This window comes from Lathyrus oleraceus, chromosome 7, assembly GCF_024323335.1.
Source record: "Lathyrus oleraceus cultivar Zhongwan6 chromosome 7, CAAS_Psat_ZW6_1.0, whole genome shotgun sequence".
NCBI lineage: Eukaryota > Viridiplantae > Streptophyta > Magnoliopsida > Fabales > Fabaceae > Lathyrus > Lathyrus oleraceus.
Window position 1 is genome coordinate 40,367,288 of NC_066585.1, and position 72,089 is coordinate 40,439,376.

At 39.4% G+C, this 72,089-nt stretch overlaps 3 protein-coding genes and 1 pseudogene across 3 annotated transcripts; all 4 read left to right on the plus strand.

Annotated features, from left to right (window-relative positions):
• The first annotated feature begins 26,916 nt into the window (after positions 1-26,916).
• Positions 26,917-28,614, plus strand: LOC127106125 (uncharacterized; annotated as a pseudogene).
• LOC127101907 (uncharacterized) lies at positions 28,277-28,741 on the plus strand. The gene has a single exon (XM_051039335.1). The coding sequence runs from the start codon at positions 28,277-28,279 to the stop codon at positions 28,739-28,741; it is 465 nt and encodes a 154-aa protein (XP_050895292.1).
• Positions 28,742-28,767: 26 nt separating this feature from the next.
• On the plus strand, positions 28,768-29,829 carry LOC127106126 (mitochondrial adenine nucleotide transporter ADNT1). Its single transcript, XM_051043415.1, has one exon. It carries the CDS (start codon positions 28,794-28,796, stop codon positions 29,322-29,324), a length of 531 nt encoding a protein of 176 aa, XP_050899372.1. The 5' UTR covers positions 28,768-28,793; the 3' UTR covers positions 29,325-29,829.
• Positions 29,830-41,662: 11,833 nt separating this feature from the next.
• On the plus strand, positions 41,663-46,772 carry LOC127107291 (probable phosphoribosylformylglycinamidine synthase, chloroplastic/mitochondrial). Its single transcript, XM_051044587.1, has 4 exons — positions 41,663-41,822; positions 41,917-41,982; positions 42,058-42,124; positions 42,283-46,772. The coding sequence occupies exons 3-4, from the start codon at positions 42,083-42,085 to the stop codon at positions 46,471-46,473; spliced, it is 4,233 nt and encodes a 1,410-aa protein (XP_050900544.1). The 5' UTR covers positions 41,663-41,822; positions 41,917-41,982; positions 42,058-42,082; the 3' UTR covers positions 46,474-46,772.
• The last annotated feature ends 25,317 nt before the right edge of the window (positions 46,773-72,089 follow it).

The window sequence follows — 72,089 nt, forward strand, 5'->3', positions numbered from 1 at the left end:
CGCAAACAAAACAAGACAAAGGCAAACGCGGAGCCCGAATGCCAATCACTGGGCTTACATCAGCATCCGAACCAAAACAACACAACAGATAGATAGGGAGTCGGGGACTCAGCCTATGACTGTCAAACAAAACACAAAAAGAAAAGAAAGGCGCCCGGAGAGATCAGCTCAATCTCCTGCCTACATACTTCATCTGGTATGAAGATCAGGGCGATGTAGTTCCCCTACGCAGGGACAAAGGATCTAGCCTAGCCAGATAACAGAGGGAGACACAACTCTAGGGAGACTACGACTCGAGCCTAGATGTTGTCATGCAAAAGTCAACCCTAAGTTAAGGTTTCTAGCTAAATGGCACAAGGGCCAACCTATCCTAGACACGGCTTGCACAGGAAGCAAGGGTCTCGATTGCAACTAGGGCAAGAGAAAGGGGAGGTCTCAATCGCAACGAGGGCGAGAGAAAAGAAGGATCTCAATCACACAGGGGTGAGAGAAAAGAGTTAGTGTTAGTTGTTAGTCAAACTCGGCAAGACATCGCGTCCCGTGCCTACGTATCTCACCTGAACGTGAGAATCAGAGTTGCCGTAGTTCGGCCAAATAGTTCTAAGTATGGCTCACACAAGGGTTAAGCCACACAGACTTGACTTGCACAGGCAGCAAGTCAAGCACAACCTACCTTGCACAAGGGCAAGTCAACTAAACCTAAAGAGGCAAAGCAAACAGGCAATCACAGGAAGCACACTCTATATGCATACAAGAGGCTCAAGCAAAGGGTTAGGCACTAGGGCCAACTGGAATAGGGTAAGTGTTGCTCTTAACCTTGCCATTGAGAGGCTAAGGTGAAGCAGATGAAAAGGAGATGAGGGGTGTGCCTCATTGCTTCTATCCCTAATCAGGGAGAGCATCAAATAATAGAAAGTGGGGGAGTTCAGAAAGATGGAACTCTTTCCCCATTATTGACTCGATTAGATCTTGGGTTTTTATCTCGATGCTTCAACCATGTAATGGGAGCAATGAGATGACTCACTGAATAGTGGGGGATAGGCTACTTATCCCTACCTTCCACCAATTGCCTTACTTGAAGGACTTTTCCTGCTTGGGACAATTTTAAACAAACACAGGCATTGCCTCTTAAGGAGGACTTCAGACAGTTTGCCCGGTCAAATAACAGACCGGGTCTCCAGACTACATGAAGAAGAAAGGTTTATACCTCAAAGCAATTGCTAAAAAGCAAAGCAAGCAACTAAAGCAACTAAAGGGTACCTGAGAAAAAACCAAACAAATCAGTATGCAATTAAATAGTTAAAAGCAAAAGGAATGGATAAACAGTCAACCACAGAAGGTCAACTGGGCAAAGCAAGACTCAAACACATGAGTCAAACCATCTACAAAACAAGGGTTAGTTCATATGTAAACAAATCCAATCACATTTGTATGATCTCAATGGCAATGGTGCTTAACCTGAAACAGGAACTCAATAGTAAGCACAAAAGACCACTAGGACTAGCCTAGGGTCAAGGATGAAAGAAAAAGTCAAGGCAGCAAGGAAAAGTCAACCAAAACCAAAGTCAAACATTTGAGAAGCTATCACAATTGGGCCCACATTCAAATCATGCATTATTATCATTTCATGAACATTTGAAGTCAAAGTAAGGCAAAGGAGAGCATACAAAAGTCAACCCAAGCATTTTCAAAAATCATCAAATAAATCCCACTCAATCCTAACATCTAGCATGGTATACACGTCAAATTTCATGGCATTTGGATGAGAGGAAGGCAGTCAATTAAAATCAAGAAGTCAAACCAAATTCAAGCATGCACAATGAAGGTCAACAAACATGGGTCATCTTCAAAAAATCATATCAAAATGAAAACAGAAGAGAAATGAATGAGATTTACACAAATGCAAAGCTTGAGATGTCTAGTTATCACATATGAAATTTCATGGTCATACAATATGATGTGAGAATTTCACAAAAGATTTGGCAACATGTATCACATAAAGTCAACAAATGACTAAGCATAGAAGAAAATTCTCAAATAAATTGGAAACAGAACAATTAATTCCAGGAAAATTCATACATCAACTAGACATATAAAGGATCAATAATGCAAAATTTGGGGTCATTTGGATGTAAGGAAGCATGTGAACAAAATTAGGGAAAATGCATGATCATGGTCCAACACCAAATGTGACACATAACTTCAAAAAATCATAACTCTCAATCCACAAATGATAAATGCACAAACTTTATATGGAAATGAAGGTGAGCATGTCTAGTTTCATCACAAAACATTTCAAGGGCATTGGATACAACATGACAATTTCACAATTGGAATGGCAAAGTGTATCATTTATGCATACATGTTGGGAAAACAATTATCAATAAAAATCCAACCAATGAAAAATTTATTAAAATTCATAATCAAATACTAGACTCAATCATGAACATGATGAAAAAAATCTCATGATTTTTGGATGAAAATTGAGAAAGAAATGAATTATTGAAGATGAGTGATTAATTGAAACAACATGAACAAACAACATGGAACAATGGGTCAAACATGGTCAACGGCGTGGCAGTTTTGTAATTTGGCGTTTCATTAAACCAAACGCTGCGTTTGGGAAGGACACGGGAAATGTTGTGGTTGGTTGATCCTTAATGAAACAGTGCAGTGAGCCAAAGCAGCCAATAGCATTCGAGGGTTCTGGGTTTCTAAAAACCCTAGGGTTTAACAACAGCAATGCATTTCATGGCAACTTCACTTCCTCATTCAAACAACATATTTCCAACAGCAGTTCAAATAACATGGCCATGATATTCGTGCAACCATCGGACATCAATAACTCAAACATGGTTCATGCAAATTTCTGGGTAGGCTTAGGGTTTAAGAAGCAGTAGCAGGGCATTCATCATGCTCATCAATCATCATCAATCGAAATTCTATCATGGCAAACCACATGGCAGCTAAACAACATCATTATGCAACATTAACTAACAACAAACCAAACAAAATCATGAGAAAATTCTGGACAGGGTAGGTTTAGCAATCAGCAGCATTCATCATTCAATGTTCAAACATGGAAATTTCGAAATGTCCAGAAATCCAAATCATGCATACCAATAGCATCAGCATACTTCAAGCATCACAAATATGGTGTTCATTTCCATTAAAACAACCTAAACAAACCAAATCGAAGGAAAACATGTTTGTTCATGAAAATGAAAGTTCAGATTTCTCCATCATGAGAGCACCCTTTTGAATGAAACAAATTGCATAGAAACCAGCATACCAAAACCTACTTAATACATGGCATGGATTGGAGAATGGAGGTAGTTGAAAACTTACTTGTTTTTGAAGCAAATTGCCAAACAGTGGTATTTTGGTGGCTATAAGCTCGAACAGGTGCAGGTCCAGGTTTATGATGATGATGCTTGAAGCCTCTTAGCTCAACAAAGCTTGAGTAGGTCCAAAATCTCAATCTGCCATTGGAAGGGTTTGAAGAAAACAGAGCTCGAGGATGGGGTTCCAGCTGTGAATCAAAGGCTCAAAGGATTCTCAAATGAGGTTTAGATGATGGAGGAGGCAAAGGTTCCTTGAGTTCTTTGAATGGTTTGTGCAGAAAAACTGTTTTGGCCTAAAATGCAAGATGAGAGTGAGAGTGTTTTTGTGAGGGCTGCTGCGTGTCTGCTAGGGTTGTGTGACAGAAAAATGCTTCTTATACTTCTGTTTATCCTTACTAATCCATGTGCTAAGTTGATTTTGCTTTAATGAGATGATTTGCAATTTGCTAAATTGAAAAAATATGGAAATGGAGGGTGTGTGTTTGCCACGATTTGGGCCTGCTACAGGCTGCAGACAGACCAATGCTCTGCTGTTTTACCTTTGCACATGAATTGCTAACTTGTACTCTCACTTATGAAGCCATTTGCATATTTTGCCAATTTTGCATCTTGGTCCAAATGGTAGTAAAATGGTGGTATGAACATGATTTAGGGCTTGGAGCAAATCACAAATATGATTTAACACATTTCCCAATTGGCCAAATTAAGGAAAAGTCAAAGAATCAAAAAGTCAAAGTTTGGTCAAACTTGTCTTTTTAATGAAATAGGTCCAAAAATGCCATTTTGAATGGTAGGGTTTTGATGAATGAAATTTACATTTTTGGAAAGAGGATGAAAAATGTGGTTTGTAGGAAAAAACCCCACCAAATTTGGCCTTATGGTTTGTGAGATATGGCTCTTTGAAGTTCACAAATTTCTGAAATTGAATTGATCATATCTTGACAACCACACATGGGATTTGAGAGTTCTTGGACTTTTTGAAAATGGGAGAACAAGATCTTCAACTTTCATGTTGGGCAAAAATTCATTTGAAGCTTGTATCATGATGCAAGTTGAGGATCAAGAAGTTTCCATTTTTGGCAGTTGAAATTACAGGTCCACTTTCTATTTTGGGAAATTTTCCGATTGACTTGATTTTCTTCCATGATGAGGTTGAACATGATAGATGAGGTTTATATGAGCATGAATGAGCTTCTTCAAATCAATTCCATCCATCAAAACACTGATTAAACCCACAGTTGACCAAGTTTGACTTTTCTAGGGTTTTGGATGACTGAACCTCTTCTGATGAATTCCAAACCCTAATTCCTTGAGAACTTGACTTCAAATGATGTCCCAAGACATATGAACTCTTGATTATTGATCATGGTGCCCACATTCTGCAAGAATGGCCACCATCCACTGCTTTGACTGACTGTTGACTTTTTAGGGTTTTTGCCTGGCTGTGCATTGACTGATGACCTCTGAGCCTTCAACCCTTGACTTGAACCCTTCAAATGGTCCCCCAAGTCATGTGAACTTGTTGGACAAACCCTAGGGCTTTGATTCCTTGAGAAAACATCCTTGCTTGATTGGTTGACTGACCTCCTGATCAGTTTGACCTAATTCTTGACTTGTTTGCTCTTGAGGCAACTGGGGACAATGCAGTGCTATGCAATGTATCATGATATGCTATGACCTAAATGAGATGGTATGTACAATGATAGGTGCAAATTTGAGGTGCTACAGCTGCCCCTATTCAATCTGCTGGGAACCCGAACGGATGATAGCAGTGGCTGTCAGACTTTCAGGGTAAACAGGGATTGAATACAAAAGAACCGTAGAAATTTGCACCGACTGGATATAATACAAGAATGCCTGTCAGGATCGGCAAAGAAACAGTCTTGAAAGGACAATCCGTCTGGAACGGAAAAGAAATCGGCCTGAATACCGAAACAGAAACGTCGACCTGGATACCAAAATAAATGGCAACACAGGGATAACCATGGCTTGAGCGCCGCAAGTCAGTTTGAATACTGAGCATCGGTGTGTGAGAGATTTGATGTCAATCTGAAACGTCGGAGATTGGCCTGATCGCCACCTCGGTATGAATACCGGAAAATTGGCCTGAGTGCCAAAGCGTGAATTGATTGGTGTTCCAAAACACTCAACATCCTGAAGAGGGCTAGAAAAGCAGTCTTGTTAAAGGATGGACATTCGATTTCACCAGAAATACGAATCTTACTCGGCTGGGGAGGACGACTTCGACCCAAGAGCGCATGAGACATATTATCTATAGCCGTCAGAACGTAGATAATAACCTCGCATGGAAGATTATCCATAACCAGGTTGCAGGTTGTTAGATGGATAAACGACCGAAAACATCCTGAAGAGAGCGAAGGCAAACTTGTTAAAGGATGAACATCCGATTCCGTGGGGAATACGAATCTTACTCTGCTGGTGATAACAATCGAAAGATTGACCAAAGAGCGCATGAGATATATTATCTATAGCCGTCAGAACGTAGATAATAACCTCGCATGGAAGATTATCCATAACCGGGTTGTAGGTTGTTAGATGGATAAACGACCGAAAACATCCTGAAGAGAGCGAAGGCAAACTTGTTAAAGGATGAACATCCGATTCCGTGGGGAATACGAATCTTACTCTGCTGGTGATAACAATCGAAAGATTGACCAAAGAGCGCATGAGATATATTATCTATAGCCGTCAGAACGTAGATAATAACCTCGCATGGAAGATTATCCATAACCGGGTTGTAGGTTGTTAGATGGATAAACGACCGAAAACATCCTGAAGAGAGCGAAGGCAAACTTGTTAAAGGATGAACATCCGATTCCGTGGGGAATACGAATCTTACTCTGCTGGTGATAACAATCGAAAGATTGACCAAAGAGCGCATGAGATATATTATCTATAGCCGTCAGAACGTAGATAATAACCTCGCATGGAAGATTATCCATAACCGGGTTGTAGGTTGTTAAATGAATAAACGACCGAAAACATCCTGAAGAGAGCAAAGGCAAACTTGTTAAAGGATGAACATCCGATTCCGTGGGGAATACGAATCTTACTCTGCTGGTGATAACAATCGAAAGATTGACCAAAGAGCGCATGAGATATATTATCTATAGCCGTCAGAACGTAGATAATAACCTCGCATGGAAGATTATCCATAACCGGGTTGTAGGTTGTTAGATGGATAAACGACCGAAAACATCCTGAAGAGAGCGAAGGCAAACTTGTTAAAGGATGAACATCCGATTCCGTGGGGAATACGAATCTTACTCTGCTGGTGATAACAATCGAAAGATTGACCAAAGAGCGCATGAGATATATTATCTATAGCCGTCAGAACGTAGATAATAACCTCGCATGGAAGATTATCCATAACCGGGTTGTAGGTTGTTAGATGGATAAACGACCGAAAACATCCTGAAGAGAGCGAAGGCAAACTTGTTAAAGGATGAACATCCGATTCCGCAGGGAATACGAATCTTACTCTGCTGGTGATAACAATCGAAAGATTGACCAAAGAGTGCATGAGATATATTATCTATAGCCGTCAAAACGTAGATAATAACCTCGCATGGAAGATTATCCATAACCGGGTTGTAGGTTGTTAGATGGATAAACGACCGAAAACATCCTGAAGAGAGCGAAGGCAAACTTGTTAAAGGATGAACATCCGATTCCGTGGGGAATACGAATCTTACTCTGCTGGTGATAACAATCGAAAGATTGACCAAAGAGCGCATGAGATATATTATCTATAGCCGTCAGAACGTAGATAATAACCTCGCATGGAAGATTATCCATAACCGGGTTGTAGGTTGTTAGATGGATAAACGACCGAAAGGAAAGGCATCTGGGTACCAGACTAGGTATGCAAAAGATGACCAATCAAAAGAGGATAAAGTTGCTAACTCGGAGCAAGTATCCAAAAAGAAAGTGAAGACCCAATGGGGACAATACTGCTTGATCAAGGCAAGTATCCAGAGGGGAAGAGAGTATCAAATACCACAAAGAGGGGATTACATCTACCGGTTTGTAGGCAGAAAACCACGGAAAAGTAACCAGTCATCATCGGGATGAGCACAAAGGGTTAACTCCACCAAGGGGAGGAATGTGGGATTTTACAACTACCAGCTTGTGGGTAGAAAACCACAGAGATAGGACTTACAACTACCGGTTTGTAGGTAGAAGCCAATGGAAAAGTAACCAGTCATCATCGGGATGAGCACAAAGGGTTAACTCCACCAAGGGGAGGAATGTGGGATTTTACAACTACCAGCTTGTGGGTAGAAAACCACAGAGATAGGACTTACAACTACCGGTTTGTAGGTAGAGGCCAAACGATCTGCTGAGAGACAGAGTGAGAAAAAAGGATTTACAACTACCAGCTAGTGGGTAGAAGACCGTAAAGAAAGGACTTAGAGCTACCGGTTTGTAGGTAGAGGCCAAACGATCTGCTGAGAGACAGAGTGAGAAAAAAGGATTTACAACTACCAGCTAGTGGGTAGAAGACCGTAAAGAAAGGACTTACAGCTACCGGTTTGTAGGTAGAGGCCAACAAACAATATCCGCCAGGGGATGAAAGTGGGATTTTACAACTACCGGCTAGTGGGTAGAAAACCACAAAGATAGGACTTACAACTACCGGTTTGTAGGTAGAGGCCAACAAATTCCGCTGAGGATAAGATGAATGAGTGCCGGTTAGTGAGCGACTATTCATTTATGCCCCAGGGAAGCACAAGAGACAGCCAAAGGAAGCCAATTCAGGATTGATCCAAAAAGGTAGACTGAAACAAGACTCGTCCTAATGAGGAAAGAACTCAATAGGGAAAACCCATCCCGTTAGGGAGGGAACGGAAGCAACCGTCATCCACGAGGATGTATCTCAGTGGGGAAATGGCAAGAAAGGATAGACACTTTCTGCTTAAGAGGTAGACTCTACATGGAGGGATCGGACACACCCATATTTGCTTAAGGAAAATCTACTGGAGAGATCTGTATTACCGAATAGCAGGAGACAACAATCTGTAGATACACGGCAACAGCTGCAACATAAGTATCCGAATGCTATGATTATGCATGTATGCATTATGCATGATGAATGTATGATGAATGCCGACAAACAGACATGTTCAACACGCGGGTCCGGGAATCAACCGTCCGGAGAGAAAACCAAAGCCACCAGAGAGCAAAGAAAATCCACTGGGGACTGGGATATCAGGGAACACTTATCCTGCATGGGAGGAAGGCCACCAGAGGTTTCCGGAGGGATCATCGGTCACAACCGGAGAAAAGATTCCCACACACAGGCGGATGCGCCACAACAACTCGTGATGAAAATCAGAGATACCGAGAAGCGACCAGATCTCTGATGAGAGTAGATAGGCATTGATAAAGCTCCTTATGCAAACAAACTCCACTGAGGGATCTATCTGAGGGAATGCCGGATTACGGGGATGTCGATCCTCCAAATACTGAATCTTCGAAGAAAAGCACCCATGCTGGGGGAGAGAGGAAGACTACTCTGCTGGAGAGAGGAAAGTTGAAGTCTTCAGTAAACACTCTGCTTGGGGAGCTGCCCCACAATAATGTCCGAAACAGTAAACTTGCTGGGGATGCCCCACGATAGGGCTCAAACAGCACTATACTGGGGATGCCCCACCATAGAGCTAACAGGGATTTGGAGGAAGAATCCGTACCGCCGGGAACATGAAGATGAAAAACTTCAAACAACACTGCATCGGGTAACCTCACCGAGGAGGGACCATACGAGGTTCTGCAGGACAAAGATACAGTCATGCTCGAGATACGAACAAATGTCTTACCTGTTGGTAATCATACCACCCTCGGGAGAGCACTGCAGATCTCCTAAGTATCCTTCCATCATTGTGAATGTTCACTTTGTTTAAGAACAATTTTTTTTGAAAAATTTGTTTATTTTGAAAACAATGATACTTTATCAATTAAAACATGCCAAACGTTTGTTGAGTTGAAACAAATAAGAATGCAAATAATTGGATAAAAGTTCAAATCGATGTGATGGAATGGTAGTCTGCAAAGGGCGAGACTCCATGGATTTGTACAAGTTGAAATCGGTGATATATATTGGAGAGGGCTACATTGCACATAATGACCTTTCCTCTACCATTCTGAATTTTCGATGTATTCAAAGCTTCAGTCGACGACGGATCGAGAATCCCTGACGGATGACAGATGTACAACACAGTCTTGTCAAGATGCAGTTACTTGCCAAATCCCTAATTTTTGCCTAGATTGCCCCAGTGTGAGGTGATCAATCTAGCGGGATGCAAATTCTTTTTTCAATGTCTCTAACTTTTGCCTGGATCGCCCTTTCGGGTTTTCAATCCACCGAGACGCTCCTTTTTGCCTAAGTCGCCCTTTGGGGTGTTCAACTTAGCGAGCTGTTTGATTTTTTTTTTTTCTTTTTGTTTAGGCGAAGTATTTCTTGACTGCACCAGAATTCACAGGACGAGTGACCTTCTTCATTGTTGTAAGTGTCAAAACGTTGCCTGAAGAGGCTGGACGTTCATAGCTTGTGAAGTCCACTTGCCCCTGGAATCGGGCACGAAAGACAAGACTTTCTTGAGCACAAGGTCATTTTCTCGGAACACATGAGGCTTGACCTTCTTGTTGAATGCTTTTTTCACTCTCTGCTGATATGACTGACCATGACACATGGCAGTTGATCTCTTCCTTTCGATCGAATTCAGCATCAGCCAACTTGGGACTTTGAGGGTGCTATTTCTCTTTTGTTTTTTCTTTCTTTTTTCTTTCTTTTGATTTGCTTTTGGTTTCTTTTGATTAGGTTTTGCACCCTCCTCTTTCTTTTTTTTTTTTTTTTTTTTTTTTTTTATAATGCCCCAGTTGGCTGTTCTGCTGATTCTCGAGATGCAGCTGAGTGTGATCTTCTTTTTTGCTCAAGAAGTCGGGAAATCTCGTCGGGAATCCCTTCAACATCATCTTCGTCCGCTTCGAATACAGGGAATTCAAAATTGGGAGATGACGTCCGATCACTATGTTCAATGGGTTTGAGACACAACCTGCATAATGATTTAGAGATGAAAAGCTTTTTGAAAAATAAACAAGACAATCGTTATGCAGATGAAAATATTGCTTTTATTCTTGTTTTTTTTTTTTTTTTTTTTTAAAGGTTTTTTGTGATCACCAATTTCATGCAAAAAGCGAAAAGGGAAAACAAATGGAAAAACAAATGTTTAACATGAATTTATTTGAATGAAAATATCATTGCACAAAATGTTGCCAACAATGTCATCACTTCTCCTTTTGGCATGGGAGAAGGGTTTTTAAACAAAGTGATTATTACAAAGACTTATGAACAGCTGTAGGAACGCCCACAGTGACCCAATTGTGATAGATCCCACCAGGGATGACAACTGTCAATATCTCTTGCATCAGCAGCTTCTGCTTTCTGAACAACCCTTCTGAAGAAAAAGTCGGCGCCAGCCCAGGACTTGTTATCTTCAAGCTTGATTAGCATTGGGACCTAAGTCTTCCAAAATCAGAATACCTGACCTCACAAGGTCTTGAACCTTCATTTTTAGCTGGAAACAACTATCCACGTCATGACCAGGAGCACCCGAGTGATACACACAATGCTGTTCAGGCCTATACCACCACCGAGGGTTGACGGGTATGGGCGGCGGGTCTCTGGGAGTAATCAAGTTCCGCTCTATCAGAGTGGGATACAGCTCGGCGTAGGACATGGGGATTGGATCAAAAATGATCTTCTTCCTCTCATTACTTGTACCAGCTTGATTGTCAATGGGAGGCTGGTAAGCCTGCTGCTGAGGATGATGTTGTGGACGCTGATGCTGCTGAGCTGGTCTTCTCGGCTGTTGTTGATTTTGAGTGGCTGGAATAGTTACAGCAGCAACTTGCCGATACTGTCCTCTGTTCGCACTCCTTCGACGGTGCACAGCATTTGTTTCACTTTCTCCCCTTTTGGGTGCCCCAGAGGATGGCCTTTTAGAATTGGAAGAGTTTGAAGAGCCAGGATCTTGTATCCTTCCTGCTTTGATGAGGCTTTCAGTTCGTTCTCCACATACGACAACATCTGAAAAGCTACTGAACGGGCAACTTCCCAAACGATCCATGAACACACCTTGCAGGGTTCCAATGAACATGTCAGTCAGCTCTCTCTCCAGCATAGGAGGTTGCACTCTGGCGGCTAGCTCACGCCATCTCTGAGCATACTCTTTGAAACTCTCCTTGTCTTTCTGATACAAGCTCTGTAACTGAGTTCGGCTTGGCGCCATGTCCATATTGTGCTTGTATTGCCTTAGAAAGGCCTCACCCAAATCTTTCCAGCTTCTGACTGATTCTCGCTTCAGATCCATGTACCAGTCCAAAGATGCCCCAGATAGGCTATCTTGGAAAAAGTACATCCACATTTTTTCATCATCAGTGTAAGCAGATATCTTCCTGAAGTAAGCCTGCACGTGGGTGCGAGGACAGGAAGTGCCATTGTATTTGTCGAAAGAGGGCGCTTTGAACTTGTAGGGGATCTTCAACCCTTCCACCAGACCCATGTCGGTCACATCAAACCCAAGGGAGTTCTGACATTCCATGACTCGGACTTTCTCAGCGAGAGCATCCACTTTTCTGTCCCTCTCTTCGGTTTTCACGACATCATAGTCCTCACTGAGGAGAGTAAACGCGTCCTCTTGTTTGTCAATAGGTGAAGCAGGACGATGAACTGGAATCCGGGTAGCTCTGACATTGACCTCTGCAGCAAGAGGCTGTCCATTGATTCTGATACCCCCAAGTTCATCCCCGACGGCGTAGTCGTTAGTGGGAGCAGCAACATTGATAGTCTCATGAGCGGGTGCAGTAACAGGCGAAGCACGGTTGGATGTTGGAATCACAACTTCCTGTCTCTGGGCTAAGGCACGCAGCTCCTCTTGCCCCTGAACGACCCCTTGCATCATTGTTATGAACTGGGCCATGTTTGCCCTCATCTCAGCCAACTCGGCTTGAACCTGGTCCATACTCCTCTGTTGATTGAGTCTGGTCGCGGTGCGGACGGTGATCAACAATCCTGTCTCAGTCAAAACCCAAAGTAAGAAGTCACTCCCAAGCATGTCTATAATGCAAGGATGATGTGTGTATGATATGCATATGATGCGAATGCTATTTTATCATGAATGATCCTGAAAAGGATATGCGTATGCGAGTTAACTTTTTTCACTTTCATGCATTACTATTTTTTGGAAGATAAACATGCTATGATGCAAATGATGGAGCCAAGACTGGCAGGAACTGGCATCTGAGGAACCATCTGAAACCCCAAAGTCAATCTGAGGAGCCGGCATCTGAACCCAAGTCTGGAGAACTGAGTCACCATCTGATCGAGTACCCTCAAATTCAGCCCAGGGATCCGAAATAAACGGAACCCTCCGATCAAAACCGGGGTCAAACCTCCGGCGTCCAGAAATAAATGACACAGCATCACTGGCAGAAACTGTACTTGCAGGAATCAAACCCTCCCCTCACTTGTAGGTTCTAAGAACAGAAGTTTGTCAGTTTCAGCCCTTCAGTCGAGAATAATACGTTTACCACTGAAGGTTTGGCATTATTACGGGATAAAAGACCTCTGCTGACTCCCCTCAACAGGATATCCTAGAGCAAGTTCCCAGTCTCGGGGTCCTCGGGTTGAGCAGCGAGAATGCGCCCACCAGAGCTAACATAATCACGTCTCGGAGGAGAGGCCTCGACTGAGTTCTCGGGAAATGGTCACCAGAGTCGACGATTTCTAAAGGAACATTTGTCGTTATGGAACACCCATAGGACAAAATATATCCGACAGAAACCTCGTCTGGAATGTGGGTCTCATGAACGACTTAACGTAGCAACATGCCACGCAAGCCTCATGACTATCCACTCTAACACCTATGTGTACACTCAAGCCTGGGTAGTGGGCTTATTTCTCACAAAATATCCCATCCCAACAAACAGACAACCGGCAGATGGATATGAATGAATGCAAACATTAATGCAAACAATAAATGCAAACAGTAAATGCAAATATATACAAATGAATGCAATAAATAAAGCAGCACAAAGCAACCAAAGCCCTAACCTAGAGAGCGCTAGGAGAGACTCGCTCAGGGAAGATGGACCAGCACAGGTCAACTTCTCTATAATCCCCAGCAGAGTCGCCAGCTGTCGCATCGCGCAAAAAACCGGCGGGAAAAGAAAGAAACAACAGAGCCGCCACCGTGCGTTATTTATCCCAAAAGAGGGAAAGGAAACGCTCGAAGTAAACCTAGGAAAGAACATGGTCTCGCGACCAAAGAGTATGGGTTCGGGAGTCGGTTATGCGAAGGGAAGGTGTTAGGCACCCTACGCATCCGTAGTACTCTACGGGATCCACGCACAAAAGGAAGGAATATGGTTGCTAAACACTGCTCAAACTCACACACACTGGCTGAAAGAAACAAAAGAGACTGACTGAGACTGAACTCGGCAGGATGTCGCATCCTGGGCCTACTTAGTCTATCAGGCATAGACATCAGAGTCGAAGTAGTTCGGACTGGGGAGACGACACATGCTCGCTAGGATATCGCATCCTATGCATACGTATCTTCTCGGACGAGAGAAGAATCAGAGCATTCGTAGCTCGGCTGACACGCACGCAAACAAAACAAGACAAAGGCAAACGCGGAGCCCGAATGCCAATCACTGGGCTTACATCAGCATTCGAACCAAAACAACACAACAGATAGATAGGGAGTCGGGGACTCAGCCTATGACTGTCAAACAAAACACAAAAAGAAAAGAAAGGCGCCCGAAGAGATCAGCTCAATCTCCTGCCTACATACTTCATCTGGTATGAAGATCAGGGCGATGTAGTTCCCCTACGCAGGGACAAAGGATCTAGCCTAGCCAGATAACAGAGGGAGACACAACTCTAGGGAGACTACGACTCGAGCCTAGATGTTGTCATGCAAAAGTCAACCCTAAGTTAAGGTTTCTAGCTAAATGGCACAAGGGCCAACCTATCCTAGACACGGCTTGCACAGGAAGCAAGGGTCTCGATTGCAACTAGGGCAAGAGAAAGGGGAGGTCTCAATCGCAACGAGGGCGAGAGAAAAGAAGGATCTCAATCACACAGGGGTGAGAGAAAAGAGTTAGTGTTAGTTGTTAGTCAAACTCGGCAAGACATCGCGTCCCGTGCCTACGTATCTCACCTGAACGTGAGAATCAGAGTTGCCGTAGTTCGGCCAAATAGTTCTAAGTATGGCTCACACAAGGGTTAAGCCACACAGACTTGACTTGCACAGGCAGCAAGTCAAGCACAACCTACCTTGCACAAGGGCAAGTCAACTAAACCTAAAGAGGCAAAGCAAACAGGCAATCACAGGAAGCACACTCTATATGCATACAAGAGGCTCAAGCAAAGGGTTAGGCACTAGGGCCAACTGGAATAGGGTAAGTGTTGCTCTTAACCTTGCCATTGAGAGGCTAAGGTGAAGCAGATGAAAAGGAGATGAGGGGTGTGCCTCATTGCTTCTATCCCTAATCAGGGAGAGCATCAAATAATAGAAAGTGGGGGAGTTCAGAAAGATGGAACTCTTTCCCCATTATTGACTCGATTAGATCTTGGGTTTTTATCTCGATGCTTCAACCATGTAATGGGAGCAATGAGATGACTCACTGAATAGTGGGGGATAGGCTACTTATCCCTACCTTCCACCAATTGCCTTACTTGAAGGACTTTTCCTGCTTGGGACAATTTTAAACAAACACAGGCATTGCCTCTTAAGGAGGACTTCAGACAGTTTGCCCGGTCAAATAACAGACCGGGTCTCCAGACTACATGAAGAAGAAAGGTTTATACCTCAAAGCAATTGCTAAAAAGCAAAGCAAGCAACTAAAGCAACTAAAGGGTACCTGAGAAAAAACCAAACAAATCAGTATGCAATTAAATAGTTAAAAGCAAAAGGAATGGATAAACAGTCAACCACAGAAGGTCAACTGGGCAAAGCAAGACTCAAACACATGAGTCAAACCATCTACAAAACAAGGGTTAGTTCATATGTAAACAAATCCAATCACATTTGTATGATCTCAATGGCAATGGTGCTTAACCTGAAACAGGAACTCAATAGTAAGCACAAAAGACCACTAGGACTAGCCTAGGGTCAAGGATGAAAGAAAAAGTCAAGGCAGCAAGGAAAAGTCAACCAAAACCAAAGTCAAACATTTGAGAAGCTATCACAATTGGGCCCACATTCAAATCATGCATTATTATCATTTCATGAACATTTGAAGTCAAAGTAAGGCAAAGGAGAGCATACAAAAGTCAACCCAAGCATTTTCAAAAATCATCAAATAAATCCCACTCAATCCTAACATCTAGCATGGTATACACGTCAAATTTCATGGCATTTGGATGAGAGGAAGGCAGTCAATTAAAATCAAGAAGTCAAACCAAATTCAAGCATGCACAATGAAGGTCAACAAACATGGGTCATCTTCAAAAAATCATATCAAAATGAAAACAGAAGAGAAATGAATGAGATTTACACAAATGCAAAGCTTGAGATGTCTAGTTATCACATATGAAATTTCATGGTCATACAATATGATGTGAGAATTTCACAAAAGATTTGGCAACATGTATCACATAAAGTCAACAAATGACTAAGCATAGAAGAAAATTCTCAAATAAATTGGAAACAGAACAATTAATTCCAGGAAAATTCATACATCAACTAGACATATAAAGGATCAATAATGCAAAATTTGGGGTCATTTGGATGTAAGGAAGCATGTGAACAAAATTAGGGAAAATGCATGATCATGGTCCAACACCAAATGTGACACATAACTTCAAAAAATCATAACTCTCAATCCACAAATGATAAATGCACAAACTTTATATGGAAATGAAGGTGAGCATGTCTAGTTTCATCACAAAACATTTCAAGGGCATTGGATACAACATGACAATTTCACAATTGGAATGGCAAAGTGTATCATTTATGCATACATGTTGGGAAAACAATTATCAATAAAAATCCAACCAATGAAAAATTTATTAAAATTCATAATCAAATACTAGACTCAATCATGAACATGATGAAAAAAATCTCATGATTTTTGGATGAAAATTGAGAAAGAAATGAATTATTGAAGATGAGTGATTAATTGAAACAACATGAACAAACAACATGGAACAATGGGTCAAACATGGTCAACGGCGTGGCAGTTTTGTAATTTGGCGTTTCATTAAACCAAACGCTGCGTTTGGGAAGGACACGGGAAATGTTGTGGTTGGTTGATCCTTAATGAAACAGTGCAGTGAGCCAAAGCAGCCAATAGCATTCGAGGGTTCTGGGTTTCTAAAAACCCTAGGGTTTAACAACAGCAATGCATTTCATGGCAACTTCACTTCCTCATTCAAACAACATATTTCCAACAGCAGTTCAAATAACATGGCCATGATATTCGTGCAACCATCGGACATCAATAACTCAAACATGGTTCATGCAAATTTCTGGGTAGGCTTAGGGTTTAAGAAGCAGTAGCAGGGCATTCATCATGCTCATCAATCATCATCAATCGAAATTCTATCATGGCAAACCACATGGCAGCTAAACAACATCATTATGCAACATTAACTAACAACAAACCAAACAAAATCATGAGAAAATTCTGGACAGGGTAGGTTTAGCAATCAGCAGCATTCATCATTCAATGTTCAAACATGGAAATTTCGAAATGTCCAGAAATCCAAATCATGCATACCAATAGCATCAGCATACTTCAAGCATCACAAATATGGTGTTCATTTCCATTAAAACAACCTAAACAAACCAAATCGAAGGAAAACATGTTTGTTCATGAAAATGAAAGTTCAGATTTCTCCATCATGAGAGCACCCTTTTGAATGAAACAAATTGCATAGAAACCAGCATACCAAAACCTACTTAATACATGGCATGGATTGGAGAATGGAGGTAGTTGAAAACTTACTTGTTTTTGAAGCAAATTGCCAAACAGTGGTATTTTGGTGGCTATAAGCTCGAACAGGTGCAGGTCCAGGTTTATGATGATGATGCTTGAAGCCTCTTAGCTCAACAAAGCTTGAGTAGGTCCAAAATCTCAATCTGCCATTGGAAGGGTTTGAAGAAAACAGAGCTCGAGGATGGGGTTCCAGCTGTGAATCAAAGGCTCAAAGGATTCTCAAATGAGGTTTAGATGATGGAGGAGGCAAAGGTTCCTTGAGTTCTTTGAATGGTTTGTGCAGAAAAACTGTTTTGGCCTAAAATGCAAGATGAGAGTGAGAGTGTTTTTGTGAGGGCTGCTGCGTGTCTGCTAGGGTTGTGTGACAGAAAAATGCTTCTTATACTTCTGTTTATCCTTACTAATCCATGTGCTAAGTTGATTTTGCTTTAATGAGATGATTTGCAATTTGCTAAATTGAAAAAATATGGAAATGGAGGGTGTGTGTTTGCCACGATTTGGGCCTGCTACAGGCTGCAGACAGACCAATGCTCTGCTGTTTTACCTTTGCACATGAATTGCTAACTTGTACTCTCACTTATGAAGCCATTTGCATATTTTGCCAATTTTGCATCTTGGTCCAAATGGTAGTAAAATGGTGGTATGAACATGATTTAGGGCTTGGAGCAAATCACAAATATGATTTAACACATTTCCCAATTGGCCAAATTAAGGAAAAGTCAAAGAATCAAAAAGTCAAAGTTTGGTCAAACTTGTCTTTTTAATGAAATAGGTCCAAAAATGCCATTTTGAATGGTAGGGTTTTGATGAATGAAATTTACATTTTTGGAAAGAGGATGAAAAATGTGGTTTGTAGGAAAAAACCCCACCAAATTTGGCCTTATGGTTTGTGAGATATGGCTCTTTGAAGTTCACAAATTTCTGAAATTGAATTGATCATATCTTGACAACCACACATGGGATTTGAGAGTTCTTGGACTTTTTGAAAATGGGAGAACAAGATCTTCAACTTTCATGTTGGGCAAAAATTCATTTGAAGCTTGTATCATGATGCAAGTTGAGGATCAAGAAGTTTCCATTTTTGGCAGTTGAAATTACAGGTCCACTTTCTATTTTGGGAAATTTTCCGATTGACTTGATTTTCTTCCATGATGAGGTTGAACATGATAGATGAGGTTTATATGAGCATGAATGAGCTTCTTCAAATCAATTCCATCCATCAAAACACTGATTAAACCCACAGTTGACCAAGTTTGACTTTTCTAGGGTTTTGGATGACTGAACCTCTTCTGATGAATTCCAAACCCTAATTCCTTGAGAACTTGACTTCAAATGATGTCCCAAGACATATGAACTCTTGATTATTGATCATGGTGCCCACATTCTGCAAGAATGGCCACCATCCACTGCTTTGACTGACTGTTGACTTTTTAGGGTTTTTGCCTGGCTGTGCATTGACTGATGACCTCTGAGCCTTCAACCCTTGACTTGACCCTTCAAATGGTCCCCCAAGTCATGTGAACTTGTTGGACAAACCCTAGGGCTTTGATTCCTTGAGAAAACATCCTTGCTTGATTGGTTGACTGACCTCCTGATCAGTTTGACCTAATTCTTGACTTGCTTGCTCTTGAGGCAACTGGGGACAATGCAGTGCTATGCAATGTATCATGATATGCTATGACCTAAATGAGATGGTATGTACAATGATAGGTGCAAATTTGAGGTGCTACACACAGTTATCAGCAAGATGTCTCAATAGTGATTTGAACATCATTTGTTACATTATTCCAGTAGGCTAGCCTTGTACTTGTATTTCCTAAAATAAAGGTTGAACAAGTTAATCTAATTTCCACTTATTAGGGTGCTAACAAATAGGCTATTTGTTAGGTTCATTACATGTAGTTCAGTTGTTAGTTTCCTGGATTTTAGCCTGAGAAAATTACTGAAGCAGAAAAACTAATCATCCTACAATTCAGCACATGCTGTCAAGAATGAATGTTACAACATTCAGTTTGACAACCAGAACATAAACCTCATGCTGATTCAGTTATGTCCCTGAAAACCGACTGTGCTAAATTTGTTGTACTGCAAAAGACTAACCAGTCTCTACTTCAATATCAGCATACATGACTGATTGTCAAGACATCCAGTTTGACAGTTTCACAATGATCCTTTGCCCAGGTCTGTTATCCTCTTGATAACCAGACTGAAATAAATACTGAACTGAAGCAGAAAAACCAATCTGCCTATTATTCAGTATATGTTGTTAATGATGAATGTCAAAACATTCTGATTGACATTCAAATAGAAGGCTATGTATCAGGTCTTTTATTATCTTGATAAGCAGACTGAAATACAAGTTGAGTTATGGCAGACAGGATTATAACATGCAGAAGGTAAACAAACACAGGAAATTGTTAACCCAGTTCGGTGCAACATCACCTACTCTGGGGGTATACCAAGCCAGGAAGAAGATCCACTATCAGCAGTATTAATTCAGAGTTAAACTCCCCCGTTTACAACTCTTCACTTAATCCCTACCCAATGCAATCTATACCTAGGAACTCCTAGATAGAAACCTCCAGTTTCCATTCCTATCACTACAAATACAATGTAATGTTAAACAACTTGAACTTGCTTCACAGCTTCATTCAAGAACAAATAACTCTTACCTACAGGCTTTGAGTTACAAATACTCTCAGCTTTGAACACTGAGAAACACATGGTAACCTTCCCACAGGTTGGGAGGTTTACCTCACACACACCCCTAATTTTTCAATCTATGAGGCTTACAAAAACTAGGTTACAATATGCTATTTATAACCTAATCACCCAACTGGATTTGGGCCTTCAGAAATCGCAGCAAACTTCTTCTTTGCTGTTACAAATTCAGCAGAAAATTTCTGCTACAAATAAGGTCTTCAATCTTTTAGTTCCTAAAATCTCTCCATATATATCTCCATATTTAGAGCCTATATATTCTGATTGAGTCTTTAAGACCTCCACATGGGAGTTAGGATATTCACCAAATATCCTCACTAATCCCAGAATATATACTGAATTAATTAATTCAGTTTTCTACACATGTACGATGTCACAGGCATGATGTCGTGACATTGTACATGACATGTTGGTCCAGATGTTGAACTTCTTCAACCCAACATATTAAAACAACAGAGATGATTACATTATTTGTTTTACAAAATTAATGCCAATCCTAAGGTATTAACAATCTCCCCCTTTGACAAATTTTAGCTAAAACAAATAAGCCTCTGTCATTATCTCCACCACCACAAACACCAAAGTTGGTGTACATGAGGAAGTAGAGGTACACGAATCAGTTGCATCAGAACCCTTCCCCTCAACGGTAGAGCTTCCTGAAGAATATGTAATGCTGAGTACATAGATAATGTAACTCAGATCACAAGACACAACTGTCCGCTAAACTCAGATCACAAGACACAAGTGATATGCCCAGTTAGTGACTTCTGTGCCTGAAGCCAACTTCTGCTTGCTACCACATTTTACTTGCTTCTGGTACATTCTCAGGACTATATTTCTCTCCCCCTTTTTAGCTAAACATTTGTAAATGAACCCCTCACAAAACCAGATCCAGGCGCAGTTTGCCCAAACCTTAACATACCCCATGGTTTAGAGGGGATGGAGTATTTCTCTTGTGAGAAGAAGAGTGCTATTACATCCTTTAAATAGTCCAGCCCGTGCTTAGGAATTAACGGTAGGAATAAATGCTTGGTCAAGATTCATTAATATTTGCTGAGAAACAGTCAGAGAATCACCAACAAAATCTCAGACTATCTTTGAATACCTTTTACAGCTCTTGACTTTTTCTTTTCCAAAACAACAGTTCCAGTGCATGGAGACTATTCCCTATATGCAGTCAGACACGTTGCACGCGATGTCTTAACATTCAACGTGGCTTTTGCCTGCATTCTTCAAGTATTCTTCCTATCAACATTTCCTAAGACCACTTTTGTACCTCCAGTAGAAACTTGACATCTGACACCACTAAAGCCAAAATCACAAACACCAGTAGATGGTTACTCCCCCTGTACCACACAACTGTAACAATCAGGCTTATTCTAATTTATCATAATTAGACACACCACATCCATATTTCCTCATTACTTTAATATTCAGAAGGAAATAACAGCATTGTCCAAGGTAATGTCATGACATCCGGTCAGACATTCTTCTGCTCACTCAGCCTTGACACACACCACATCATCCCAATAACTAACAAGGTGCCATACCTTGTTATCTGAGAACTCATAGACCACAAGCTTGATGATTACTTGCAGCGCAAAGACAGAACTCCCCCTGTCATGAACAACCAACTCTCCTCTTGAAACTTGGAGATCACACATTAACATATCCCACACCCCAAAGTTGGACCTGCACATACTTCCTGATTCAAAGAGAATCCATACTACTTGATGAATGGAGAACATAAGACGCATCTTCATGTCTTCAAGAGCACACCCTCTGTTCAACCCTCTTGGTTGAACACATCCACACTCTGTGTCAATCTCTCTTCTAACCAGAACAGAAAACCACTTCACAAAATGTTCTAACATAAGTTAGGACATCCTTCACAACATAACAAAGGCCACCATCTGATAATCTTCAGATATCACTGAGTCACCAGCTTGATCCAAAAGAAACCAGACACACATTGGGACATATACATTCTCATCCCATTACAAGAGATAATCTTCCATAGATAGCTCAGAACTCCTACCACAAGCTCCAAGAGATGAATAGAAAACACCTCCTATTGTCTTCAACTTACTACTTTTCTGCTCAAATGTAATTTGTCTCAGACTTTCCTCAAGAATAATCAACTGCCATATGTTGATTATCTTGATTCTTCGAACTCACTTCTGAGATAGACCAAATGCCACTGGTTGATTACCTCCTTCATGAATCCTCATATGAAAAAGTCAAATGCCACTTTTTGACCTCTCCAAGTTTATCAGACTTCTCCCAAAGATATTTTGACCTTCCAAGTGAGACTTGAACTTCAAGCTACATGTTAAACGAAACTTAGATTCTCTAAGACATGAACATGTAACATCTTCTCCATCCAGCAACTCCAAAGAACTGCAATGAGAACGATCTTTTTGAAGTACCCAATCTACACTCTGTAGACCCTTCTATCTTAAGTTGATGTGCCACTTCACCAACTAAGATTATGATGTTGAACCAAATGTCACAACATTGTGTTTTAACATTTAGCTGTTGAATTCAGCTCCTTCTTCTGCCACTTGAAAGAACTTCCTCCCTACACAGAACAAGAGTTCAATGCTCTCATAGACTTGATTGTGGAACCAAGTTTGAGTAAACAACCTCCATCCTGCAGGTTTGCAGTTAAGTCATCCAAGCTCACACCTTGATGAATCCCTGCTTCTTCTCCAAAGACATCAGACACTCTGATGCATGAGTCTTCAGAAGGACCAGTTAGAGACTAACCCTTCAGCTATACCAAGGATTCCACTTCCAAAAGCAAGGTTGTTTCCATGATGTTAAGAATGCTGCCACTTGTTCTTAACTCCATATTGTGCGTTAGCCAATGCACTTCCTTATTTAGATCAGAGATAAACTGATCCAAGTAACCACCATCAAGACTATGATGTCTTCTTCTTCTTGAACACACCAAGGCTGAACATGTTTCTCACCAGGAAACCTTTTCAGAGATCATATGCTTTTGCTGCCACCAAAGAGATAGATCATAAACCAATGTACTATCCTTCCTGTGATTCTGCATAGGGTCTTGAAGAAGAGATGTTCCAACATCTTTAAGAACATCAGTTATCTGGAGCTCCAAGGATAATCAATTAAATACTTGTACTTGGCACAAGTAGACATTGATCTTAAATCCTTTCCCAATTATCCTTTCAGATACTTCCACCATAAGAATACTTTGAAAATACTCTTCTTGTGTCAACATCTTTTGCTTGCAAGCACCTCAATAGATTTGAGAATCTTTCTAGATTAGATTCACCCTTAGGAACGAGAGAGATGAATCCTTCCTTGCAAATGTGTCACACAACAACCAGAACCTATGTGACACAGGTCAACAGCCAACCAGACCCTAGGCTGACTAAACGTTAGGAGGTTAACTAAAACTCCCCCTCAAATTAACAATCACGGAGACTCCACACCAATATCCATGCATTGCACACAAATGTCTCAACATGGCATACACCATCCCTACCAGTGGCAACTAACTCTATGAGTTATACCTATACATACTCCAATCACACCAATCAGACTCCAGCTGACCATAAGTACTAGTGAAGAAAATAGCACTAGTCAATAGTAGATATGCATTGCCAGAGCATACTACCTCAACCAACCTCTGAATCTTCATATTCTTACTCCTTGAAAGAACTGCCACTTCAGAGCATGGTGTTTGAACAACAAGATTCATGGTCCCAAACCTCTTAGATGAAATAGCAATCAGGTTACCCCATTATTGACTTCTAACATCCAGGGGACTTGTCTTTCAACACAACATAGTGCTTCAGGGAATAACTCTTCAACCCTGATCAATCTACAGGAATAAGACAAACAGCAGGAAATTGCACAATGTCACATCTCAACCAGCTCCACTTCTAGAGATCAGACTTCTAAGAGTGACCTTCTTGAGCACACACACAGTTGACTCTACCCTTGTCAACTTAGCACACACAGATGTCTCCTCTTCCAGGTCAGGAGTAGGTTCCAAACAAAAGTATCCCTTTGTTTGACACCTAAAAACATCTGCTCTTCAACTAGTAGCTGTATACTTGTTGAACAACATGTTCTAACATCACATAGAACATTAGTTCCACCTCCTTGGAGCAAACCCTACTTGAAAGTCTTCAAGGTCTTCATATACACTACCCAAGAGAGTAACAGAATCAGTGATCAGGTGATTCTTACCATCCTGAAGTGAGAACGTCATGATGAGTGGACTTGAGGAGACTCAAGTATCTTTGACATCCTCAGTAGATTATGATGAAATCTTGAATACAGCAGCCTTTCATCCACATGAGGGGAAACTACATCAGATTTTGAGTTTTGCCAGGTATTATGCAGCGGAAATCATAATACAACTCAATCTATGAACACACACTTCACCAGATCAGCCTCCAAGACCATACCAAGTTTGAATATGATTCAATACTGGCACAGCTGTCCCACGCAAGGGCCAATTGCCAACCTCCAGAGACAGGTCCACACATTTCCTGTCTTGAATAGTCCATCCACCTACTTCAAGGGACCATTCAGGGACATCACAGAACCTTCCACAAGTTCCAACATCAGTACTAACACAACTCCTTGCAAGATACCAGAAAGTATCACCCATGGATCTCATCCAGAAACAGAACAGGATGTCTGCTCTTATACCATTTGAAATTCTGGCATAGTCAGAATTCAGATGTTCTACTCCAAGTCATGACATCTGATCCAACATTGTCACTAATACAACAAGACAGTTATACAATTTAAACCCTGTACTAATATACACATGTACACAGATGTCACGACATCTGCTTCTATGTCACCCTAGAATGGAGGAACACCTAGTTCTGTGCATCTGATAGAAAAACTCAGTAGAGATCAACCATAGCTCTAACTTCTGTTATTTTCCTACACAGTTATCAACAAGATGTCTCAATAGTGATTTGAACATCATCTGTTACATTATTCCAGTAGGCTAGCCTTGTACTTGTATTTCCTAAAATAAAGGTTGAACAAGTTAATCTAATTTCCACTTATTAGGGTGCTAACAAATAGGCTATTTGTTAGGTTCATTACATGTAGTTCAGTTGTTAGTTTCCTGGATTTTAACCTGAGAAAATTACTGAAGCAGAAAAACTAATCATCCTACAATTCAGCACATGCTGTCAAGAATGAATGTTACAACATTCAGTTTGACAACCAGAACATAAACCTCATTCTGATTCAGTTATGTCCCTGAAAACCAACTGTGCTAAATTTGTTGTACTGCAAAAGACTAACCAATCTCTACTTCAGTATCAGCATACATGACTGACTGTCAAGACATCCAGTTTGACAGTTTCACAATGATCTTTTGCCCAGGTCTGTTATCCTCTTGATAACCAGACTGAAATAAATACTGAACTGAAGCAGAAAAATCAACCTGCCTATTATTCAGTATATGTTGTTAATGATGAATGTCAAAACATTCTGATTGACATTCAAACAAAAGGCTATGTATCAGGTCTGTTATTATCTTGATAAGCAGACTGAAATACAAGCTGAGTTATGGCAGACAGGATTATAACATGCAGAAGGTAAACAAACACAGGAAATTGTTAACCCAGTTCGGTGCAACATCCCCTACTCTTGGGGCATACCAAGCTAGGAAGAAGATCCACTATCAGCAGTATTAATTCAGAGTTAAATTCCCCCGTTTACAACTCTTCACTTAATCCCTACCCAATGCAATCTATACCTAGGAACTCCTAGATAGAAACCTCCAGTTTCCATTCCTATCACTACAAATACAATGTAATGTTAAACAACTTGAACTTGCTTCACAGCTTCATTCAAGAACAAACAACTCTTACCTACAGGCTTTGAGTTACAAATACTCTCAGCTTTGAACACTGAGAAACACATGGTAACCTTCCCACAGGTTGGGAGGTTTATCTCACACACACCCCTAATTTTTCAATCTATGAGGCTTACAAAAACTAGGTTACAATATGCTATTTATAACCTAATCACCCAACTGGATTTGGGCCTTCAGAAATCGCAGCAAACTTCTTCTTTGTTGTTACAAATTCAACAGAAAATTTCTGCTACAAATAAGGTCTTCAATCTTTTAGTTCCTAAAATCTCTCCATATTTAGAGTCTATATATTCTGATTGAGTCTTTAAGACCTCCACATAGGAGTTAGGATATTCACCAAATATCCTCACTAATCCCAGAATATATACTGAATTAATTAATTCAGTTTTCTACACATGTACGATGTCACAGGCATGATGTCGTGACATCGTACATGACATGTTGGTCCAGATGTTGAACTTCTTCAACCCAACATATTAAAACAACAGAGATGATTACATTATTTGTTTTACAAAATTAATGTCAATCCTAAGGTATTAACACATTCAATCATAATCATTCATGTACATGGCATATGAATAACTTATAATCAAAAAGCACCTCAATTCACTCCTCTCCGCATAATAACAGTTTAGAAGTTACAAAGAAAGATTCGTCTCTTGATGTTCAATCTCACTCTAGCGACAATCCTCCTAACCAGAATTCAAATGGCGGTAGCAATAACATTGATACGGATTCCACAACTAATAATGCTTTTACCAAGTCTGCAGTTATAAGTGAGCCAGCAGGGGCATCAACAACCAAATTTGTGTACAAAACATCTGCTTTCCAGCCCATAAAAAGCAGCCTCATGCGTACCTCTCAACAGGATTTCCATCACCATTATGAAAACCACAACAATGTTGCTAACATACAGCATCGATTGCCACCTGAAACCACTGAACAAACACAATTATTTATTGATGGTTATAGAATTTTTCAGTTATTAGTCTAAAAGAGGAAGGTTCTAAAACTTTTTGCGGGCAAAGTTTGTTTCATATCCCTGGTACTTGTCGTATAAATAAGAACCAGCAAGATGTCTGGAAAAGCAACAACCTCAACGCCTAATATAGGTCTGAGGGGATCTAGTGGTCTTTCACATGCATACATTCAGTATCCACCGCTTCGATGTAATGTTCCTAAATCAAGGGGCTTATTTTATGATGATGGAAATAAGTTGCTACTCTCCCCAACTGCTGACCAGGTCTTTTCATGGAAAGTCAGTCTCTTTTCTCCTCTCATTGGTCCCACCACTGACTCAATAAGTGAAGGCCCTATTATAGCTATTCGGTATTCTTTAGACACAAAGGTTTTAGCAATCCAGCGATCAGGCCATGAGATACAATTTTGGGATAGAGAAACTGCGGAAATGTTTAGCCATAAGTGCACGACAGAATCAGAAAGTATACTTGGATTTTTTTTGGACAGACAGTCAACAGTGCGATATTGTTATTGTTAAGACCACTGGTCTAGACTTGTGTGCATATAAGTCAGAGTCAAAATCACTCCAATTAGTGGAAACAAAGAAACTGAATGTTAGTTGGTATGTTTACACACATGAAAGTCGCCTGGTTCTTCTTGCTTCTGGAATGCAGTGCAAGACATTCCATGGATTTCAGATTTCATCTGCAGATGTTGTTCGCTTACCAAGGTTTGAGATGGTTATGGCCAAATCTGAGGCTAATAGTAAGCCCGTTTTAGCAGCTGAAGACATCTTTATTGTTACTGTTTATGGTAGGATATACTGCTTGCAAGTTGATAGAGTTGCAATGCTACTCCATTCCTATAGGCTATATCGTGATGCAGTGATACAACAGGGATCTTTACTAATTTATTCCAGCAGGATTGCTGTGAGTGTGGTCGACAATGTTATTCTTATTCATCAAGTTGATGCAAAGGTTGTTATAATTTATGATCTCTTTGCAGATTCTCGAGCACCAATATCTGCACCACTTCCTTTATTGTTAAGGGGTTTCCCCAGGTCCAGTTCTTCATCTCAATTTAGTGGTAGAGAAAGTGAAAGTTCAGATGTTAATGCTGTGAGTAGCCATGAAGCAGTTACATATGCAGATACATGGAATTTCCTAGTCCGTGATTTTGTGTGCGATGTGGCCAATAAGCTATTATGGAAATTCAATTTATACTTAGAAGCAATTTCTCCCAATAACTGAGATGTCCCATCAGTATTAGACTTCCTACAAACGGCTTGATGGAAGCACACAGGTAGCAGAGAGGCAAACAATAGTTGACATATTCAATAATGATACTTCGATTTTTGCTTTCCACAAGAGCTGGTGGACAAGGCTTAAACTTAACTGGAGCTGATACAGTTGTGATTCATGACATGGATTTTAATCCACAGATTGATAGACAAGCAGAAGATCGTTGTCATCAAATTGGTCAAACAAAGCCTGTAACCATATATAGATTGGTGACAAAGGGAACAGTTGAGCAGAATGTGGGTCAGCGGCAAACAGAATTGCCGGCATATTTGATGACCTTGCATCAAACACAACCAAAACCCGGCAGCAAATCCAAAACTTCACGACTGCCGGCACCAATGGCAAGTGTTATCACACGACTGCCATTGCAGCAAAACAACCGTAAACCTGCAAAAATCAAAACCAAGAACAACCACCTACTTCAGTTGATGATCAAGAGAAGAACGACTTTGCATCACAGCTGCTTCAAGGTTGTGATTCTCTTAGGCATCAATCTTTCGTAAATTATTTGATGGATATACTGCAGCAGCTGGAGCATGTGTTGGAATAATTGCTATGTCTGCAACTTATCCAATGGATATGGTCCGAGGCAGGATAACTGTACAGACCGAGAAATCCCCTTATCAGTACCGAGGAATATTCCATGCTTTGACTACTGTGCTTAGGCAAGAAGGTCCACGTGCTTTATATAAGGGTTGGCTTCCTTCAGTAATTGGAGTTGTTCCTTATGTTGGTCTCAACTTTTCTGTCTACGAGTCTCTGAAAGATTGGTTGATTAAAGCTCGACCATTTGGTCTAGCTCAAGAATCTGAGCTGAGTGTGACAACACGCCTGGCTTGTGGTGCTGCTGCTGGAACCATTGGACAAACCGCCGCGGGATTTGAAAATCTTATCGGTTATTATGAGCCTCCAGTACAAGAGCTTATTGTTATTGATGAAGTGCTCTCTGCTATGGTTGGGGTTGAAGGACGTTACATTTCAATCAAAACACTTCGTGGAAAGAAGGATGAAATTATTAATTTCCTGGTGGACCCATCTATGGATTTGACACTGCAGGAGTTGGCAAAACGGATTTTCCCTCTTTGAAGGAGCTTTCTGTTGATCAACCAATTTGTGGAATCAAGGTCTCAGTTCCAGAATGGGCTAGTTAATCATGCCTTTTCTACCGCCCTTAGGGAATTCCTTCTCGATTACCAGGCCTTCGTGGCACAACTTGAGCACCAATTCCGGCTTAGGAGACTTTCCCTTCAAGGATTGTGGTTCTACTGTCAGCCCATGTTGAGGTCAATGCAGGCATTGTCTACTGTCATACAGAAGGCTTCAGCCAATAATTTTTCTGTTTCTGCCGTTCTTAACTTATTGTAGAGCCAGGCAAAGGCTATGGCTGGAGACAATGCAGTCAGGTTGTTGCTGGAGAAAATGACACAATGTGCAAGTAGAGCCTACATGAGCATACTCGAAAGATGGGTCTATGAAGGAGTAATAGATGATCCATATGGTGAATTTTTCATTGCAGGAGACAAATCTCTTCAAAAGGAGAGTCTTACTAGAGATTATGATGCTAAGTATTGGCGACAGCGTTACAGCCTCAAAGATGAATTAGGAGGAACTTGCAATACTGTCATGATTGCAAACATAAGCCTAAGTATCCTTTCATTCGGTGAAACTCAAAACACCCTTCATTGGGCTGATAAAGCCAAGGAGATTCGAACAAAGGCACCTGATGCAAACGAGGATCTATTACCGGTACCTAAAACAGAAACAGACCAGGCGCAGCTGATACTTGAGCTGCAAAAATGAGAATCGTCAATTGCGAATTCAGCTAGCACGCCAAAAAACAGATGCTTTTGAAGCTCAAAGCACAATCCTTGGCTGCATATTCTTCCCCAACACCACCATCACCTTCATGTATACCATGTGGAACTAAACACACTTCATAAATCTCAACTTCAACACAACACGCATAACAGTTCTGTTCTTTTTCTTCAATATAATCTCATTGTACTCCCTTTTTCACCTCAAAAATGACCTGCATATTATTTCCTCATTCATATCCACTATTTATCTCATATGTATAAACCTCACCATTACAAACACCTCCCATTTCATCTCTTAAAAACTCCATATCTTCATAAACCCATCCATTATATCTTCACTCAAACCACCTCATACTTCTCCATCACAAGCCATGCTACAGGAACAAACTACACACACACCAACTCAAAGCCATTCATAACCATACGAACTCCTCCTAATGAATACCATGAACCTTTACGCCCACAAACTCAGCATGTCCTTCTGCAGCATCAAACGCAACGAGTTCTGCGTAAATTCACCAAGTCTCAATGTACTAAGATGGCATGAACAAAGAAGAAAAAGCTTATCATTTGTATTCCTTGGGATTCCTAGACCAGATTGAAATCAAACATCACAACAAAGCCATGCCAAATCATCATTTAATTTCCAAGCAGGACTGTTGCAACACATAACACACAAAATCAGTTCGAGTCAAAAACACATCCTATTTTCACCTAAGTAGGTTTACAGTGGTGAAACCTTTCTTACCGACAGTAAAGTTTTCGAAATGAAGAGTCAAAAACACATCCTATTTTCACCTAAGTAGGTTTACAGTAGTGAAACCTTTCTTACCAGTAAAGTTTTCGAAATGAAGAGAATTGAGGGAGGGACCACCAAGCTGGGGTGAGGACAAAAAACCTCCGAGCATCCTCCGTACGAACAGTCTCCACTACACATCAGAGGAAACAGATTAGTCATATATAAAGAGGGGCAATTACTATTCACAAAAAAACCCTAATTTTGGAGAAGAGTCGTTACTGTTCACTAACAAAAAAGGAAGTCGACGGCAAGGAGAAAAGAAAACCCTAGTTTTTCTTGGTGGTGAAGAACGGACAAGAAGAACAAAGACCAGTTCAGACGAAACCTTATCTACATTCGTCGGTCAATCTCGCCGCAACCAGTTAGCTTCCTTTTCGAGTTTCTATTTTCATTTCTCCGTTTTAGCTTCCTTGAATCTTCCATTTGGTTTAGGTTTATATCCGTCGCCGTTTGGTTATCTTGCTGTTAAATTTTTTATCTTCAAAAATGGAAAGAAAAATGATCTCGATTAAGATGATTCTGTTTAAAAGAACCTGCTACTGTTTTCAACTTTGTGTTTTATTTAAAAGGTTTAGTGCGTCTTTTTTTTATGTTATGTATTAGCGCTTGAGATCATATGACAAGGGTGTCTATCTGGTGGAGTTGGCAAAAGGGATGGTTTAGCAAGCTCCTAGTCCTCAGTTCAATACCTGTGTGCCATACTTGATTTTTGCGCAGCACTTTCCCCTTTTATTTATTTTAATTATTAAACATCGATTTTAATTTATGGATTCAACAATTCCCATGTTGTCTATCCATGATTATTTTTATCGATACATCGATAGTATTTCGTCGCGTTTCGATTAATCACATATGACATTTCAATTATTGTCAATATGTGCAAACCGGCTTTGAGCACATTATCTAGATATCTTGTTTGCTTTTCAATTTCCATCTGCCTTGCACGCCATTGCGTTATGCGACTTTGATTCGCATCCTCGCATCCCGATTTTTATCCGTGCACATCCCAATGTTGTTTCTTTCAATTAAATTTTTATTTCTTTATTGCTTGACTGTTTAGTTAGCTACTAACACAAGAATAAAATCAACCATTTCCAAGAGATCAAAAAATAAGACTCGACCCAACGTCGAGTATTTTTTTCAATAAACAAATCAATCCATTTCTTCCTCCCATTCTATTCCATTTCTTTCAAACCTTCATCAAATGCTTGATCCAATGTCAAGCCATTTTTAATAATAAAAACTCAAAAATATTAATTCATATTCAAGACCTTTTCAATAAAGATGGAAATGGAATGTGGTGGATACCATGCACTCCTGAGACTAGGGTTCTAGATGGATGTATCGCCTATCCTAGATCTCGCCATCATCCAAACTTATCTATTCTGTTTCTCTCAAACACTCATTCAAATATTTCTCTTAAACGTCCATCAATGCTTGATCCAATGTCAAGTCATTTTCACAACAAAACTAAAAATACTTAATTCCTCTCTAAATATTTTTCAATAAAGATGGAAATGGAACGTGGTGGATACTACGCACTCCTGAGATTAAGATTCGAGGTGGATGCCTCGCCTATCTTAGCTCTCGCCATCGTCCAAAATTGTCAATGCGGTTTCTTCAAACCCTTTATCAATCAAATTCAAAACACTTAATCCTTATTAAACACTTTTTGCAAATAAGATGGAAATGAAACATGGTGGATACCACGCACTCCTGAGACTAGGATTCGAGATGGATATCTCGCTCATCCAAGTTCTCGCCATTATTCAAAACACATCAAACCAATCAATTTCTTTTCTCGCTGCTGTGCGATTGACTCTTAAACCTTTTCTCGCTGCCGTGCAATTAACCTCTTAAACCTTTTCTCAAACGAAAGGTACTTTGTTTCAAAACAATGCAATGCAATGTTTCTCCACCTGTTTTGGGTAGTCCAACAATGTTTTCGTCGATTTGACATAAAGTAGCTTTCGCTAAAATCGACCAGCAAACAAACATTTTTCTACCAAGAACCACGTAAGCCTTGATTTCTCTGTTGAGATACGTAGGAGCAGGACTTGTAAATCTTGTCAGGCCCACTAATAAAAAACTTAGGTTTAGTCCTTCGTCAAAAATAAAAATAAAAACATTATTCTCTCTTCTATTCTTTCTTTCCTACCTAATAACTTAAAGCCTAACATTTCAAACTAACACTAATGCGCACAACTGACCTAATGGTTCCCGTTGAGTACAGCGGACGCGAGGGGTGCTAATACCTTCCCCTCGCGTAATCGACTCCCGAACCCTGGTTTGGTTGCGACGACCGTAATCATTGTCGTTCTTTCTTAAGTTTTATGGATATTTCCCCTTTCTTTTTTAGGAATAAATAAAGTTCGGTGGCGACTCTGTTCAGTCCATCATTACGAGTGTGCGATTGCGCTTCGCTTAGGTCGTGTCTCTCATTTCTTTTCCAGAGGTACGACACCATCTATCGGATATTACAGGTTAGGATGACTGACTCATCAACCCATAATATTCTCAAGAGAAACTCATATGCATGTAGTATCGCGTAACAACTATTATCAAGTCTACACTTGAACATTCTCCGAACTACGTCCTAAATAGGCCAAAAGGGGTTAAATGTTCTACGGTCCTCAGCTTCTCGGACCCCAAATCAGAGATAGTAATGCCTAACCACAAATAACTTGTGTGACATTCATAACTCCAAAAGGGTATCCACTGAGTAGATGCGTCTCAAGCCAACTTGTTAAGGACTACTCCGCACAAGTCGAACATGACTATACCATCCTCCTATCTTAATTGCACTCAAGTTCGGGTTAAAGCTTATCTCACCACTCAGAGATCACCAAGCACAACAAGCAGATTATATCACACAAACAAATATACATACATCAAAGATACAATTATATACACACAAAAAAGTAGGCTAAACCCACTGGAGACGACTCTCCAGCAGAGTCGCCACTTAATTTTTGTAGCGGTAAATTGATGACCATCAAGCTATGGATAAGCTAGACGTCAATTAAACCAGAGTCACCACCGCGCTTTTATTATTTTCAAGGGAAAAGGGAAAAGTACGAATAAAACCCAAAGATAAGAAGTTTTCAAATCAAAACTAATAAAATGCCAGAGATTACAGGTAAGGGGTTGGTTACACAGAGGGAAGGTGTTAGCATCAAGTGTCCTAGGTACTCCTAGGAAGCCCTTTTTTGTGTGCATGTGTTTTTGTATAAAATGATGTTTGTAATAAATATAGTGGAGGGATGAGAAAAGAATTCATTAATTATATTTTTGTGTTTGACAAGACCTTCAGACTTGTGCCTACGTACCAACATAAAAATGAGGGATCAAAACCTCGTAGTTCGTGGTATAAATTTCAAAGTGAATGAGTTACTTTTAACAAAATTTTGAATTTAACAAAGGCACAAGAGGCCTAAAAAGGTTTGAATGAGTGTTATTTCTTTTTGGCTTTTGAAATTTTAAGTCAAGTATAGTTAAGTTCATTTACAAGTTTAATTAAGAAAATCAGTTTGAAAATGCAATGGCATAAGGCCAAAGTTTCTAATTTGCAAAATAGTCTAGGTTTTAGAAATCACAAACAAAAAAGATTTTAAAAGGATGGAGTGATTTGAAATTAAAGAAGTGGGGAAGAGATGAAGAGACTAATCCTAAGCAAAAATTAAAAGTTAAGAGTTGAAAAGATCTGACCAATTGGCTGCAATCCAATAGACAAGAGTATCATATAGAAACCCAAATTTCCCTTGGACTTTAGAATCAAGCAATATCAATACACAAATAGCAAGATAAAGATAAAGGCATCAAATAAATATAGCCACATCCAAGCTTAGCAATTCCATGATCTTCTTCATAATTCCCCATGTATCTGATGACTTTAAAGGTATACATTAGACACAGGTTCAAAATAACAGCTTCAATATGATCATGTTGCAAATGAACTCCAATGGATCTTCAATATTGTATCAGATGAAAGTTCACTTCACAAGCACTTGGTTTCATGAAAGTTGGCATTGGCCAATTCCTTTGCATAGGGAGTGTTGCTTAATTCTAAGTCCAATGTCTCCGATCAAATCAACAGTCCATACAAAATGTCTTTTAGGATTTTTGTTCTTATTATGTACATTAAGGTCAAAAGACCACAAACACAAACAAGTATATACAAACACAATATATTCACAAGATATGGCTCAAATGAGCAAAGTAAAAATGACATTAAAGTAAACAATTTGAATGGTATGAATAATTGCAAATGAATAAAGACTTAAAATTAAATTTCATAAAAGTAAATGGCTTGAAATTAAATGTTAGTTGTTAGTTGATTAGAAGTTAGTATTGCTTTGGTTTGGTTTTGTTTAAGTCATTTTTTGAAGAACACTCAACCCACTTATCATAAGTCATGAACCCTTGAACCAAGATATCTTCCAAAGGAAGGAAAAAGACCAAGTTTCCACACAATACCATGAAAGAGGGGAGACTTACAATCTCACTTACTAGAATGATATGCCTTTTTGTGTCATAAATTTAGCGCTATGTTAAGCAACCGTAATTGGACTTATGTAGAAGTCACAACTATTTGAGGCTGGGCAATATAAACTTTAGTGTTAATGCATGATAGAGACATGGTATTATGAACCATGCTCCTAAGACATACCACACTTAAAAAGAATATGCAAAAGGGGTGGACCTAATCTCATCCACACTCATGTTGATTTTTTAATCAACTAGCCTTAGGATATGGAGATATCATAGGTCCATGATATGAATGAATAGAGAAAGGGAATGAGATAAAGGGGGAGGAGAAATGGAATCAACACAAATTGGTCAAAGGAGGACTTTTACCAAATTAAAATCATTCATTCATTTTGGAAGATGAAATATACATTTCATTAATCCCCTAAATCCAATGATTTTAACTCAACAAAGTTAAATCAACCTTGACTAAGGCTCAACAACACAAGTCAAACTCAACAAGTCAATATTAGAAGCTCAACAAAATTGATTTGGCATTTAAGTAATTAAAATCAATTAAAATATGCATTAAATTAAATTATGGTTTGTCAAATTCCTAAAATCTCATCAAAACACCAAAGAAATGGCCATGAGATTTATCATAGGTCAAATAAGGTCAAAGGACCTTGGAGAAAAAATTTCATAATTTTTGGAAACTTAAAACTATTTTTAAGCAATTAAAAATATTCACAAAATCAATTAAATCATGAAAAATATTAATAATGATCCAAAAAATAATTTTAATTCAGAAAATGAAAGAGGAATTTATTTAAATTTTTTTGGTGAAACTCTCATATTTTTCGGATCAATATTAAAATTAATATGAATTAATGAAAATAGAACAAATAACATGAAAATTAAATAATCAGAAAAAACGTGGACCACTTGATCTCCCTCATTAATTGAGGTGGCAGATCAAGTGGTCACTAGCGCGCAATCCACAATGGACCTGAGTCAGCGCGCCACACAAACGGTCATTCAAACCAACGCGTGAGATTAGATTAAATCAAATGGATCCTATGGTTCTGAGGACTGCCAACTCACTGTCGGAGCCAAAGCTCCGGTCTTCTTCTCCGGTGAGCTTCACCGGACTGGTTCAGTCACAATCATCACCAAAATTAAAAAGAAGGACATGATTTTAAATTAAAAATGGCACTGAGCTCGAATCTGGCCTCAATTTATCCTAACTCCAAGTATATTGGGAGATACGAGGAGTTGAAATTTGAGGTGCACGATCTGAGTTGCTTCGATTTGACCTCAAAACAACTCAATCTTGTTGCCTACATTGGTAGGACTTAAGACAACCAAAGATCCAAGAGAATTATGGAGAATTGAGTAAGAATCGAAGAGACGAAAATTTCTGAAAAATACCTTCAATGTAGGTCTGGATTTGATTGTTCTTGCTCTTGCTTGTGCTTGATCTTGCTCAGGATGCTTAAAGGAGTAGAATAGAATGATCAAAAGGCTTTGGATCCTTGGAGTTTTGAATCTCAAAACAGTGAGATTCAAACTCAACTTCCAATGGAAATTCTCAAGGTTGTCCTCTGAAATGGAAGAGTTTAAAGGTGTGGATTCAAAGCTGGCACGCAGGGTCCTTTGTTCTGAGCCTAGAGGTCTATATTTATAGCCAATTCAATTGATATTTGCACACTTGAACATGGAATCCAAAAATAGAAATGAGTGATACATGGGTGCATGGGCGTGTACAGGCCCATGAAATCATGTCATTTGGTCCATAATTGAATACAAACAAGTCCGAGATCATGTTGGAATGTCATGCATTGGTGTGTGGGAGTTTGAAGTTCAATCTTGCCAAATGATGATGCAATGTTCAAGCCATGCACATCCCATTTAAATCTTGTCCAAAATGGATGAAATTGTACTTTTTAGAAAGGTTGGATCAAGAGGAACAACTTTCATGTTGGACACTTTTTCATTTGAAGCTTGGATCATGATGAATTTTGAGGTGGAAGTTGGGAAAATTAAACATGTCAAAATATTTTCTAAGTGTCAAGCCATATGTTCACTTATTCCACTTTGGCTAACTTTTTATGTGAGCTTCAAATGAGAAACATTCATTTATCAAAGTTGTATCTCTCTCAAATTCCTTCAAAATGGTCACAAAATTGTCCTCATTTGGATTTAATATGAAGTAGTTATGCATTTTTGAACTTGAGGAAAATCACTTATTCAATGGCATTGGTCCAAAATGACATATAATGTATCCTCATATCACATGCTTACAAAAGTTGAATTAGCTCTTCCTCCAAACATCAAAGTTTAAGAAAAAAATCTTGAATTTGATTTTGCAACTTGGAAATCTTTCATCTCATAAGAATTGAGCAAGTTATGGCCTTGGGAAGTTGACCTCCAAATTAGGGTTTAGACAAAATGACCTATAATCTTTCATTATAAAAAATGACTTTACAAGAAAAACTAGCTCTAGACCTCAACATTAAAGTTGTTTGGAATGTCATTTATAGTAACTTTGATCTTGGAATCTTTTTCATATGATAAAAATTATAGGAGATAGGGTCTAGAGAACCCCCGTTTTGATCAGATGAATTCCTCTGGTCAACCACCATGAACCAACTTGCTAGCTTGCAATTATCTTGACTTTTGGGGCTCATGGAGGATAATATATGCATAAGATGATGAAATTTGAAGTATCCCTTGAAGTATTTGATCAAATGTTGAAGAAGCTTGTTGAAGAAGTTACACAAGATACCTAGATGGACTAGGGTTTCCAAGGCAAACCAACTTCAAACTCTTGATGATTTCTTGATCAAAATAACATGTGAAGATCATGGGGATCATATATGATGTTTAGAGCCATATTAAACCAATCTTGATTGAGCTCCTTGCACTGAGGGTCTTAAAGACTATATGTAAGCTTGATAGATCAAAGGTGAGCACATGCCCTACCTACAAAAGAGTTAGTTTATACAAAGACATAATTTTGGTATTTTGGTTAGTAAAGAATGATAAAGTACAAAGTATGATACAATCACATGATGCTTGGTGATCTCTCCCAATGTAAACCCAATGGATGAGGGGTAAGGAGGATGCTAAGGTGTGATCCCAATGCTAATGCATATGATGAGATAGCATGAGGGATCTTAGGGTCAAAATTGGGGTCTTACAATATCATGAGAATTGTTTGATATTTTTGGTGAGGAACATTTGTTCCAAAAGTCCTATTTTGGTGAGGAGCATTGCTCAGAAAGTCCTATTGGTTATTGAGAATTAATCTCGTATTCAGAATTAGTTTTGATGGTGCACATACCACTTCAAAGGCCTAGGTAAAGCGGTAAGTGGGGATGTGGCACCAATGATTCGTGCCTCGGTTGGGTTTGAGCCCCAACCACGGCTGGCGTGGGGGAAAGGTGGACACCTAAGTGAGTTAGAGTCCCATACAGTGAAAGATACCCTAAGTGAGTTAGAGTCTCATATGGGTGACGGTCGCTTGAAATGAGTTTGGAACTCATAGAGGACCCGATATCCACCGCGAAAGTCGAATCATACGAGCATGCATGAATCAGGCTTGACTTAGACGTAAGTCCGCTTGGGGATTGATGTTTCGTGCATCCGAATGGTGATTCGTTGAGTGGATGCACTCAATGACATGTTTCCATACATTGCGAATATCCCTTAGATACTCAAGTCCTAGTTACAAGATGCGAGTGATGCACAAGTAACGGAAGGTGAACACTTGAGGTAGAATTGAGTAGAAACCCTGTAGAGCCAAGTGGACCCATAAGTTAGGAGATTTCATTGAGATTATTATCTCACCCAATCAATGTTGTTGTTTTTCAGGTGTTTTTGCAGGATTGATTAAGAGGAGTTGCTTGATGATGTTTCAACATTGTTGTGATGTTGTGATCTTCCGCTGTGGATTTTGTATAATAGTAGATATTGTACATAGATCTTAGATTTTTATTTAGGCACTTTCCATATCTTGTATCACATGTTGTATATTTTATTTTGGTCAAGTATGTAAATGATGCCGTTAGGCTCTTATGTTGTATCAGTACCAAATAATAACACTTGTATGATATTAATCTAGATATATATTATACGGGTTGTTACATTAGTTAATTTCAAAGTATCATTAATAAACAAAGTCACATCATCGACATATAATATATATACCACCCAGTGCCATAATCTGAATGCCACATGATTCGCATATCCTGTGAGAATAGAACGGTCACTAAGTCCACCAAGGAACCCTTCACCCGGGTGAACAAACGGGTCTATCGAAGCATGAGTTGTCTCATGAGGAGCAGTGACATCTGTCTCAACAGGATGAGTAACCTCCATATCATCAATAGTCTGCGCCTTAGTAGCCATATGCAGAGAGGCGCCCCAGTAGTCGTATGCGGAGTAGACGCCTCAATAACTGTCTTTAGAGTAACCTTTGTAGTAGCTACTGCCTCAGCCTCAAAAGGATTGGGCACCTTTGCCATCTCAAAAGTATGGAGCACCTCATCAATCTCTGCCACCATTTGCATGTCATCCTGATCCGGTGCCTGAACATCACCTGACTTATCCTCATAATCTCTTGCACATCCAGAAGCAGGTCTAGATCCTCTACGTCAGATATTGCGAGGTGCACGAAATTGAGTCTGATCGGCCAGTCGCCTCTTGTGAGAACGAGCCGGTGCCACTCTCCCCATCCAGAGATGCGAGTCATCAACCTCACATCCCCTCTCTCGATCCCTCGCAGTAATAACTCTATCACGATATCGACCAACAATCATACCATTTGCGCATATGGTCTTCATTGCAAAAAAAAGATTTTTTTTAAATCACCGAATTTTACAAAAAATCCTGAACTTTTGGAGTTTCCGTATGTTTGAAATATTTGATAAAAATATAAAGTTTTTCCAGGTTTTTCAAAAAATATGGTTGAACGTATGAATTTTATCCGGATATTTTAAAAAATGCGGAAAAAGCATTGCATTTTATCGGATTTTTTGGAAAGCTCATAAACATTTATGCAGTTATATCATTTTTTTTCAAAAAATTCAAAAAATATATGTATTTTTACCGCATTTTACAAAAAATTCCGGTTGAATGTATGATTTTTTTCCAAATTTTTAAAAAATGCGGAAAAAACATTACATTTTTTTTTACATTCAATAAAAATTTAAGAAAAATTAAGAGAAATGTTAAAAATACGGTAAAAACACAAACTTACTTGTCATCAAAAGAAAATATCCTATAGTATCTTTGAAATGTATCGAAAAATATAAGCTTTTCATAAAATCGAAATGTTTTAATATTTCTTGTGAATGTGACTAATATAATAAAACCATACAGGGTGTGAGGGTGCAAAATAAAATTTTGGAGTGACAAAAAGAAACCTCAAAAAAAGAGTTATCCATGATAAAATGAAAGTATAATTACTTTTGTAATCAATCCCAATTAAAACATTTTAATATTTGAACAAATTTATTTTGGTTTGAAAAAGAAACTAATGTAAAATTTTTCATACCTTAATTACTCAAATAATTTATTTAAAATTAGTTTTAAAGTAAGTATATATATATTTTTATAATTTCATTTCATTGGATACATGTATTTGTAAGTTTTACACGGTTGACTCTTAACATATACCCAAAATAAATCAAATGCAGTTTAACTAGATAGAATATGAAATTGTAAGTGTAAATTTTACATCATTCTTCAATAAAAAATTAGTAATCAATTAAATTATTTAAATTATCTTAAAATATTAATATTGTTCATTGGATAACGGTCTAAAAATGAATCTCTTATTTTTTGATATAATATCTTGATATATTTTGATCAAACCCTTTATTTTCTGAAGAAAACAAACCACGATAAATTATAAATAAATACAATTTCATCCAATTAATGTATATCATTTTCTTTCTTAAATCAAGTGCATCAGAATCGGATTCAGCAATAAGAAAAAGTCAGAGAGCATCTACAAAAAGAAGGGATTTTACTTGCACACAATAATAAATTGATTTTTTTTTCTTTTTTCTTACAAAGAAAATGTTAACATGCATTTTTTTCCTCTCTCAGTAAAATACTACTAACAGATTAAATAAAATATTACTAACATTTTCCCCCGGTTTTAAGAATATATATTAACGAATTAAATATAAAAATTATTTTAAAATTTGTATATTTAATATACACTTTTTAAATAAATAAATAATTTAACAGCGGCTTTATTACATTTGGGTATCGGGTTCAGAAACTCTAACCCTACTAACTCGGACCCGGTTCGACCCGAAACTGTTCTCAAGTGTAATAACACCAACATCAGAATATTTTCAATCCTTATTTCTTTTCTTCTTCGAACACACTGTCGCGCACACTCGCCGCGCCGCCGTCGCCGTCGTCGCAGCATCTTCTCCGTTTCTCCCACCTCTTTCACATCACCGTCCTCCGCCTTTGCCAACGGTATGTTTCACCATTATCTCTCTCTCTCTCTCTCTCTCTCTCTTTCTGTTTTTTTCTCGAAACTTTGATTTATAATCGTTCTTTGTTTCTACAGAAACCATCGTACAAGCTTCGCCTCCGTGTTTCTTTGTATACTCCGCGGCTACTCCTAGTTCTAAAGGTACCAACTTTATTCAAAAACACACTTTTTCCTCTTATTTTGTTTAGTTCTCAAATTTTTCATGTTCTCTCTCAGAGCTTTCAGATACTTGATCGAGTATATGGCAGTTTCTGGAGAAATTGGGGTATCTGAATTCCTTCAGGTTTTATTTTATTTTACTTTATTCCCTCTCTCTCTTTCAGTTAGATTCATAAAATACTATTTTTTTATCATTTAGTACAATAATTTATTTGAAATTTGAAATTTGAAATGGAGGATTTGGTACTATTGTGTTAACGGGGTTTGTGATTTTGGTTACAGGGTACATGCAGACAAACATTGTTTTTGGTGAAGAAGCCTCAGAAACACAGAAGTCAATTGCTTTGGGGTACTCTTTGTAATAGGGGTCGTCTTCCGAGCTCATCTCGAAAATCATTGCGTTTGAGGTGTCAAGCTCAAGAAAATCCTAGAGTTGTGGTTTCTGGGAGTGGTTCGAGTTCAGTAGAAGAACAGTCTGGTTTGGTTGGGAAGCCTTTGGCTGAAGTTATTCATTTGTTCCGTGTACCGTTTATCCAAGAAAGTGCAGCTGCTGAGATTTTAAAGGAAGCTCAAGTGAAAATCTCTAGTAAGATAGTGGACTTGAAGACAGAACAATGCTTTAATATTGGCCTTGGGGCCGAGCTTTCAAGTAGAAAGCTTTCGGTACTTAAATGGCTTCTTTCAGAAACATTTGAGCCTGAGAATTTGGGAACTGAGAGCTTTCTTGAGAAGAAGAGGAAGGAGGGTTTGGAGAGAGTTATAGTAGAGGTTGGCCCTAGGTTATCTTTTACCACAGCATGGTCTGCGAATGCTGTGTCAATTTGCCAAGCATGTGGTTTGACGGAAGTGAACCGTTTGGAACGATCGAGGAGGTATTTGTTGTACACGGATGGTGAATTACAAGAACATCAAATTAATGAATTTGCAGCTATGGTGCATGATAGGATGACTGAATCTGTTTATACTCGGAAGCTAACTTCCTTTGAGACCAGTGTAGTTCCGGAGGAGTTTTTTTATATACCTGTCATGGAGAAGGGGAGAAAGGCATTGGAAGAGATTAACCTGGAGATGGGTTTCGCTTTTGATGACCAGGATTTGGAATACTACACCAAACTTTTCAGAGATGACATTAAGCGTAATCCAACAAACGTGGAGCTGTTTGATATTGCTCAGTCCAACAGTGAGCATAGCAGGCACTGGTTTTTTACTGGAAAGATTTTAATTGACGGACAGCCTATGAATAAGACTCTTATGCAAATTGTGAAAAGTACTTTAAAGGCGAATCCAAATAACTCAGTTATTGGCTTTAAGGATAACTCAAGTGCAATTAGAGGTTTCCAAGTAAAGCCGCTACGGCCAGTTCAGCCCGGTTCAACAAGTCCGTTAGACTTGACAGAACGCGACCTGGATATTTTATTTACAGCTGAAACACATAACTTTCCATGTGCAGTTGCACCTTATCCTGGTGCTGAGACAGGTGCTGGAGGTCGCATTAGAGATACACATGCAACAGGAAGGGGTTCATTTGTTCAAGCAGCTACAGCTGGTTATTGTGTTGGAAATCTCAACACAGCAGGTTTATACGCTCCATGGGAAGATCCGTCCTTTACTTATCCGTCAAATTTGGCACCACCTTTGCAGATTCTTATAGATGCAAGTAATGGTGCATCTGACTACGGGAACAAATTTGGAGAGCCATTGATCCAAGGCTTCTGTAGAACTTTTGGAATGAGACTTCCTAGTGGAGATAGGCGAGAATGGTTGAAGCCGATCATGTTTAGTGCAGGCATTGGGCAGATTGACCACCTTCATATAACAAAAGGAGAGCCTGAAATTGGAATGCTAGTTGTTAAAATCGGAGGCCCCGCTTATCGTATTGGGATGGGAGGCGGGGCAGCCTCGAGTATGGTTAGTGGGCAGAATGACGCTGAGCTTGATTTCAATGCTGTGCAACGTGGGGATGCTGAGATGTCACAGAAACTGTATCGTCTTGTTCGTGCTTGTATTGAGTTGGGGGATAAAAATCCAATTGTGAGTATTCATGATCAAGGTGCTGGTGGGAACTGTAATGTTGTGAAGGAAATTATATATCCAAAGGGTGCTGAGATTGATATCCGAGCAATTGTGGTTGGTGATCATACAATGTCTGTTCTAGAGATTTGGGGTGCAGAGTATCAGGAGCAAGATGCAATCTTGGTGAAGCCAGAAAGTCACGAGCTCTTAAAATCTATATGTAAAAGGGAAAGGGTTTCAATGGCTGTGATTGGAACTATTAGTGGCGATGGACGAGTTGTGCTAGTTGATAGTTTAGCAACTCAGAAATGTCTCACAAATGGACTCCCTCCCCCTCCCCCTGCTGTGGATCTTGAACTTGAGAAGGTCCTCGGTGACATGCCGCAGAAGTCTTTTGAATTTAATCGAATTGTTTATGAGCGGGAGCCACTTGATATTGCCCCTGGGATCACAGTAATAAGTTCTCTAAAAAGGGTGCTGAGTTTGCCATCTGTATGTTCAAAACGCTTCTTAACAACAAAAGTTGATAGGTGTGTTACCGGTCTAGTGGCACAACAACAAACTGTAGGCCCTTTACAGATTCCTCTCGCTGATGTAGCTGTTACCGCTCAGACTTTTACTGACGTGACTGGAGGCGCATGCGCTATCGGGGAACAGCCAATCAAAGGTCTGTTAGACCCAAAGGCCATGGCTCGATTAGCCGTTGGAGAAGCGCTCACCAATCTTGTATGGGCAAAGGTGACTTCACTTTCTGATGTCAAAGCAAGTGGCAATTGGATGTACGCTGCCAAGCTTGACGGGGAAGGGGCAGCAATGTATGATGCAGCAATATCGTTGTCAGAAGCAATGATTGAACTTGGTATTGCTATTGATGGAGGAAAAGACAGCCTTTCAATGGCAGCCCATTCTGGAAGTGAAGTTGTCAGGGCTCCTGGAAATCTTGTAATCAGTGTTTATGTTACGTGTCCTGATATTACAAAAACAGTAACTCCGGATTTAAAGCTTGAAGACGATGGCATTTTGCTTCATATTGATTTGTCAAAGGGAAAGCGGCGATTAGGTGGATCTGCTCTTGCCCAAGCATTTGACCAAGTTGGAAACGAGTGTCCTGATCTTGATGATATTCCTTACCTTAAAAAGGTCTTTGAAGGTGTTCAAGAGCTTCTTACAGAGGAACTGATCTCTGCCGGTCACGATATCAGTGATGGCGGGCTACTAGTTTGTGCCTTAGAGATGGCTTTTGCTGGTAACCGTGGAGTTGTTTTGGACTTGAATTCCCAAGGTAACAGCCTTTTCCAAACACTGTATGCTGAAGAGCTTGGGTTGGTTATTGAGGTCAGCAAGAAAAATTTGGGTGTTGTGATCGATAAATTGAACCGCTTTGGAGTTTATGCTGAAACCATTGGTCAAGTAACTGCCGTCCCATCGATCGAAGTTAAGGTTGATGGGGTGACTTGTTTAGAAGAAAAAACTAGTATTCTCAGGGACATGTGGGAAGATACTAGTTTTCAGCTAGAAAAATTCCAAAGATTGGCTTCTTGTGTGGATATGGAGAGGGAAGGACTTAAACATCGATACGAGCCCTCATGGGAACTGACCTATACTCCTTCCGTCACTGATGATAAGTATATGTCTGCTGCTTTAAAACCTAAAGTAGCCGTGATAAGAGAAGAAGGGAGCAATGGGGACAGAGAAATGGCTGCAGCGTTTCATGCTGCTGGTTTTGAACCATGGGATGTTACTATGTCAGACCTTCTTAATGGTGTGATCTCTTTGCAAGAGTTTCGTGGTATTGTGTTTGTTGGTGGATTTAGCTATGCCGACGTGCTTGATTCCGCAAAAGGTTGGTCTGCTTCCATAAGATTCAACGAGCCTGTTTTAAAACAGTTTCAAGACTTTTACAAGCGTCCCGACACTTTCAGTCTAGGTGTATGCAATGGTTGTCAGCTAATGGCTTTATTGGGATGGATACCTGGACCTCAAGTTGGGGGTACACTAGGTGCTGGTGGCGACCTATCGCAGCCTAGGTTCATCCACAATGAGTCTGGGCGGTTCGAATGCCGCTTTACAAACGTGACAATAAAGGACTCACCAGCTATGATGTTCAAAGGCATGGCTGGTAGTACAATGGGGATATGGGCTGCTCATGGCGAGGGAAGAGCTTATTTCCCAGACGAAGGTGTTTTGGAACGCATCGTTCACTCAGACTTAGCTCCTATAAGATACGCGGATGATGATGGTAATCCAACAGAGACATATCCTTTCAATGTAAATGGCTCTCCATTAGGAGTAGCAGCTATTTGTTCTCCTGACGGTCGACATCTTGCAATGATGCCTCATCCCGAGCGTTGCTTCTTAATGTGGCAATATCCATGGTATCCAAAGCAGTGGAATGTTGACAAGAAAGGACCTAGTCCTTGGTTGCGCATGTTCCAGAACGCCCGAGATTGGTGTTCCTGAGACACGGTCAATTTCCTTTTTGTTTTCTTTTTGCCTAAAAGCTCTTTCCTTGCTTTAGTTGACAACTGGTCCATTGTTTGTTTTCAATAATAAATGGACAAGTTAGTCAACAATGATAAAAGCAAGCGTTGAGGTCTCACGAGTTTTAACGGTCTTTAATTTTCTTTTGATACAATTTCTGCATTTTACTCTGGAATTTATCTGTAACGTGTTTTGTTTTCAAAAGGGAAGTTTCAGAATTTGCAACCCTTTTATAGTTTTGTCTCTGCCAAGTTATAGTTGGTTCGCAGTTAAATTGATTTCTGGTGTCAAGTGTTACTCAACTTTGTTCTTCAAATCATTTTTAATTGAACAATATATTCTTCTAGATGGAGTAAATCCCACCTTACTCAAAACAAATAGAAAGAAAAAAAAATTCTTCCTTATTTTTGGAGTGTGTATATCATCTTTGAAAAACAAAGTCTTTTAAGAGGCTAACTTTAGCTCAACATCTCTAGTTCTAGGATCATAAATGGTGTGAGAATCTTTCAACAACACTGCTTTATCTTCAACGAGTGTGTATGTTTTAATTATAATAACATGATCATACACCACACATGGAAGGATGGCCCAATGTCAATATATCATTTATATGATTCACATGTTGATCTCAATATTCATAACATAGTTGTTTCTTTGTGGTGGTGGTGGTTATTGCTTCACGCGTTGGACCTATGAAGGATTAAGATTTTGTAATAAATACTTCTTAAAATTGTTCCTATGAAAGCATGTCTTTAGTGGCAATTTCATGAATTAGACATCCACAATTTTTTTACCAATCATGTTGTGTTTGAGATAGTGACGCACAACATGATTTTTAGCTTCGACTTTCTTAGTAACATATTTCTTTTTCAAAGCAACTCAATTTTTCTCAGCAAGTCTGTATGCATTATAATAAACATACAAACAGTCCACAAGTTAAATAAGCACATAATTTTGCAGAGATAATAATTTTCATTCCATTGAGTTATATCTTTAGTGTTTTTATCATCATATACTCTTTAAGTTGTTTCATCAATGACTGACTTGACCTCTGTTAAAATGGTGACAAACGTTTTAATAGTTAAGAAAAACATATTTGTTATCATTATTTAAAGTTATTGAAGGGTAGTTCAGTATTTTAATATTTTTATCTTCGTGACATTATTGTTTGTATATATAAGTGAGTAGTGTGCTTATGTATTAAGTAATGTAACACGTTGTACGCAAAAGTAGTGGAGTAATCATTCTCTGTGTAATCGTTAGTGGAAATTTGTTAGAGTTTGTTATTCTCTCTCTCTCTCTCTCTCTCTCTCTCTCCATCTTCTTCACCTTGTGCACCAACAATTGGTATCTAGAGTTCCGGTTCATATCCACAAGGAAACACAAGTGAATGGTGAGGCGCTGTGTGATTGATTTCGTTTTTTGAATTGATGTTAAATTTTTGATCGGAATCGTAACAAAATCACATTTCTTGGTTCTGCGGGATTGGGAAACACTAGTGTTTGGTGAGATCCGAGTGATTTGCACAAAGTTGAAGATGAACGGAAATGGTAATCTAAGTACTAAGCTTCCAGTGTTCGATGTCAAGAATTGTAATCGGTGGATAATTCAAATGTGTGTGTTGTTTGGTGCTCAAGATGTTCTTGATCTCGTCTCAGTTACATTTCGGTTGCACTACCAGAAAATGCAACGGATGCACAGAGGAATGCTCAGCATGATCTGAGGAAGAAGGATCAGAAGACGTTATTCTACATTCATCAGTGTGTGAATGTGAACGTGTTTGAGAAAATCATTGATTCGATGACGGCGAAGCCTGCGTGGGACATACTAGTACGATGCTACAACAATGATGCATTAGTGAAGAAGGTAAAACTTCGGTCTCTACGTAAGCAGTATGTAAATCTCAACATGAAGAACAATGAGAAGGTATCTGACTACATCTTCAGAGTGATTCTGATCACAAATGAGATGAAGTCGTGTGGAGAAACTCTCTCTGAAGAAAATATCCTTGAGAAGGTACTTAGGTCTCTTATTCCTCAGTTTGATTACATTGTGGTAGCAATTGAATATTCTAAGGATCTTAGCACCATGAGAGTTGAAGAGCTGCAAAGCAGTTTAGAGGCATAAGAGTCGCGTCTGATTGTGAGAAACTCTGAAATTAAGGTAGAGCAGCAGGCTCTAAAAGAAGCTTCTAGTAAAAAAATATTAGAAGCAGTCTTAATCAGAAGTCAGGAAGAGATCTGATGGTATTCAGAAGTCAAAAACCTCAACTTCTGAAAGGCAGAAGAGTACTCAGAAGGGGAAAGAGAAGTATGACAAGAGGAAAGTTCAATGCTATTGTTGTAAGAAGTTTGGCCATTTCGCTGTTGATTGTTGGTCAAACAAGGAAAGGAAGGAAAGGAAGTCAGAAAAAGCAAATGTAGCCAGATGAGATTCTGATGATGAAATCTATGCTATTGATGGCTTCTAAATCTGATGATGCATATTTGGCAGACTGGTGGTATATGGACACTGACTCCTCAAATAACTTTACTGGAAATAAGAAATGATTGGTTGACTTTGACTATAATTAGAGGACAAACATCAGATGTGCTGATGATAAATACCTCAATGCTAAAGGTATGGAAAATGTTAAAGTAGTTATGTATAATGGTAAAACAACACTAATTCAAAATGTGTGGTATGTTCCTGACATGAAAAGCAATTTGATGAGTGTAAGTCAATTAATTGAGAAAGTTTTTTCAGTTACCATGAAGGAAAATCTTTTGAAGCTGTATGACTGTAATCAGAAGTTGATTATGAAGTCAGAACAGGGGAGAAATAGAACATTCAAAGTGAATGTTAAAACTGCAGACTCTGAATGCCTTAGTGCAACAGGTGTTGTAAAGAAAAGTGAGTTAATGCATAAAAGATTTGGTCATATGAACTTCAGAATCTTTGGGCATCTGAATTCAAAGAAGTTGGTACATGAAATTTATGCAATTAAGAAGCCAAAGAAGTCATGCAATGTGTACATGAGAGGGAAGCAACCAAGACTGTCATTTGCATCTGAAATACCTCCAAGAGCAAATCATGCTCTAGGTGTGGTGCATTCTGATGCTCTAGGTGTGGTGCATTCTGATGTGTCTGGACCATTTATAATACCTTCACTTAGAGGGAATAAATACTTTGTGTCATTTGTTGACGAGTTCATAAGGAAATGTAATATCCCATATTCCCTTAAATGCTCAAATAGTTGTCAGTTGAGGTCAATTGAATTCCTGTGTACTATATCTTTTGTCATTTGTAACAATTGGAGCTCCTATGTGCTCTAAATGTTGGCAATTGGGACCAATAGAGTAACCAGTGAACTCTGAAGGGATTAATTATTAATAAAGAGACAGACCAATATTAATAAGTACAAGAGAGGACATTTTTGTTAACATTAATAATTGGTCAATTGGTGCTGGAAGATGAAATATCAATTGAGATATTTTTATTATTACTTGATATTATATATATATATATATATATATTATATTGTGTGGTAGAGATTGAAAGAAGAAGAAAAGTATAAGAAGAGTAGGTAGAAAGAGAGAAAGAGGGATCAGAAAGAGAAAAGAAGAGAACGAGAAAGAAAGAGGAGAAGGGAAAGAGAAAGAAAGAGGAAAAGAGAAGGAAGGAAGGAAGAAGCAGACTCATGGGAGAAGAAGAGGAAGGAAACCTCCATCATCATCTCATCTTCATCATCAACAACTTCATCATCTTCTTCTACTAGGTGAGTTCTTAGATAGTTTTAGCATTTGGGGGAAAATAATCTATATTTGTGGGGTTAGGGTTTGTGTAAATTGTGATGAACTTGTTGTGTTCATACTCCCTATCCGTGCTATGTGTTGATATCATGTTGAAAAATAAAGAAGTGGGGTTATTTAAGGAAAGAAGTTACTGAGAATTAATGGAAATTGGAAATAAAGAAGTGGGGTTATTTAATGGAAAGAAGTTCGTGAGTGGTTAACCAGTTAACGGTTTAGGTTAAACGGTTAACACTGAAACAGTGGGGTTCGAACCCAGGACCTCCTTGAAACTGTACAAGCTTTACCACTAGGATAGAGAGGTTGTTTTTGAATACTTATGCAATGAATAAATATTAATCTAAATCTTGATTAAGATAGATTAATGAATTAATTGAGCATTATAGCTCCGTTTTGGATGCGGACGGATGCATTAGTAAGATAATGAAAAAGGCTATTATTATGATATCATATTATAGTATATTATGTGTCTTACAAATTAAATGAATTATATTCATGATGGGTGTTAAACATGGTTGATATGTTTGATTGTGAAATAACATGATTAAAAACCTTACAAAAGGAGAGTGAGGAAACGTAGGAGGATAAAATGATTAATAACTTAGTAAGATAATCTAGGTTATGAAATATGTGTGATATATGTATGAGAATACGGTACTCATTCGTACGACGCTTATGTGAGGTCGTGGACGAATTGTTACCATGATTGAGAATGAGACGCATTGTATGGAACATGCCCTTATTATTATTTGTGTATTATGGTGAATGAAGTCACCTATGATTGATGAATTTGTTATGGTTCGTGGAACCAATGTTTTGTGGAACCGATCATGTATTCAGAATGTGTGTTTTTCTGTGGTGGTACACATCTCTATTGGTATGCTTAGATGAGTAAGCATTGGGATGTGGGACCAATGATTCGAGCCTCAATTGGGTTTGAGCCCCAACCATGGCGGACATGGGGGAAAGGTGGACACCTATGTGGGTTAGAGTCCCATACGGTGAAGGATACCCTAGGTGGGTTAGAGTCCCATACGGTGAAAGATACCCTAGGTGGGTTAGAGTCCCGTACGGGTGATGGTTCTTAAAAGTGGGTTTAAGTCCCATAGGGGAACCAGATATCCACAGTGAAAGTCGAATCATACGGACATGCGTGAACCAAGCCTTGGCCTAGACGTAGGTCCGGTTGGGGATCGATGTTGCGTGAATCTGAATAATGATCGTGGTTGAGTTATGAGAACTCAGATGCATGTTGCCATACAATTGCGAGATAGTTTCCCCATCGCTCAAGTCTTCGTTCCCTTGTTGACTTGAGTTGGATATGAGTTGAATATCGATTAGAATACCCTGTAGAGCCGAGTGGACCCATAGGATAGGAGAACTCACTGAGATTATTATCTCATCCCATCATTGTTGTTATTTTTCAGGTATTCTTTACAGGTTGGATCTAAGAGAAACTGTTATGGATGTTTCAAGGGTTGCTGTTCATTATAATCTTCCGCTGTGGAGTTGTGTGCAATGAAGATATTGTACATAGTTCTTAGATTTTTATTGTTTAGGCATTATTGTATAACATGTTCCATTGATGTTTTAGTTTGGACATGTATATATATTGATGCCATTAGGCACTTATGTTGTGACAGTACCAAGATTTAACACTTGTATGATATTATTCTAGATATATATTATAGGGGTTGTTACAGTTGGTATCAGAGCAGGTCGATTCTCGACCTAGCCTTGAAACATCATAAGTAAATCTATTCCTGCCTCATATGTGTGTATAGCCAACATGATTCTTAATATCACTGTATATAGTATTGGGCCTGATCAACCTAATGCTATGTGCATGGTAGGTAGGATCATGGTTGAGCGACCACGAGGACTCCGAAGTGTGGGTTGAACTTGTGCTTTGAGAATAGGCTCAAGCCAAGAGTTAGAAAGTAAGGAGAACTAGATGGCCAGTTGAAGTTTTAGAGGCGTTGTGATTTGGGTATTATGGAATTGAAGAGTAGTGTATCGTTGAAGCGATTTTGCAGTGTTAACGGAGTTGAGAAGTTAAGGAATTCTATCGGATGAGTTTGTCAGAATTTTGAGGAATGAGTGAGTTTGCTAGTGGAATAAGATACACTCACTAATATGGAATAAGCATAGTGAGTAATTATGTATGGTAAAGGAGAAAGGATGGTTATGTTACGCATATGTCATAAGGTTTGGAAGTGAGGTAGTGTATCAGTGTTTCAGTTTCTAAGGCCACTAAAATATTTTGGAAGAACAAGAGTACTTCATGCAAAATATAAATATTTGGAATTGTATCTTGCAAGTGGTTAAAGACTTGAGGGATAAGGACGTTCAGTTTTGTTGGGAGCCTAAGGTAGTGGTGAAGTCTAAGAAGAGACTCGAGGACATGGTTGCCTATTCCAAGTGAAACATGTATGGACCAAATGGAGGTTAGAAGATAAACCAAGTATGTTCAGTTTTAGAAGGGAGATCGGATTTGAGATAGCTCGTCAGCGGTTCAGTGTTAGTAAGAGACCATTATGGAATGATGAGTTACCTAAAGATCAATTATAAGAGTTTGTGTTGGAGGCCGATATCGCACATTATATAGTAATGGAAGCTCCAGTGGGCTTTGGTTGTATGAGAACTGGTTGAGGATAAGAGCAATTAAGTTGGATTTAAGGACTTCTAGTAGAATGGTTTTGTAATTGGAACGGAGAGAATTACCATAGGGAGACAAGTCAACACCGAGTGCGGAAGTAGTGTGGATGTTGTAATACAACTGTTGTAATGGGGCACATTTTAGATAGAGGCACAATGGGACCATTAAGATTCATTAAGACAAAGTTATGGGCGTGTAGTTGATGATTGTTCACATCGAGGATTTCTAGAGTATGTAGTGTGTGGCACACGAGGTCGGAGAGGCCGAAGAGTGGTTACATGTAACATCCGAGGGCGATGGAGTGGTTGTCGATGCATGATGCATGACAATGAGACACTCCTAGCAGCTTCTAGGGGAAAAACCGAATTCACATCGGAATGAGAGGGATCCTGAGGCTGTGCAGGTATGAGACTACATGGTTGAAAGAAGGCTTATAAGGATTAATTGGTATTACCTATATCAACAAGATGCATCTTCTTTTCGGTATCCTAATCAATAAGAACTCCATAGTTAAGCGTGCTTGACTTGGAGTAGTATTGGGATGGGTGACCTTCTGGGAAGTTTCCTGGAAAGCGTGTGAGTGAGGACAAAACATGTTGAAAAAGGCCAGTGTTGATTTGTGGGGTTAGTTGATAATCCTGAAAGCAGTCTGGGGTGTTACATAGTGGAATAGAGGAAGTTAAACCTTGGTGTTAAGAGAAGTATGTGATAGCAGTATTATGGTCACAAGTAAGTGTAATGGATCCTTGTCTTGAGATGGATGTAAAGTAACATACATTTTTAAGTATGTGATAGCAGTATTATGGTCACAAGTAAGTGTAATGGATCCTTGTCTTGAGATGGATGTAAAGTAACATACATTTTTGAGCAGTGAGTCTTGTATTCTAAGAAGTTTAGTTGATGATAGCCAACAAAAGATAAGCTAAGCTGGAGCATGTGGACTAAGTGTAGAATGTGGAATATTTTATGTTGCAAGAGTCTATTGGGAGGCAATGAGGATTATTCGTGGGGAGTTATAGAGACAAGTAACCCCGTTATAATGCAGTGTGTAGTAGGTATTGGTTTAGAAGAAAATTCTAGTCATAATTGTGTGGCAATGATAAGGTTCATCTTAAGTGCATTTTATTTGGATTGAAAGAGTAATATTGGCTTATTGGAAGTCTGGTTGTTATTTATCTTCTTGAGAAGTATTTGGTTGGTTGGTTAGTCGCGGAGTATAAACGTTCACACCGTGTTGGAGCTAAGGATGTCCTAAATGTCATAAGTGTACCGTTGTGGATGTACAAATTGAGGATGGAGTTGCAAGTCACCGCAAGTCAGATTGGTAGTTTTGAGATTGGGATTTCTGAAGGTGTAGTGCGTAGTTGGTCATCTGAGGAGATATCATGGAAGTCAGATGCGTGGGAAAACCAACCTGGTAGACCATGCTCAGTTTAAGTAAGTCTGGGAAGTACCACTATTATGATTATGAATAACTATACGGAACGGACTTGGAAGAGACCTACTAAGTGCTGATCTGGAAGAGATTAGCTAGGTATGTGGTATAAATTGATAAGGTGTGAAGTGGTTGGTCATGGTATGAAATTGATTAATTCATTCGGATTCATAGCCTTAGATGTAGACTCCCTGAGAGTGGTAATGGATGTGTACGATGATACTTTACCGTATTGGAGGGATTCATGAGTTATACTTCCAAGAAGGGACGAGGATAAGATATTCCTGAAGTTAAACATGTAACTCGGACTGTATATGAGTAAGAGCATGAGCTAGGATTGTGGAAGATGGGACAAGATGATTGAGATGAATGATTGTGGATACGAAGTGAAATATTGTCGCTAGATGTGTGTGAAATATTGTGTGTGACTGTTCGCTGTGAAATTTGGCGAACAACCTCTGGTTTACCAAAACGTGTAGAATTGGGTTACTTGCAGGATCAACCACACAAATCCTAGGACATGTGCAAATCTAGATGGTCTTGAAGATGTTTAAAATTACTTCCATATCTTTCAGTTCTGTTTCTCTAAGTGTTTTACGTCGAAATGTGTTGATTACAATGCTACGTAGATGTAAATTTAACAAGATAAAGTAAATGGCAGAAGTTAACTGATGAAATGTAAAGTGTCGAAAAGTAGAAAGTGCAGAAAGATAAATGACTGGAAAACATAAAAGGAATCGGTAAAGAACTTTGAACTTTATAAAATAAACTTTGAAAGAATTGGTGTTTGTTTACACATACATTTTCCAAATGTGACTCTTTTCTCTCACACGGGTACTTTGAGTGTTTTCAGGAATTTTGTATAAGTAATTTTTCACACCCTTTTTAGATAATAACTACCCTATATATACACAAATAACATAACTGTCATTAACGACTAAATCCTAAAACTACGACACATGGCTTTCCTCCTTTCGCCAGATGCTTCCACGCGTCTTCTGCCAATCGTCACAACCTTTTAAATTCAAATTTACTTTTAAGTCGAAATGACGTCTTCCTTCAGGATTTTGTCGAATTACCCACACACTGTAATGCCTTCCGTATCTTGTCGAAAGTATCTTACTAGTTGCAAATATCTTTGTCGAAATGACGAAACCTCCATTTTGTCGAAGTGTCGAACCATACTAATCAAATCGTTCCAACCCATGTCATCATTTGTCGAAAACATCACTTTTACACCAAATCTCATGGCGTCGAAAACGCACGTATACAAATTGCCCCCCAGCAAAGACGTTTCGACTGTTTGTTCTAGGAGAAACAGTCATTTGTTGTCAATCAGTGCTTTGATGCCATGTCACTTAAACCTCATTAAATGTAATTCTGATAATCTCAATTTCCAATGCAGATTCATCATTACACTTTCTCCAAAATGTCACGTCTAGCCCACGTTCACAGTCTACTTCCATCATTTCCTCACATCATGGTTTCTTTTCAACTTCTACCTCTTCATTATTTCTATCAGAGATGGCCACGTGTCCCACTAACACCATTACCAAAAACGTTTCAACATCTTCTTCCTATAAATACCCATAAACCTGTTCTTTAAACCTTTTCACGTTTCAGATTTCCTTTTTAAATCTTAGAATTTATTTTCAGGAACAAGTGGTTGTCGAAAAAACGCCTGAGAAAATTCTGGAGGAAATAGCCCCAGAGGCAGATGTCTCCACAAGTGACCATGATATGCAAACCGTAGGAGAGTTCGACACCACTGTGGGTGAAGCCTCTGAAGATGAATCTCCTCCTCATCCAGGATTACATGCTGCACCTCAGGGTGATGATATTGAAATGGAGGTTGTGGTCGAAGATACTCCTGAAGATGAAGCTGCCAGAGATGGGGACAATCAGTCGAAACGAACAGAGGTCGAGCACACTTCGACGCGAAACACTCCACCTGCTCCTGACCGGGTCCAAGGGAGTAGCAAATCAACTGGTTCGACCAGTTTCTCTCGCGAGGAGCTTGAAAATCTCAAAGTGCAAAGACCTTTGGAGTATCTGAAAGCCATGCTTAGCACCCGTTTCAATTTCCAGGATTCTTCTCAGAGTAGTTCGACCACTTCTGGGGCAACTTCTGAAGCACCATCACTTGGCAGCCTCCTGACCAAGATCAAAATGAAAATCCTTGATGTCGATTTGTTTAAAGTCTTGGAAGAGAATTCCCTTGCTCAAATTAGTCTTAAGAAACTCTTGAAGCAAGTGAATGTTTTGGAAACTTCTGCTGAGATTGGAAGTTTTGTGATGGAGTTGATGACTCTTATTGACTTGGCCACTGCGGATCTCCATCGTCAAAGGGATCTTACCGCTCAAATCTCCTCCAAGTCTGACACTCAAACTGCTGAATGGGATGCCGTTTCGACTTCGACTGACAAAGTTTCAAAATTGCAAAAGCTTTCTGAAACGTACGTCGAAGAAGTTGCTGCTTGCAATGACAATATTCAAAAATGGAAAACACAGATAGCAGCACTTCAAGAAAAAATCTCTCAAGAGGAGAAACGTAAGGCATCTATTCAGCAACCCAAACAGAGCGAGATTGACGAAGAATTGAGGGTGGGTATTCGACATGCGGAGAAAGCCCATCAACTTAGCCAAGAGATTGAGACTCTCTCTACTCACAAAAGTCTTTGTGATCATCGACTCCAACTCCAGAGGCAGAAGTTTGCCACTTTGAAGGATACTTTTGCCAATTTTAATTTTTAGTCGAATTTATTTTAGCAACTTTCAGCCCTGTGAGGCTTTCTTTGTAATAACTTTTGAATGCCATTTTTATTTGGCCCATCTTATCACAATTATGTTTTGCACTCATTCTGTTACTATTTTTATTTCCTGCAATATAGGCTTATATTTTTTCAAATACTTGCCATTTATTCTTAGGATTCTCTTATCCTTCTCTATTTCTTCTATTTCATATGCGCCGTTTGAGAATGTTCTCAAAATCTGGAAAGGTCCTTCCCATTTAGGAGACCACTTTCCCATTAATTTATCTTTTCGATCCATCGGAAGGATTACTTTCCACACAAGATCACCTATTAAGAAGGTCTTGGATCTCACTTTCTTGTTGTAAAATCTTTCGACTCTCCTCTTTTGTCTTCTTATTAGGTCTAGCGCGCGCAATCTCTCTTCGTCTAGGTCAACTAGTTCGTCCATCATCATGCTCCAATACGTATCTGATGGGATTTCATGATGCCTTTGCACTCTAACTGACTGCAGATATATTTCGACTGGCAAAACTGCATCATGTCCATAAGTCAACTTGAATGGAGTCGAATTTGTTGCCTCCTTGGGGGACGTTCGACAAGCCCACAAGGCTTGATCCAAGGTCTTATGCCAATTTCTGGGTTTTTTCCCCACATGCTTCTTAATCAAGTTTATCACTACCTTGTTGGCTGCTTCAACCTGCCCATTTGCTTGAGCGTAGTAAGGTGTCGAAGTAAGGAGCTTAAAACCTGTTTCTTGTGCAAACTTCTGCATGTTTTTACCAGTGAACACAGATCCTTGATCTATTGTTATTGTCTCAGGTATCCCAAATCTGTAAATTATGTATTTTTGGATAAAGTCTATGACTGCTTCTTGATCCACATTCACCAATGGTATGGCTTCGGTCCATTTTGTGAAATAATCTATCCCAACCAAGATGTACCTTTGCCCTTTTGAGGAAGCTGGTCGAATCTCCCCGATCAAGTCCAACGCCCATCCTCTGAATGGCCAAGGTTTTATAATTGAGTGCAACTCACTTGCAGGGACATGAGGTATGCCTGCATGTACTTGACATTCCTGACAACCTTTTGCGAATTCGACACAATCTTTCAGCATTGTTGGCCAATACATCCCTTGTCGAAATAGAAGCCACTTCATTTTGTGACCTGCTTGGTGCGCGCCACACGCTCCACTGTGTACATTCGACAAGGCTATGTAGGCTTCATCCTCACTCAGGCATTTCAACAAAACTCCTTCTGCAGTCTTTTTGAACAATTCATTTCCCAAAAGTACGTAACTCAAAGCTCTGTATTTTACCTTTCTTTCTGCTTTCTGATTTGGGTCTTGTAGATAATCTTTGACAGGCTTTCTCCAGTTTGTTATTCCTGAATCATCTATGTTGAATATCTCGAAGTTTTCTTCGTCACCGTATCCTAATCTTATTGACTCTAGGTCTGATGGGGACAACCTGGTGGCTACGACTCTTCTTCTGACTTCGATGGCTTCTTCTAACTTTTCCTTCGACACCTTGTATCCGGACGCTAGTTGAGCAAGATCATTCGCTTCTTGATTCTCCCACCTAGGAATGTGTCTGAAGACGACATTGTCGAACGCTTTGAGAAGTCTATTGGCTATTACAAAGTACATGATCAAATTTTCTTTCACGCACTTATACTCTTTCGTCAATTGCTTTATTACCAATTCGGAATCACCCATTATTTCGACTCTTGTTGCCCCCAATTTCAACAAGATTTCAAGTCCAGCGATCAAAGCTTCGTATTCTGCTTCATTATTTGAACACAGACTTTCAACTTTGTACTTGAATTTTGTTGGAATTTTTTCAGGAGAAATAATCAACATCCCAACGCCAGTTCCTTTTTTATGACTGGAACCGTCGAAGTACAGTTTCCAAGGTTCCAGTTCGACGTATTCTACGTCTTCGTTTATAGAGTGGTCCGCTATGAAATCAGCAACCACTTGTCCTTTCACTGCTTTTAAAGGCAGATATTTCAAGGAGTATTCTGTTAAAGCTAAAGCCCATTTTCCAATTCGACTATGTAAAATAGATTTAGATAACATATACTTTATTACGTCGAAATGGGAAGAAATATATACATCGACAGGTTTTATATAATGCTTTAGTTTAATACAAGAGAAATATACACACAGGCATAACTTTTCTATAATGCTATATCTAGTTTCGGCATCGTTCAGGACTCTACTGAGATAATAAATGGCCCTTTCGACGCCATTCTCATCTTCTTGACACAACATACTTCCTAATGTTTTGTCTGATGCCGAAATGTACAATCTCATATTTCTTTTTCTGCAAGGAGACATCAGGATTGGGGGATTAGCCAGGTACTCCTTGATTTTGTCGAAAGCCGCTTGCTATTCTTGCCCCCATGCGAAGTCTTCTTTCTTTAGTCGAAGTAGAGGAGAGAAAGCTTGTGTCTTCCCACTGAGGTTGGAGATGAATCTTCTGAGAAAATTGATTTTCCCTAGCAGAGACTGCAATCCCTTTTTGGTTGATGGCGCTTTCGCTTCCATGATGGCCTTGGCTTTATTTTCGTTTATTTCGATCCCCTTCTTATGGACCACAAAGCCTAAGAAATCACCCGCCTGGTTGTGCGGATGAACTTGCATCTTAGAAGTCTTTCGACCTCTTCTTTTATTTTCGACAGGATTTCTGGTGCGAAGCGTCTCGGAGTCTGCTTTACTGGCTTCTTCCCTTCCATTATTGGCAACTGCATTTCGACCAGATTTCTGTCAAGACCAGGCATTTCGTCATAATCCCATGCGAAGCAATCTTTGAATTCTTTCAGCAACTGGACTATTTCGACCTTGAACTGGGGGTCCATTTTTGCACTTATGTACGTTGGTCTCTGTTCTGCCCCCACTCCTAAGTTTATTTCTTCTAAAGGATCCTGCGCCACCATCTTCTCGTTTGTTGACACTGGATCTTTTTCGAACCCCAGAGGTTCGTCGTCGTAAATGGCGTCAAGCTTTTGGTGTTGCCATCCGCCTATTTGGTTGGTGACATGATCTTCCGCAACGTCCTCTTGGGGACATTGTTCGTTGGAGTTCTCTTGGTTGGCTTCGACAGCCATATTTTTTACTTTGGCCTCAAGGGCCTCTTTTAGTTTGTTCTCGGCTATGTAAGCCGTAATCTTTTCGATCGCTGATTGTTCACTCGTCATCGTCGAATTCACTACCCCATCCCGTCGGCGCTATATGAGTGGTACCCCATATGTAAGTCTCGCCAATCACTTCTTTATCCCATTGGAATCCATGCGTTGGATGCAGGTACATGGAACAATAGGCATTGTCTGTCGTCTTCAAGTCGAATCCTGCCGGACTGCAAGGAGGTATATGAGCCAAGTTTTTGTCGAAGCTCTGGCTGTTGACAGTGTTTACTTCGGTCATGAAGTAGCTTTGGTCAGCCTCGATGTTTTCGACGATTCCATCTGGCCTCCATATGGCTATCCGCTGGTGCATTGAAGAGGGTACCGCTCCTATGCCGTGAATCCATTCCCTACCAAGCAGCAGGTTGTAGTTGGCTTTTGAAGCGATGACTATGAACATCGTAGGTCTTGTTATGGTTCCTACAGTCAAGTTCACTTGGATGACTCCCATGGTTGTTCCTATCTTCCCTTCGTAATTCGACAGCACCATGTTGTGGGGCTTCGCGTCCGAATCGTCTTTTCCAATCTTCTTCAGCATGTAGTGGGGCATCAAATTCACTGCCGCTCCCCCGTCCACCAGTATCTTATTCACGCCTACATTTTCCACCTTTCCTTTTATAAACAGAGGTTTCAAATGCGCTTTCATGGAGTCGTCCGGTCTTTCGAAAAAAGCGTTCTGCTCTTCGACGCATCCGTTGTTCATCACATAGTAGCAGACGGGCTTGTGTGCCATTGTTTCTTCCTCCATTTCGTCTCCTTTATCCTCAATTTCCATGACTCTGTCGTAGTCTCTAGGGAGAACAGAGACAACGTTGCAAATCACGTTGAAGGATGCCTCTGAATCAGAGTTAAAACTGTCGGTTACTTCGTCCTCTTCCTGCATCTTCTCTTTCGACGCCACTGATTCGACAACTCTGCTAGGATTGATCTGGAGGGGAGTTTCTTTCCTGCTCCTTGTCTGACGATTGTTGCTAGATTCTGCTTCGTTTGGACCATTCATATTCCTTTTCGCCATCTCCGTTTCTGCCCTCTTTTGCCTTTGGAACCTCCTCCATTGGGACCTGGACATGGGATTTTTGCCTTTGTAATTCTCTGATGGGTATGGTCGTGGCTTGTGTTTTTCCATTTCCTTCTTGCCCTCCATCGACGCACCTCTCTGAACCTCGAACTTTCCCCATTTCTTCTGCCCCTGGGCGTCCCTAATGGGTTGAACCCATTTGTCGTCTGTGGCTTTGTCAGATGGTTTATAGGTGTTCTGGCGTCTCTCTCCGTGCCTCCATTGGTGGTGATTACTTCTCCTTGGGTCGTATCTCACTGTTCCCCAACTTTCTTTCCTTTTGGTCTTATCCACCGCTTCCAGGTTGGTTGCTGCCTTCCTGTCGAAGACTGCGCTGCAGCGTGGGCACAACATTACTTCGGTTTTCATCCTTTGGCATCTCTTGATGAATTCCATTAAGTTTTCCTCCTCTCTAGGGTACGCCAGCCTTTGGTATTCTTTCTGACGGCGGTCTTCGCCCTCTTCGACTTTGTCCTTCTGAGATATTTCTACCATATTTACCCCAACATTTCGTTCGTCAGCGATGCTCAATTCGTTCATCTTCCTGATGAGCCTCTCTTCCTCGCCTTCGACGCCTTGTGGTGTTTGGTCGAATTCTTTCTCTGGGCAGCAACACCAAGATATGGTCCTGGGACCATGTTTGCAACAGCATTTGTTCCAGTTTCTTCTGGGGTCTTCCATTGTCCTACGCAGAATCCCACTGATCACGGGCTTCGAGGGACCGTTAGCGGCTTCCGCTTTGATTTTTGTGATTTCTTTACTGAAAGGCCCCATAGTGCTGACGCAGTTGGCGATATCACCATTCTTCGTTCTGGTAGAATCAAAGCCTCCAGCAGCCTCGTTTTCAAACGCTGGGTTTTCAGTAACCCTCTCCTTCGTATTAGGGGTATGCTCCGTTTCGTCGCCTGTTTCCTCATTGTTTTCTGAAGAAGCATCTCCCCAACCGCTTGGTTGGATTGTGTCGATGTCGCTCTGAGAGCTTGCCGGCGCGTTGTACTTCACAAGAAAATCATATTTCCCACTTGGCTGTCCCAAGCGGTCCCAATTCTTCTCCTGTCGAAACTCCACATTCTCGACAGCATTGTCACCGTCCTTCTTGTCGAACCCTTCAGTAGTTTCTATTCTTTTCTGGCTTGCGAGATCATCAGTAATCTCGACCATGTTGACATTTGCGTCGAAGCTTCCAGGGGCTTCCACCATTTCCGAATTGCCATCAGGAGCAACTTTGGCCTCCACCATATTTATAACGGATGGTTCAGCGTAGTGAGCTTCGACTGCTTGCATAGGATTCGAGTCGATCTTCATTTGTTGTTTTGGTTTATCACCGAACTTGAGCCTTCCGTCACGGATAGCATTCTGCACAAGATCCCTGAAAAGGAAACAACGAGACGTCTTATGGCCCAGAAAATTATGGTACTTACAAAAACCTCTCTTTTTCTGTTGTTCTACAGGCGGTTCTTTAGCGCCTGGTGGCTTTATTAATTGACCATCTTTAACCAACAGATCGAAGATTTCGTCACATTTAGTAATGTCGAACGTATAAGTCCTTTTGGGGAACTTATCGTTGGCTTCGACTGGGTTCCCGTTCGACGGCGTTAGTACTCTGCACGAATAAGGTGGGCCTTGCTTTAGTTCTGCTAGGTCGATCTCCTGTTCGTCGAAGTTACTTGGTTCGTCTACGTCGAACTCATCATCTTGGCGAACCCCTACGTAGGCTACCCTCTCTTTTTTATTCTTATTTGCCCTGAATTTTTCGTCCCTTAATCTTTCGACCTGTCTCACTCTATCCGCTAATTGTGCCATATCCCTCAGATACTGGGTATCTAGTTTCTTCCTTATGGAATAATCTAGTCCCCCTGCGGCCATTTCGACCAACTCATGTTCTGGCACTGGGGTGAAACATCTAGCCTTTAGCAATCTGAACCTATTTAAATAATCATCTATTGGTTCGGAGTGTTTTCTCTTGATACTGGCTAATTCTTTCAGGCTTATTTTCGTTTGTCCCATGTAGAATTGTTCGTGGAACAGCCTTTCTAATTGGGTCCACGTGTATACTGAGTTTGCAGGCAAAGATGTAAACCAAGTAAACGCGTTTTTTGTCAAGGAACTAGGGAAGTATTTTATTTTCAAATTTTCGTTACGGGCTATCTCTCCTGCCTCGATCAGATAACGTGCCACATGTTCTATAGTGGACTCACTAGTGTCCCCTGAAAACTTTGTGAACTTAGGGACTTTCCACCTTGGTGGCAGTTCCTCTTGCAGAATGTACTCTGATAGTGGGGATGCGTAACTAGGCCTTTGTAAACCCATGTTCATCCCGTTTTGTGCCATTATCGTTTCGACCATGGCTGCCAAGTTGTTTTCGACAGGCGGATTATTATACCGTATCCGTTGTTGCAATACAGCATCCGCGTCCTGGCCTCTCTGGATTACTATCCTTCTAGGCTCTTGTGGAATGGGGATTTTGACACGAGGCTGTTCGACTACATCCTCTTGGTTTCTGACGTTCGTTTGAGGATTGTCTAACGGTATCTGGTTTATCGTAGGCTCTTCCTGGACCGCTACCGCTGGGTTATGAACCACTTGCTCTCTGTGTCGAGTTTGAGGGACTCCAAAGAAATCAGCAATGCGCGTCATTTGCGCTGCCAATACTTGGTTTGTTTGAGTGGTGTTCTGTATCAGTGGATTAAACACCGCTCCCATTTGTTGCGTCAACATTTGGACCATATCGTGATTACTCTCGTCCATCTGCTGTCTAATCACTTGCGCCGAATTATTCGTTATTGGCGGCACGTAAAGTGGTTGTTGATTCAATCTACCCATGTTTCCACCATATCCTGACCCTTGTAAGGGTGAAGACATGTTGGCCATCGAATCTGAATATATTAACGGGGAATTATGTAAACTTGCCATCACCGAGGTTGGCATTCCGAAGGGCTGTTCCCTACCAGGCGGAGGCAAGGTGAAATTCGTTACGAAAGGCCTAGAAGTGTTTCCCACAGGGGGGGGTGTCCCAATGGGCATTTGTTGTGCCCTGAAGGACGAACTAGGCGCGTTTTGCGACATCGAAACCGCTGGTATCGACCCTGCTGACGAAGGTACGGCCTCTGACACAGGGACCGATCCTATATTGCCTTCTGTCGAAGGGACAGGGTTAGATACTGGGATGGATTCGTTGGGATTATTTGGCTGGTTCGCCATTTTCCTTACTCTTGTTCTTTTAGGTATTTCTACTTCGGACACGGCTAATTTACCGCTTCTCAGTCTCATACAATGAAGAACAAATTTTGATTAGTGATTATCTAAATTTCTAGATTTCTGCACGGTCCCACTGGGCGTGCCAATTTGTTCGCTGTGAAATTTGGCGAACAACCTCTGGTTTACCAAAACGTGTAGAATTGGGTTACTTGCAGGATCAACCACACAAATCCTAGGACATGTGCAAATCTAGATGGTCTTGAAGATGTTTAAAATTACTTCCATATCTTTCAGTTCTGTTTCTCTAAGTGTTTTACGTCGAAATGTGTTGATTACAATGCTACGTAGATGTAAATTTAACAAGATAAAGTAAATGGCAGAAGTTAACTGATGAAATGTAAAGTGTCGAAAAGTAGAAAGTGCAGAAAGATAAATGACTGGAAAACATAAAAGGAATCGGTAAAGAACTTTGAACTTTATAAAATAAACTTTGAAAGAATTGGTGTTTGTTTACACATACATTTTCCAAATGTGACTCTTTTCTCTCACACGGGTACTTTGAGTGTTTTCAGGAATTTTGTATAAGTAATTTTTCACACCCTTTTTAGATAATAACTACCCTATATATACACAAATAACATAACTGTCATTAACGACTAAATCCTAAAACTACGACACATGGCTTTCCTCCTTTCGCCAGATGCTTCCACGCGTCTTCTGCCAATCGTCACAACCTTTTAAATTCAAATTTACTTTTAAGTCGAAATGACGTCTTCCTTCAGGATTTTGTCGAATTACCCACACACTGTAATGCCTTCCGTATCTTGTCGAAAGTATCTTACTAGTTGCAAATATCTTTGTCGAAATGACGAAACCTCCATTTTGTCGAAGTGTCGAACCATACTAATCAAATCGTTCCAACCCATGTCATCATTTGTCGAAAACATCACTTTTACACCAAATCTCATGGCGTCGAAAACGCACGTATACAGTGACTCTATGAGGTGTATGGACACTCATAGTTATGTTCTAGATTGCTTAAGTTCCTTGATGATGTTATGTTGTTTTGGTCGAGATCATGTGTCGGGAGAAATATTGAATGAATCAAAACCCTACGAGAGGATTTGATATGGAATATAGTAACCAGAACCGGATGTTGTCAAACTAATTTGGTTTAGCTGCATCGAACACATGATGAATTTGGATGTTCTATGTTTTTATGGTTGTAGTAATGTAACCCCTGGGTACCTATCTTCTGAAAAGTGTTGGTCTTATTCTACACTTTTGTGAGTCATCAAGGAAGTTATTCTACTAATGGATGTCAGTGAGGTTCTAGTACCATTTTGGACAATAGACACCCTGAAAGGTAAGTGTGTTTCTTTGTGGATTGTTATCTAAACAGTAGTGCCTAGGAATCCTAAGTGTTCCACTATTGGAATCCGAGTATCACAATGGAAGGTGATGGATGAAAGAGATCAATCAAGTCTATGGGGATCAGGGGGATAGTTACTCATAAGAATGAGAGTAAGATAATCTCGTGTTAATGGTTCTATCTCATTGGGGTAGTACGAGAGAAGGGAAGCAGTAGGAGTACGGGCTTGTAGCATACATTATTAGATCAAGTGAAGTTTATGAGATTATCAATAAATGGATTACAAAGTTGTTGCATTTGTTGAAGGAATAACAAGAGCAGAGTAGTCAATATTGTGTGTGGTTAAGGAATCAATAAATTTTCTTATGAAGAATTAATGAGTATTGATTAACCAAGTTCAGATAAGATGTTGTAATTATGTTTTGTGTAACTTAGTACAAGGAATGGAAGTCATGGTTTCCGGGAAGAAAGTGACCCACTAATATTGAGCGGTATATAAGAGGAATTAAGTGGGAGCAAGTCTAAATGTTAATCCAATATCAGAATGAGATTGTGATGGAAATCTAGAAGTTTCAAGAGTTCATAAAAGAAGGAAATTTGTCAGCAAACACAAGTTAGAAGAATGAGTATGTCAGGGACTTGAAATCAAAGAGAGATCAAGTGTTGGTCTAAGACGTTGATACAAGGATTGTTTGTTTGTTGAGTGAAGGAAATTCGGGGGCGAATTTCAATTTAAGGGGGGGAGAATGTAATATCCCATATTCCCTTAAATGCTCAAATAGTTGTCAGTTGAGGTCAATTGAATTCCTGTGTACTATATCTTTTGTCATTTGTAACAATTGGAGCTCCTATGTGCTCTAAATGTTGTCAATTGGGACCAATAGAGTAACCAGTGAACTCTGAAGGGATTAATTATTAATAAAGAGACAGATTTTGTTAACATATTGTGTGGTAGAGATTGAAAGAAGAAGAAAAGTATAAGAAGAGTAGGTAGAAAGAGAGAAAGAGGGATCAGAAAGAGAAAAAAAGAGAACGAGAAAGAAAGAGGAAAAAAGAAGGAAGGAAGAAGCAGACTCATGGGAGAAGAAGAGGAAGGAAACCTCCATCATCATCTCATCTTCATCATCAACAACTTCATCTACTAGGTGAGTTCTTAGATAGTTTTAGCATTTGGGCTATGTGTTGATATCATGTTGAAAAATAAAGAAGTGGGGTTATTTAAGGAAAGAAGTTACTGAGAATTAATGGAAATTGGAATTTTTCCTCTTTTTAGAATGTTAACGGTTTAGGTTAAACGGTTAACACTGAAACAGTGGGGTTCGAACCCAGGACCTCCTTGAAACTGTACAAGCCTTACCACTAGGCTAGAGAGGTTGTTGTTGAATACTTATGCAATGAATAAATATTAATCTAAATCTTGATTAAGATAGATTAATGAATTAATTGAGCATTATAGCTCCGTTTTGGATGCGGACGGATGCGTTAGTAAGATAATGAAAAAGGCTATTATTATGATATCATATTATAGTATATTATGTGTCTTACAAATTAAATGAATTATATTCATGATGGGTGTTAAACATGGTTGATATGTTTGATTGTGAAATAACATGATTAAAAACCTTACCAAAGGAGAGTGAGGAAACGTAGGAGGATAAAATGATTAATAACTTAGTAAGATAATCTAGGTTATGAAATATGTATGATATATGTATGAGAATACGGTATTCATTCGTACGACGCTTATGTGAGGTCGTGGACGAATTGTTACCATGATTGAGAATGAGACGCATTGTATGGAACATGCCCTTATTATTATTTGTGTATTATGGTGAATGAAGTCACCTATGATTGATGAATTTGTTATGGTTCGTGGAACCAATGTTTTGTGGAACCGATCATGTATTCAGAATGTGTGTTTTTCTGTGGTGGTACACATCTCTATTGGTATGCTTAGATGAGTAAGCATTGGGATGTGGGACCAATGATTCGAGCCTCAATTGGGTTTGAGCCCCAACCATGGCGGACATGGGGGAAAGGTGGACACCTATGTGGGTTAGAGTCCCATACGGTGAAAGATACCCTAGGTGGATTAGAGTCCCGTACGGGTGATGATTCTTAAAAGTGGGTTTAAGTCCCATAGGGGAACCGGATATCCACCGCGAAAGTCGAATCATACGGACATGCGTGAACCAAGCCTTGGCCTAGACGTAGGTCCGGTTGGGGATCGATGTTGCGTGAATCTGAATAATGATCGTGGTTGAGTTATGAGAACTCAGATGCATGTTACCATACAATTGCGAGATAGTTTCCCCATCGCTCAAGTCTTCGTTCCCTTGTTGACTTGAGTTGGATATGAGTTGAATATCGATTAGAATACCCTGTAGAGCCGAGTGGACCCATAGGATAGGAGAACTCACTGAGATTATTATCTCATCCCATCATTGTTGTTATTTTTCAGGTATTCTTTACAGGTTGGATCTAAGAGAAACTGTTATGGATGTTTCAAGGGTTGCTGTTCATTATAATCTTCCGCTGTGGAGTTGTATGCAATGAAGATATTGTACATAGTTCTTAGATTTTTATTGTTTAGGCATTATTGTATAACATGTTCCATTGATGTTTTAGTTTGGACATGTATATATATTGATGCCATTAGGCACTTATGTTGTGACAGTACCAAGATTTAACAGTTGTATGATGTTATTCTAGATATATATTATACGGGTTGTTACAGATGACGTGGGTATCCCTCATAAAGTTCATACACAAGGTGTTTACTGAATTTAAGAAATTCAGAATCAAGGTTGAGAATCAGAGGGATCAGAAGTGGAGGTGAGTATAACCCTATAGAGTTCAGAAAGTTCTATGAAGAGAATGAAATTGAGCATGAGACGACTACTCCATACACTCCTCAACACAATGGTCTTGCTGAAAGAAGAAACCGAACTTTACTTGATATGACAAAGAGCATGCTGAAAGAGAAAAAGCTACCTTACACCTTGTGGGGAGAAGTTGTTGCCACTACAACATATGTTCTCAACATGTGTTCAACCAAGAAGTTGAAGGAAATTGTTCCTTTAGAGAAGTGGACTGGAGATAAGCAATGTGTGAGCCATCTGAAGGTGTTTGGTTCTGTTTGTTACAAACATGTTCCTTTAGCGACACATCAAGCATGGTAAGGGAGCAGTGGGCAATATCAAGTAGCTCAAAATCCTATACAGTCCGACTGACCTGCTTAGGCATCGAAATCTTCGGGAAGTCCTTTAGTGCGAAGTCACCTGCAGTGTGGGACGGTCCCATGACAAACAAATATAAAAAACATTTGCAGATAGCTTTCATGGCACAATAATAAACAGATTAAAGTTAAACAAAAATGTCATATGCCTCTTCCTGCCATAGTCATAATGCCACATGGTCTGCATACTCAGTAAGCACCGACCGATCAACCAGTCCTCCAGGGAATCCTCCGTCAGTGCACACAGAGGGCTCGATCGAAGGAGCTGTAACCTGTGTGTCAACAGAAATAGATGGGTTCAGATCAACAACAACAACATCTGACTGGACTACCTCAACATCCATCTCATCAACAACCACCCCAACAACCTCTCTAACTACCTCTCCAACAACCTCCCCAATAACCTCTTCATCAACCTCTCCAGTAGCAACCTCATCCCCCACCTCATCTCTGGGCTGCTCAACTGAGCATACATGTCGGCGTCGAGTGGTACGAGGTGCGCGAAACTAACACTGCACAACCAACCGTTTCCGGTGTGAACCAGTTGTAACCAATTATCCAATCCGTATCTGGGAAGACTCAGCCTCAACAACCCTAGCCTGGTTTGCCGCTCTATCGATAGCTATTCCTGCAATAATGCCATCCCTGTCTCTATATTTCATTGCAAAAGAATTAAAAAATAAAGTTTTTTTTAGCAACTATCGAAAATTTCAAAATTCTCGATAAAAAATAGTTTTTATCCATATCGGGAATTTCAGAATTTCCAATAAAAGACAAAATATTTATAACTATTGAAAATTCTAAAATTTTCGGGAAATCAAATGGGATTTTGTAGTAGAAATTTTGAAATCTCCGATTAAATTGTTAGAATTAATATCGGAAATTTTGGAATTTCCGATACAAAATCATATTATTTTTGAAATTTTCGATAATTACTTCAAAATTTTCGATATTATTCCAGAATTTTTAAAAATACGCGTGAATCCTTTAATTTTAGAAATGAATGAAGTATTTTTGCAATTAACAATATTATTTTTTCATATCCAATAGAAGATGTCATGTTAAAGTGGGGTGGTAGGAAAAAATCTCAAAAAATAAATAAAAAAAATAGATCTCAATATTCATAACAATACATTGCTCTTTAATCATGTTAGCCTATGGAGCATCTTTTAGTCTGTTCTCACACCTGCACGTCATATGATCTGGTTTTCTACAGTTGCAACAAATATAGTGTGTCATAGTTGTTCTTTGGGGTGGCGGTGGTGGTGATTAATGCTTCACGCGTTGGACCTATGAAGGATTAAGATTTTATAATTAAAACTTCTTAAAGTTGTTCCTTTAAAAGTGGAAATTTCATAGAATTAGACACCCACAATTTTTTTTTTATCAATCATGTTGTGTTTGAGATAGTGACGCATAACATGATTTTTAGCCTCAACTTTCTTAGTAACATATTTCTTTTTCAAAGCATCTCAAATTTTCTTAGCAAGGTTATATGCATTATAATAATCATACAAAAAGTAAGCAAGTCAACTGAGCACATAATTTTGAAGAGATAATAATTTTTATTCCATTATCCATTCATATGATCCTTTTAAAATAAAAGAATATTTTTAAAATAAATAATCAATTTCAATTTTTAATATATATGTTTTTAATTTTATCTTCTAACTAATATTATTTTTATCATTTCTAATATAGGATAAGGATAGTTTAGTAAAAATATCATCCTCTCTTATTTATTTATTTAATTTTTTTAATTTACATAAAATAATCAATTAAATCATTGAGAATATATCTTACTGTTTTTATCATTATATACTCTTTAAACTATTTCATTAACGACTCACTTGATCTCTATTAAAATGGCGGGGAACTTTTTAATAATTAAGGAAAACATGACACCCCTAAAAGCAAAATGATATGTAATTAAAAATTATTGAATCAAAATTACTCCCTCCGTAATATAACGAGTGATCCATTTGTAATAAAATAGTGTCCTAAAATGAATGATCAATTTTAATTTTCAATGCATATTTTTCAATTTTACCTTTTAATTATTATTACTTTAATCATTCTCAATGCATGATAATAGTATTTTAGTAAAAGTATCATTCTTTCTCTTTTATTTATTCATTTTTCTTAATATTTATGAAATGTTCAACTGAATTACTCATTGTGGGACATGGGGGATAATAATTTTTTAGGTAGACGTGACAAAAAAGTGTCTTAAAATTATTGTTTTCGTAATGAAATTTTTTTGAACGAGATTTTTGTCACCAAAGATATTACCGGCTTGAGTCAACTATTAGGTTATTCTCTTTAAAATATTTTGAACGGCTCTTCAAAAATATACAATCAGATTATCAACCATAAAGTTCCCAAGATAAAACATCCTAATTGCATTGTATCATTATACTACAGGTAGAAACCATTCTAAAATCAGACACTTAAAATTGATACGAAAAGCGACAAATTTCCTATAGTACTCCAATGTTGAAAACTTATTCCCATAATGCCCTATTCTAAATTTTTTCCCATAATGACCCACTTTCCTATTTGGACTCGTCCAATGAATGGGCGAGAGGATGATGCGCACTATTTGATGACCAGGCTCGGCCATTGGTTGACCGAGCTAGTGAAGGATTTTTTTTTATATTATTATTTTAAATACTATTATATAATTAAATAACTTTATTAAAATTATTATTAAATAGTTTTCTAATTAATTATATATAATAGTTTTTTATTTAAATATAGAATTAATTAGAAAATTATTTAATAATAATTTTAATAAAGCTATTTAATTATATAAAATAATAATAAAAACATCCTTCACTAGCTCGGCCAACCAATGGCCGAGCCTAGTCATCAAATAGTGCGCATCATCCTCTCGCCCATTCATTGGA

Bases quoted from the DNA above. Each gene is read 5' to 3' on its own strand.
- LOC127101907 (XM_051039335.1), top strand. From the start codon at position 28,277: ATGATACTTCGATTTTTGCTTTCCACAAGAGCTGGTGGACAAGGCTTA.
- LOC127106126 (XM_051043415.1), top strand. From the start codon at position 28,794: ATGTCTGCAACTTATCCAATGGATATGGTCCGAGGCAGGATAACTGTA.
- LOC127107291 (XM_051044587.1), top strand. From the start codon at position 42,083: ATGGCAGTTTCTGGAGAAATTGGGGTATCTGAATTCCTTCAG. The intron at 42,125-42,282 runs GTTTTATTTTAT...TTTTGGTTACAG, and splicing joins GGGTATCTGAATTCCTTCAG to GGTACATGCAGACAAACATT.